This window comes from Dromaius novaehollandiae, chromosome 2, assembly GCF_036370855.1.
Source record: "Dromaius novaehollandiae isolate bDroNov1 chromosome 2, bDroNov1.hap1, whole genome shotgun sequence".
Taxonomy (NCBI): domain Eukaryota; kingdom Metazoa; phylum Chordata; class Aves; order Casuariiformes; family Dromaiidae; genus Dromaius; species Dromaius novaehollandiae.
Genome location: NC_088099.1, coordinates 125,843,701 through 125,915,789, shown reverse-complemented (window position 1 = coordinate 125,915,789; position 72,089 = coordinate 125,843,701). Strand labels below are relative to the sequence as shown.

The 72,089-nt window shown below is 38.1% G+C and overlaps 1 long non-coding RNA gene across 1 annotated transcript; it reads left to right on the top strand.

The window, feature by feature from the left end:
* The first annotated feature begins 12,340 nt into the window (after positions 1-12,340).
* Positions 12,341-66,065, top strand: LOC135327596 (uncharacterized). The gene is made up of 6 exons (XR_010387935.1): positions 12,341-12,420; positions 36,994-37,055; positions 51,318-51,448; positions 59,390-59,488; positions 61,816-61,954; positions 64,676-66,065. It is a non-coding gene; the product is annotated as an uncharacterized LOC135327596 (long non-coding RNA).
* Positions 66,066-72,089: the final 6,024 nt, after the last annotated feature.

The following is a 72,089-nucleotide window of genomic DNA, read 5'->3' as shown; positions in this document are numbered from 1 at the left end:
TTTGGACGTGTCAGCAGGGGTTCCGGTCTGCATGCATCTCAGACAGAGAGAGCATTCCACAGACTGCATGCAGACCACATCTGGCCAAATGCAGTCTGTTCTTAGATTACCTCATTTAGATTACCTGTTTTAAATTAGCTGGTTTAGATTAGCTGTTTTCCACCAGCTTCTGTTGGTCCCGTGGAAGTGACAACAGGCAATGATCTATCTCCTTTCAGCAGCTCTGGGGAGCGAGTGTTATGGAAACACTAATCTCAAACAGTCTAAGGAAAAAGACTACAACTATGCCAGATGCTAAATTGAACAGAGGTGGAGAGAGAGACATATGAGGCCAAAGGCTCCTCTTCCAACTTCCATGCCTTGCAAAGCCACACATTGCCTGGTCTTTGATGTTTTCAAGTGCTTTGAAATCTTTGAGAGGTGTTAGAACTGCAACACAGCCAAGGAACTTCCCATACCTGAGGCCATATCCTGGTGCAGGTATAATCCCTAAGTACAGAGAATTGATTTGGACGAAATCCCAAACTCCATATCTGGAAACAGAACATGAGTAGGTGCTCCTGGACATCATCTAGCAGCACACAACCCACTACTCAGAGTCTTGCCAGGGTCTAAACACCAAAATAAACCCCCTAGAGGCCCAGCTCTACTGTTTTTCATCTGACCGACATGAGCAAAAATAGTATGTGGGAGTGGGGGGTTGACGCTCAGAGGACACAGATTGGTAGTTCGGGTTGAAGCTACAGCCACCATTTCTCTACAGTTGCTAGCAATCATGCTAACCAGTCTAAAATTCCAGCCTCATATCTAATCTGTATGTTTTGTTATCCTCACAGATATTTATCACTTCAGCCCCACCAATGGTAGTCTCACCCACTCTCATATGTCACTTCTGCTTCCACATTCATGTTCTTCTTCCTTTGCCTTCACTTTTGCTGCAGTGGAATCAGGTTTCCTGGCGCAGAGGCTGTTGCTACTGAATTTCATCGAGTTGCATTTATATTTCAATACCTTTTCATCTCCTCTGTGTTTTGTTCTTTTTTCCTCTTTCTTTCTTCTGCTCAAGTTAATCATCCTAGCCATGTAGGACAAGAAGCTTCTTCGAAACATGAATGGTTTCAGGATACTTTGGCCAGAAGATGCTATAAAACTGGTGCACGTTTTTCTTTCCCCTTCAATAATTGAATATATTGCTTCACTCTGTGTCCAGCCATCACCAGCCTAAGGGACTGCCATCATAATTTTAACTTCTCAGCTGGCCTTCTAGCCAGCATCTCAATACATTGTATGTGCAGGATGACTCACACTACCATTTTATTTACGATTCAATCAAAGGCTGTAGGAAAGTGAGCAGTAACTTCTTTCGTATTGCATTAAAAAAAACCTTTTTTTTTAGCCCTGTATTATAAACATTTGAAAGTCTTCATTTTTATTTCTTCCTCTTTTTTGTCCTCTCAGAAAGAGCAGCAGGGGATAGATAGAGTATGTTGAATGCAAGTCTCTGATTCATCTACATTTAGAGTATGTTTTGCAAGGTCTATTAGCAGAAAATGTATTAGTGGTTCTTAAACAAAATGTTTTGCTTCAAGTGCTCAGTGATTTGTAGTGCTGGCAACAATGACTATTTCTTATAGGAGGGGAAATGTACATCCACCTGCACTCTTCACTCAGGCAAAAAGTGAGAAAGGTGACTCATTATTTCAGCAGTATCATTGGCTCACAGTGATCCCAGAAACTTTCTCTTTTACTGGGGAAAGGACAGATGCAACAGCTCTGAAAGCTCAGATGACAAGCTATCAAACCAGCACTCTCTTTTATACCCAAAATGGGATGCAGACTTTTACCATTATTCTTAATTAATATTTGCTTATGGGACATTCCAGGAAGTGACAAATGCTCTCCAATCATTCATGAAAAGCAAGTCCCATGTCTAAGAAGCTTACAGTTTCAGAAGAGAGAAATACGCCAAGAGGAAGAGAAAAGAAACAACAATCTACAGTTTATACATAACTCACCAGGAGCAGTGCAGCAGAAAAAAAGTCTCTATAAGAGATGTAAATACAGATAGGAGAAGGCTTGTCCACTTTTGGAATTATTTTCAACTGCAGTCACAAATTTTGTATTCTGCAGCACCAAAAACAATGACAAGAAATCGGATTTAGCATCAAAACTGCCTACCTGGTACAAGAAATGTATCTCCCAACCTGCAGTGCATTAGCTGACTTCATACTGTAATTGTAATGAATCTCTTATTGGACCCTTGCTTCCCTGGACAATGCCATATTGTAAGGACTAAATACATCATCAGTGAGCCCCATTCTCGTGTATTACACTAATATATCATTGGAATGACAACTGCTTCTGATGATATATTAATGCAATACATCAGTAGTGTGGGGCTCCTATGGGGTATTACTCTGGAACAGGGGCCATCTAAAGAAAACAGACACAGAGTCAAATTCAGTAGAATTACTGAATGAAAGGGCTATCAGGACCAAGGTTACACATAATGCTAACATTCTTACATCATCCATGAGATTAATTTGCAACCTCATTACATATTAACCTTGCAATTTTAGATAGTAACTGTAGGATTTGGATTTGTCTGATGATGTCAGTAATTCACAAACCATAATGGCCCCAATATTTTATAGTGATCTATGAATAATGCAGCCATCTTATTTTTATTCTGTCCATGTTACATTCCATGATAGTTAAACAACACATCAAATGTGTAGCTCTAAAACTGGATTTAGAAAAACAATACTCTATTTGAAACTCTTTGTTTGTAGTCACTGAGCACCATATAAACATTTGCACTTGCATAGTGCATTCAGGAAAGAAGAGACAACTGGTATTTGCTTTTGCAGTCAATTATGCAGCACATTTTCATATATCATTTGTCTTAAAGCTATCGTAAAGCATGTACAATTCTGCTGTTTTTTTCTTTGTGTTTTTGTGGGTTTTGTTGTTCTTTTTTGTAGGAGAAATATTTTTTCAGAATTCCCCAAGGATTTAAATGGTGCATTCTACTGTTCTTTAAGCTAAGCTATGAGTTGGATTCTGAAATGCTTTTAACAAAAGGACTTTCATAACAATATTGCGGTGTCCACTGACATGAAATATACCGAGAATCATCTTCCCTTGGCCCTGTTTCTCTCTAATTTGAATGCTACCATATTACAGGTTATGCAGAGAGAATCCACCTATATATTATCAATTAAACTGGCACCAGAGGTGATATCATTTAAACTAGGGCTTTTGGTGGTCTTTCATTTCATGCTTATTAAAATTATAACCAAATGGTCAAAAGATATCACAGAGCAGCATACAGCATCAAGCCAAAAGATATAATGTATATTCAATTTTATAAACATCTTACAGCCTCTAATACAGATACTATACTTATTCTTGGATAGGCTGTTTTGTTTAATAAGCATTTATCTATTGTTAATGTCTTTAGAGAATTCATCTTGGGGTTTATACTGAAGATAAATGCAGGCGTGTGAGGGTTTATGAAAAATGTCTCAGCAAGTGACAGGAAGCCTGATATGAGTTACCACAGTCCGCTTCACATGTGGGGCAATCCACTACTTGTCTTGCATTTATTATATTTTCTTGCTAGGCATTTTCTCTTTCTGTTCCTGAGACCCTTTGATACTACATACTTTTAAATACCAAACATTGACAGTAAATCTGAAAAGAATGCATGATGTGGAGAAAGAGACAAAACTACTGATGTAAAATGTAGCTACAATAAAATAGAGAAGAAACCACAAAGATTTAAAAAAAAAAAAAAAAAAGAGTGTGTGCATGAGGGAAAGGAATCAGAATTTAAAAGGAATTAACTGAATATCAACTGCATGCCCCAATGATATATGTCACTTTAGCTCTCTAGGGTGATGTACATATTATTAATAAAAAAAAAAAATCAAAGCTACAGTTTGAATTTCTCCAAAGAATAAATGGAATCCTCACAAAACAAAGCATCATTGTCTTTTGAGGAAGGTAAAATGTGTGCATATTTGTCTATAGCTAATCTTATCCAGTCCTTGTATACCTTACACCAGTGATGATAATAAATAATGCATTTTGGGTGTGAAGAGAGGTTATGAAAGTACAGTAAATCAGTGGTAAAGCTCCATGTGACCTATCAGCCAAGTTCCAAAGACAGGTTTCTTTTCGTTATTTTCTAATTAGTAACAATTTCTCCTTTCCTCTGTCTCATATTTCCCATAGCCCAGGGTATGAACTGAAGGGAGATCGGTTACAAACTGCATTGTAGAATCTTCAGGATGTCAGTAGTACCTGGAATTAAATTAGATTTCAACTCTCGCAAATTAATGAGTAACCTTGAGGTGTTTGAATGTATCTGGTATGTCAATAATGTAATGCGCAACAGAAAAAGGATGAACTTTGCTCATACACCATGTGGAGGCTTTCCCCTGTGAGTTTTATATGGTGAATTATTTACTAGTTATTGAATTAGTCAGACAAATTTTACTTTTTGACACTTTTAAAATCTGATATTTCAAATTTGCTTATGTGCCTAATTGAATGGACATTGTATACAACCCTGTTCCTCGGTAAGCCGGTCCTGCTTGTTTAACGTAGGGATTTAGAAATAAAATAAAAGCACGTTTCCCCCCCAGCATCAGCAGGACAGCCTGGTGAGAAAGCTTGCTGTGTTGCAGCCACCTTTTGCAACGAAAGAGTGTCAGAGGCAGAAGGGAGATGGACTGGACTGCATCAGCCTGGCTGTACTCCAGGGCTGAATGAATTTGAAACATGACCAAGTCTGAATGGAATAGTGGTCAGAAAGCCAGGAACAATTACTTCAGATTACAAAATGCTTGAACGATTTACTTCACAAGACAACTGCACAGCCTCCATGTGCTACAGGACTATCAATACTATATTTGGACAAAATTTGATGAGAAGAGTTGAAGGAGGGGGGAAGATTCACGTTGTGTGAGATGAAAGCAGTAAAGTATTTAAATAGAAATATATTCCAGTAACCAAAGTCCCTGCCTGACATCATCTTTGTTTCAGAAAGTCTGATTAGTTAACATATTCCATCACCTTGGGAAGAAAGCTGAGGTAAGCGGCTTAATTTATAGATGGATGGAACAAACTTATTTAAAAATTCTCACTACGTTATCATGAATCATGTAGGCCTATTAAACTAATTGCTAAGTAAATTTAAGCAGTATTACAGAAGATTTCAGTGAATTTATCATCAATCTAAAGAGATCTTTGGTGGTCTCATGCTGCCCCCCACAGATATGTCTCTGAACATTCATTATGCCATAATTACAAAGTCTCTTTGAAGAGGCTAAAAATCCCAAGACTCCTCTCATCAATTATTTTCACCTGTTAATTCATTTTGTGTGAGGTAATAACCTCAGCATAATAACAAATGTGCGAGTACTCCGATTTTGCAATTAAAAGCAGCAGGGCTCCTATTTTGATCATACAGACTGTGACATCCATCATAGAAAACAATTTGGGCCTAGCAGGATGACAGATGCCACACTGATGGCTCTACTAACTAACTGCCTGTCCTGAAAAAAAATGGTCCCGTTTCAGTCTGCAGCTGCAAGATATCTGATAGCTCCTGACCAGTCAGCAGGGGAAAGCCTGCAGTGACTAAATTACTGAAAGGTAATTTTACTTCACAAAATGAGGATTTTGGAGCCATGTATGTATGCATTCCAGTGGCTGGTGTAATTTGGAAACAAATAGTCCTTTTCATTTGAAAATGACTGGAATCACTGCCAGTGTTCAGAGAGTATTGTTTCTCAGCCCTTTACATGAGAAATACAGTGTAATACTCATTATTTCTCCCCTTTCACATCTTATTAGACACAGAAGGCAAGGTGGTTATCTCTGCTTTCTTTAGCTAAATCTGCACAAGTAGGATTTCTTCCAACCTCTGGACAGGTGCCTAAATAATAGAAGAGTGCTCATTTTAGCCTTTCAGTTTGTATCAAGGCTGAGTGAACCCTGTCTGGGGAATGATCCCGCTATCACCACCAAGCCTTAAAGTGATATGCCCTCATCTGAAACTCCACTAAAAACAATAAAGCAAAATGCAAGTGCAGGCAGCTCATTAGCCTCGGGACTGATTTGCCAAGGAAATAATTTGGTGTCGAATTAATGACAGAAAAGCTGTTGTCCCAATTGGGGGGGGGGGGGGGGGAATAGAAATGCACATACTCTAAAAAGAATCTCAGAAAATGTAGCCAATTTATTTTACTCACTAAACTGCATAATGTGATACTTTTGTATTGGACCAATTAGCTTAAAACATTTAGTGTTGAAATACTGCATACTCTCAGTAAACAAGACAACTGATTAAGCCTGTAACTTTCTAACGGGAAACAAGCAATGATGCTGTCAACTAATATGAAATATTTCAGTATGGTCTGGGATTTTTGTGGGGTTTTTTTCTTTTCTTTTTGTTTTTTAATCCAGTTCATCTAAAATCTGGTGACTGGGTGGAGGAAGCTGGAATGTTCAAGCTGCTAACAATGGCAGATGCAAATTATAAAGGAAAACCATACTACTGAAAGGTGGTAGGTATTGCAAGGATTATACTTTCAGATTTCAGCACACTAATGCAGAGCAACAAAAGATCAGCAGAGGGCCAAAGGTTAAGTATAGCATGAACTTTCTCAGTGGCTGTGCACCTTAAGATGAAAAGATAGCCCTGTTTATGACATCTGCAGACTACAATGCTTACCATTTTATACTTCCCTCCCACATTCTCTGCGGACAAAGAACTGTGCTCAGCTTCTTGGGAAAAATCTACTGTTTCTTACTCCATCATATTACACTCATAAACCCTGTCAGCAATAAAGGATGTATAGGTAGACAGAGGCAGGGATGTGCAGCTAGTATAATACATAATCATCCCAGAAAAGATACCAGCATTTCAGCCTTTCACTGGCTTTCTATTCAGGAATCTGTACCACACTAAAGCGTTGCGGAGGTTAGGCTAATTCCTGGGGCAGGGGGGTGCTCCAGCTCACATAAAAACAGGTCGGCTGAGATGTTTGCCCAGACACAGAAAGCAGCCTTTGCTAACCAGCTGCAGGATTCATAACACGTAACACACAAGACTTTTTTATAGAACTTTGCTGTGGTAAAAACAAACAAAAGGGATTAATCAAAACAAGAAAATTAGAATTACCCATCTTAGATGTTCTTTAGTGCGACGCCAATAGTTCCTGCCCTTTATGCACATGCTCCTACAGTAACTAATGTACAGTGGCCATCAACAAATTACAACTCATGACACTTTTGCTGCTACAGTATTAAGCCCAAAGTCCTATGGAGAAAATATATGGTTTTTATTACCAAATTGTTCTTGTTTACAATTCTAATATCCTCTTCATTATCTACTTTTCCAGACATTTTAGGCAGTTCTGAAGACCTCGGGCAGCACTAGTCCTGTCATAAAGAGAAATTAATGTTGTTAAAGATGGCCTAGCTGCCCTCTGGGACAGCCGAAGATGTGAAAATATAAGGTTCTGTTTTAAAGATGAAAATGATTAAAGGCACAGGCACCTTGCTCTTAGTGCAGCCACTAAAACTTTTAATAAAATACTTCAGCAGAAAAAAGCTGCTATACTTCTTCGACTGTAAGTCTTAAGAAAAAAAAGAGAGAGAGAGAGAGAGGGGGAGAACTTTCTTCTATAAGAAGAGGCTTGCTTTAAGGACTAATAAGCGTAGAAAGGACCTCATCATTATAAAGAACCTATTCGTCTCAGCAACAGCTCACTTAATAAAGACTGGATGATAGAAAAACCAGTAGAGCTGTCTCCAAATAGCCAGTAAGCTAATTAGGTGCGCTGTAGCAGGTAGCCCTTACAAAAACTGACAGGCTTAAGCCAGCATGCGCAAATACTTAAGAGCATTGTCGCAGACGTACAGTGGTTATTGTATCCTCTTCAAGGCTGTTGCTGCTGCCACAATTTTACAAGCTTATGCACCTCAAGCCCTTAAAGAAGCTCAGAGAGGGTTTCGTGGGGGGAAGGGGAACAAGAGAAAAGAAACACAAACCTGCCAAAGATATTATATGATCTTTTAGGGGCCCCAGACCAAAGAGACCTTTCTGAAGGAATGGCTCTGCTGTCTGGAAGAAAATGGCAGGAAACACAAAAAGGGAGAGCATAACCTTTGTCCTAGCAGGGATGGGAGAGTGTCTGTCAGAACTTCACCTTCATAATCTCGCCCACCTCAGTCATTTTTCGCTGGTTAAATGAAGGTTACAGGATTTGCTCTGAAGACAAAACTCCCCTTTCTCCTTAAAAAATATTGTCGAAGTTAAAAGGCAAGTTTACATTCTCATTTCTCCAAAGAGTCGTTTTCACTGTTCTCTCTTGTTTGGTTTTGTTTGTTTTCTGTACTTTGGGAAGAGGGCAGATCTTACAGTTGTGTCTTCTCATGTGCTTTTGATTTTCTAACAATAATCCGATTTAATTGATGGTATACAGAAGCCATTTGAGGACTTGCAGGTCCCTTAATGATAGTGGTAGAGCTGCAGAGAAAACCGCTGTTGGTCTGGACGCTCAGGGAAGTCGAACTTCCCATCACTGGAGCTGGGACCTTGATACTAACTCCCTATGAGTAAAAGCCTGTAGTCATAGAGAGGTCTGGAAGCAGCAACAGCTCTCTGAAAGCAATGGCTTCCAGTGAAAGCAGGAGGGAGCCTCAGGTACTAGATAACAGTGTACCAACCTTGGTATCAGAGAAGCAGAACTGTGCTAATATCCCCATTCTGGCTCCACTCATGTGGAACAAGTGATGTAAAAATCTATCTTCCTCACGATCCACAAAGCTAACTTTATCATGACACCAAATGTAAATTAATATCTGCTAGCATGTATGTGAAAAAGGTATTTTTCAGTTCACAGTGCTGTCAGCAGATTCTTTAAAATCCCTCCCATCCCCAGGGGTGAATACACTGAAAAACACTGTATTCCTGCAGAAGGGATCTAGTACTGTAATCATTACTGGAGAAAAATACCACGGGCTTTGTAAATCTTCCAGAAGTAACTTTCTGTTAGGAAAATCTTTGGTGCCAAAATGATTTACAGGCTCTGGAGCTCCAACCAAGTTACCCATTTCCAAAGACATAAACTGATACACAAAATAATAGCAACATGTTCTTGTCATGATACAGACTATGAAAGTGTTAAGACTTAGTGAATAATATTAAATTATAATTATCAGTGCTCTCTCAGGGGTTATCTCTCAGGGATCTCAAGTAAAAGAGCATCTGCATCAGGCTCAGCCTGCTCTGTATTACACATATGCTTGCTCACACACAAGCCATTATTAAAAGGCTGGTAAATTAGAAGGTGCCAGAATTAAGGTTGCTTGGTATATCTATGGTGATGTGGGTTTTAAATGCATGATCTTTTCTCTTTTTTTTTCCTCTTCTGTGGAAACTCTGCCTCATTTACTTTGTGGCCCCATGCCTTGATAACTCCATGATTTTCAAATAGTTCTGTAAAGCCAGACATACTAATTTCTTTGTAGACTTTTTTAGTATTTGAATGCTTCACAAACATTAGTTTCTCTTCACACAGCCCCTGTAGGTGAGGAAATTCCATTATTCCCTTTTTACAGACAGAGAGTTAAGGATGAAAGAAATTAAGGTCAGAAATGTCTACTAATTTTGAGTGCCCAGGTGGAGAAAACTTGAAATAGAGTTTTCAAAGAACTCAGGATTTTAGAGAACTTAGGGGTTTTTGTGCAGTTCTAGTAACTTCAGCTGCAACTTTCTAGCACATATGTAAATCGGGTACAGGGTCTCAAGAATATGCAAGACATACAATTATTGTTAATAGTTTGGCTTAACCAGCATCCCTAGCAACACATAGGAATGCTGTGCCTGAGACAGATGCAGAATCCCGTTTCCTAGGTCAGCACTCAACTGTTTCAGCTATGAGTCTCTCCCTCATCTTCTTGCAGTCCCCCACCTTGTTCACTTCCCAGTCTGCAGCATGCCCAGGACACGAGCTTTCCATGCAGCCCTGATTGCTCTCAAGAGCATATTACGTCCCATATACCAAAAGTCTGTTGGAGAAATAAAAATGTGTGACATCTAATTAAAGGCTGAATCATAGTATATACACACAAAGGGATCAACTGTGTTTTTAACAGTCTTTTATGTTCTCTTTCCCAGGTATTAAAAGAAAAAAAAAAGGCACAGAAATGTTACCATGTGGCTCTGCTGAATGGAGGAATATTCTATCTTGTAATTTAATGGTGATTGCCTCAGTCTCTACACTACAGTGCAGTCTAGGTCTAAAGGTTTAAGGATGGTGATGTAGCCAGTTCACAAAAGATGCCATTTATTTACCTTTCATTGTTCATGAGCAGATAAGGAGAGAAGTTGCTGAAATGGAGACATTGGAGATTCCAGCCTGGGACAGCAAATCCTCCTTCAGTGGCAGGAAGTCACAGATGCCGTTTGGTGGGACTATAGCTTCCTATATCATCCTCCACTGATTTTTTGTGATTTTTCTCAATGAAAGCATTAGGATTTTGGAAAAGTTATAAGCAACCAAAAGCAAGATATTGTAGTGGGACACACCTTAGTAGCCAGGAATCTTTACTTTATTGCTATAGTAATGGATGATGTGGAAATCTGCTGTCACTTGATTTTGGAAGGTACAGAAATAAGTTCTGTAACCTTTCATACAGGAAGAAATACAATCAAAGGAACCAGCAATGATCAAAAGTAAGGACAGTGTACTATTTCTCCAAACAAAAGTTCAGAAAGTTTGACAAATACTAAACAGTGTTGGTTATAATTCCAATTACGATAATGCCAGGTGTGACACTAGCCTGTAACATTTGTTCATATTCAGTAAAAATTACATGTTTTGATCTTTCTCATTTCTACGCACTGTACAGAGGCAAGAAGGGACTCAATTCACCTTGCAAACATTAACATACCATCACAAAAATCAGTGGGGCATGGAATAAAATTATAGTCCCACCAAATGCATCTGTGACTTCTTGTCCCAGTCAGAGTCCCCAAGTGGGAACAAAAGGAAGAGCTGCCTTAGTCACAGTTCTAGTCACAGCTCTAGGAGGAAACCTCTGTGTAGTACCACCTACTTTCTCTTTCTCCCTCTGAGCCTGGGAACTCTACTAGTCAGGATCAGATAGCAATAGGACCATGAATCCTATTTTAGTCATCTTGTACCCAAAGGACATAATTAGAGAGTCAACTCTGTACTTTGCAGGGTGCAAGAATCACAGACTTTAAGAATTTAAGACCTGATCCACAGCAAGTAGAATTTACTGGAAGTCTGTCAAATTATAATGTTACTATTAAAGAAAACAGAAAAAATCTGGTATTTTCTTAGGACAGGAACACAGCTGACATTTCTTATATGGTTATGTCAATGGGTGGCATGACAGTTAACATATGCCATAAAAAACATATTTACCCATTAAACCAAAGCAGCCCAAGGATGAGGACTTCTTAAATGTCTTTTTCATTTTGTTTAAAATATAAATGGGTAAATATGTTTCAGACTGAAGGTATCCTTGATACCTTTTGACTATAGAGCAATTGTGAAAAAATAATGGCTACATGTGTTTTCTTTGTTAATACTCTATGGTTAAGACTGCCAACTTTAAAACTACAACAACAAAACAGAAAAACAAAGAAGAGGAAGTGATTTGAGATACAGACAATAAAAAAACTCTCGGGGATATAAAAGAGAAGCAAATCTGGATGGTAGAGTGTCTCAGAAATGAAGCAAACAAGAAAAGAAATCAATTAAATAAATATAATTCACAAAGCTCCAGAGTCAGTATAAACATCAAGCAAGCAATGTCTCTTGTCAGTCCATGAAAGGAGAACTTTCTGGCCTCAACAACCACATGCTGAGATTTCTAGAGCTCTTGTATTTCTTATACAAATAGAACACTAAGAGATAACAGTGTGAACTTACTAAGCACTAATAAACTTCTTCAGGATGCTATGAAGCATAAAACCACTGGAGCAATTTAAAGTGATGGAAAAAGAAAAGTCCTGACTTTTCCAGCACACTTTTACACTAAAATAACATATTCTAATAGTTCTTACATCAAGCTGTATCAGCGCAGGTAAGCTGCCCCACAATAACATATGTAAAAAATATATATTTTTGATTCTGTGTGCAACTTCAATGAATATACAAGGAGCAATTTGTCAGGTTGAATTAACAGCAAGCACTTCTGTAAATACTCCTTTTTGGAGCATGGTCTACAGGCTTCCATTATACAAACATACTTGATGGGTATTTTCTTGTTGTTTGTTTGTTTTTTAGCAAATCCCTTTCCATGTGTGAAATGTGTTCTTCTGATACGTAGACATGGCTGTGCTTCAAGAAACAGCCAGTGTCTCCGGTAAGTTGTATAAATTTCTCCCTCAGTCTTGTGTCCATTCCAGTCCCTTTCTGCAAAGGAAATGAGAAATTCTGCTCAATGTGAATAGTGCACATTGTTGTGCTATTCCAGAGGATATTGTAGTGTTCAACAAACCTTCTTATCTATAGACTGTGAAAGCATAGTCTGCCCTGCTCGTCTGGGGCATCAGACTCATTAACTGCAATGTGATTAAAGAAGACTTCACAGTCTGCTTGGCAGGAGGAGAGAGACATGGAGAAGAGAAGACAGAGGGGAAGCAACCTGTTCCAAAACTTTTGGCCAGCACAGTTTGCCTCACCTCGTATCTTAGTGTGGCTGAGCGTGCCACTCCTCGACTCCTACTGCACAACGGGGAAAAGCTAATCTTCAGTTTGTTCCCTTCCTTTCTGTCATGCAATACTGGGCAGTGGCATGGTGATTCCTGTCTCCTTTAGGCTGTCTTGTGCACATATGCCCTGTCCCATTGCCCTCTCACTGAAAAGGGCAGATTGTCAGGTAACTGTCTAGCCTATAGACACAAAGACCTACAAAAGTAGAGGTGGATGCCTCATTCCTCACTTTCATACATACATGATAATCTAGCTACAGATTAAAAATTAAGACAGAAATGGAAAAAAAACAAAAAACAAAAAACTGTTCTCTTCTTTTCCTGAAATGTGAGTGAATTTTTTACTGCTTTTCTGTTGTAATTGTGGCACAAATCAGGTCCAGTTCATAAATTCCAAGCATCAGCTGACTCTCTCATCATGCTCAGACTCATTTTTTTGTGTAGCTGATGCTGCAACAAGTGTCTAATTGACTACTTATGAAATGTAAACAGACCTAAACTACTGCTGCAGAGGGCCATACATGGCCTCCAGCTAGCACTTCATAAAGATCCAAGTTAAGGATTTAAGGCCTGGTTTCACAAAGTGCTCACTTACTTCAGTAAGAAGTGATGTGCTTAGCACCTGTTTCATGCTCATGCTCCCCAGAAATGTTTAGTTGCTTAGCTCTCTGATTAGGAGTTACATTTTTAAATGCCTCTGAAATTTAGGCAGCAGCAAGCTCGAGAAGTGATGGCAGAATTTCTGTACTTTGTTATTATCTTTGAATCTTCTTCGTCTATCTGTTGGCCTTGTTGTTACTGACTTTTTTTTTTTAAAGCAGTGTTTTTGTGTACAAATTTGCTACTACTCTAGCTCGCTGTTTCATTCCCCTTTTATTGCTCTCAGTTAGAGTTCTTACATCTGGGCCCTGCATCCCAGGTGCACTAAACCATATTAAAAGCCTCCCTTCTGCTCTTTGCTCCAACATGTGCTCTTTCATCTGTAAAAGATACTTCACAGTAGCAGCACTTTGAACCAGAAGGTCAGAGAGCTTCCTGAATTAGCAACGGTCACTGCTGGTCTAGTTACCAGCTTATTTGTTGTTCGGATTTACCCGAAGTTTGCTGTTTGCCTGGCTGTTTTAGGAATTGTATTCAAAGGATTATTGGAAAAGGTTCATATCATTCAATCACTTGTTAAAAGACCAAAATCTGAAGGCAAGCCTGTTCTGCGGCTTTCTAACTTGCCTGACTTTAATTGTAAAGACAAACCCTTTGTAAAGGATTGCAGAGGGGCACTCAGACATTGAAAGTTTGGTTCCACTGTATCTGAGGACTTATGTCTGATTCAAGATGAGAAGGGAAAGGAGGATTACAAGCTTAAAGCAAAGATAAAAATAAGTTTGAAACAAGCTTACTGGAAGAAAGAGAAACAAGCTTGTCACGACCTTGCCACAGGGAAGCGAACAGGTTTACCAGAGGTTTCCAAGAAGGCTAAGACAAAGGCCATCTTGAAATTGTGATCCATTTGCTGCTTTAACCTGCCCCAATTTTAAGTGAGTCAGCTGTAGTTAAAGCATTTAGAAAGGGTGAAGTTTGATCTCTTCTTAAAAGAGCCATTGTGCATTTTTGTAAAAACAAAAGCAACCTCCTAACTAGATTGATTTAATCTATTTCTATTTTTGCAAAATAGCACACTTAACTGCATGGCAGCTGCAACTGCACAGGTCTATGATGTATAGTACAAGAAAATGTATCAGTATCCCACATTTCTGCAATACCAGAACTCCGTAAGAATGGAGGAGGTGGGAGGGGAAATCAACAACAAAATCCTCTCATTTAATCCACGCTGCCAGCTGACTTTTCTGTTGACTTGGATTAATCAGCTACAGTTGTTGCATAGAAGCCAAAGGGGGGAAAAAATCTCTAACTAGACTTTCCTCTGTGTTTCTGATAACCATAGTAGGCTGCCTTGCCAGCAACAGAAACATATAAAGTTCAGTTTCTTTCTACAGTGAGATAAAAGGATCTTAACCAGTTACTGTGAGCACTGCGTTTCCTATTTCACACTTAGTGCATAAAACTTTGGTTAACTCTCTTCATATGTCATGGACTCTTTAACGTGAAAGCTACCACTTCTCCCCACTCTGGAAATCTAATTCTTTTAGGATATTTCTTTCTTCTTTTTAATACGAGACTAAAATGGTTTTGCAGTAAGGTGAAACACTTTGTTTTCTTTTTTTCCCCATGCTAATATCTGGAGAGGCACTCATTACACCTGCAAATTCTAGTCCTCTTATCTGCCAGCTTTCCAGGCTTTGAACTTGCTGTCCAGAGGTAGGAGAGAGGACTTGTGAAAAAACATTCTGGCTGAGGATTTAGTATTGCTTCCATGCATAACTTGGCATTCAGCAGCTCCCTCACTCTTCAGGGTTCTCCCTGCTTCTGGTACCAACTGTTTTATATGATTGTTACATCTTTACCTCTTTCTCCCTGGAGGACATCTTTCTTGGATCCTGGCCTGATCCCCATACTGTTAGCCTCCTTATTTTCTCTCCTTGGGCAAGATTTGAATGTTGGTGAATATCTGAATATAGATGGCAGGATGAGAAACAGTGACTGAATTTGAAACTGTCAGTGAGGCAAATTATATCAGTTGTGATGCTGGTAAGATTTGAGGTTCATCTTCCAGTTACTGATCTGATCAAATGAAATTCTGGTCCCAGTAAATCAGTGACAAAACTCTCAGCAATTTCTGTAGAATCTGGATTTTGCTTGCGGCCATCACTGATGGTAAACAAGATGTAAATAATAATCCTTCCTCATTTTACTGCTTTAAAGCAATTCCTTCATTCTCCTCTTCTTGTGCTCACCTTTGTGCTTTTTTCCACATCAGCCCAATGACTACAATAGTCATGTGAAAACCTAATCCTAAAGGGAAACAGAAAGACTATCAAAGCTAATCCCCTATTTAAAGACGCTTCATCCATTTCTACCTATAACTATTATAGCCATATAGCCATATATTCTCAATAGCTATCTATCAGCTGTGAATACAAAACAGGTAGATATAAATGAGCCATATTTTGCATGGCTAAGCCACCTGGGTCCTCTGGTCAAGGTTGAACTGGGCTCAATGGTTACACTGTCTGCCATAATAAATTAGTAGTGCTTTTGTGCTGTGCCTCTAGCTGTAATAAGGATACATGCATTATGGGCATCACCCTGTCTCTGAGGACAATTTTAATATAGCTTAGACAATAGCCTAGCTAAATAAACAATGAACCAGTCACGATATAGAATAACAGTGCAAGCTCCAGGGTATGAAGCTTAGCAAAGGAAAAGAAAACAAACAAAACATTGAAAAGATTAGCAAGCAACAATAAGGGAGATACTTTTAATACCCTAGGTAACCTGGGATCATCATTTGATATCACCTTGGAGGATCTGATTCAGCAAGACATTTAAAGATAGGCTTAACATTAAGTGCTTGCTTAACCTTCATTAACCTGCTTTGGCTATTAGAAATGTGCTAAAAAATTAAACTCACTTTTATTTTCTGTGTCAAGGCCAGGAGTTTCAAAACATAACCCTAATAACTGGACTGAAGTTAGCAAACTAAAGCACCATTGTAATCAGCATTACCAAAGTACTGATTCAGATAAAGCTGTGGTCAGTGGTATGATGAGAGTAAATCTGGAATGGATGAACATGGGAGTCACGTGAGTAACAGTAGAGCATAAATAGCAGATATTCCTGACCAGATCATTTGGACTTCTCTAAATTTAGACATTCACAGTGAGAATGAGGCTCATCCAGTTGGGTACTGTCTTTCACTTTCCTGTGGTTAAGCCTCTGGACTCACTTACTGGACTGTCCAGTGGCCTCTGTCTTCTTCTGTGACTTCTGGTCAGTCTCATCTCTGAGGGCACTGTATGCGGTATAGTTTTGGATATTACCTACTGGTGGGCAAACCAAAAAGAAGTACTGATAAAAAACGTGCTGCTTAACCACAACTTAGTGCCACAGTCCTTTCCTTCTCACAAAATATGCATGTCTTCTTCCTCTCTGATAAAATGCGAGTGATTTCACAGATAAGGAGAGGAAACCTAGATAGATCTGGATTGTTGTGCACAAAGTTTTGTAACTCTCTTTTGAGAGAACTGCCTCATCAACTTTCCATGAGGCTCAGTCTACTCCTCATTCAGGATGGACTGGATATATCTTTGTATCACCAAGCAGTATGTGATACTCAGCCTGATCTGCAGCCTGTCACTTAATCCAGCATTGAGCTGAAAATTGTTAATTTCCTCATGTACTCCTTTAAAACATTCATCACTATAGGATCAGAGTGGTCCACAAATCTAAACTAATTAAGTTTTACAAATACTTGTAAGGAGTGGTATTATTTTTTATCCTTTTTACAGAAAGGAAACTACATCACAGAGACTTTAGATCAAGGAGTCAAGTGTCCATTAATTTTGGGTCCCCAGAATGAGATGCTTAGATCCCAATTTTCCAGGGCTCTTAGTGTTTTATAGCACTTTATATGCTTTTATAGCATGTTATTTACAGAGTTCCAATCAGCCAGAGTTATGTTTGTGAGACCTAACACTCCTGCAAATGTGAAAGCTCTCAAGTAGGTTACAAGGAAAATGAAGATTACATTCAGCAGTCAATTGAAAAAAGTTTAAGTGACTTGCCTAGTCCCATACTGTGCTGATAGGAGCAAAGTTAGAATCCAGTTTTCTGATGAGACATTTATGTACCTTACCCATAAGACAATCTTTTTCTTTCCTGCAATCCTACCTTCATTTTTATATGCCTTCCAGCTTCCTCAGCAAGTTTTGTGCCTCACCTCTAGGTGAGAAAATAACAATAAAGTATGAGACTATGATACTCTATATTCTTTGGCTACTGGGGCAGGCAGAGTAGATAGCTCAGAGAGCTGTAGATAGGTAAACCCAGGATCTAATGCAGAAGGAGGAAATGTGTTGTGCTGGCGGAGGCTGTGTTTGATACTTGGGCCATGTGAGGGTGAAGGGAGTGGTATGAGGCAACCTCAGTTCTGCACAGCCCCTGGCAGTGAGGGAGGTCTGGGTACCACTGCACTGAAACATGAAGCTCCAGAGGGGCCCCTATGGGGACATCTAAACAGGAAAGTTTCCAAACCTCAAGGTCTACATGGGGACCTGGTGGTCATGGTCCATCTCCACTTTGGGGTTAGGCCAGGGCCCGGGCATGGTGGGACGGGCATCCCCCTCAGCTCTTGCTTGCCTGCCCTCACAGAGCAGCTCCTTCCCGCTGCTCACCATCAGGATGTACCAGCTCCTTTGGTCTCACAATCCTTGCTCCTGCAGAAAAGGAAACCAAACCGGTAAGCCAGATGGGAGCCATGTCACTCCAAAGAGATCTCGTATTCAGACAACTGGAAGACCAGATCTCCAAGACATGCTACGGTGTCAACAAAGATGTCTACATTATCCAGAATGATTGTGTTTGTGTTACTCCTCATACGTTTTCCTGATTTACAGATTTCTGTATTCAGTAGCCATAGGACATCCTGTCCCTGTGAAATTTCTGATGTGCAAAACAATTCATTTTTTCCTAACTTCTTTCTTGGAAATGATGTACCTTTCGTACTTGAAAATTTCCCAAAATACGCAACCCAAGGCAGCTATCTGGCATGAAAAACTTCATCCTGAACAGTTCAAGTCTAACAATATAATAAGCAAGTATTTTATTGTGGAAATTGTTAGTCAGTCTTAAGTACAGGCATCATTTTCTGTGTTACCTATAATAAAAGGTAATACTTGTACCCATATATTAACGGCTGCTGAAGAAAAATATTGCACATGTTAAAGCATCACCTGTTCCAAAAACTGTACAGCAGACATATATAAAGCTAGTTGAAAATAGCTTGTAAATGACAGCATCAGAATACAAACTTAGACATCCTCCAGGAGACTTTCAGTAATGACTAGTAGTAACCTGGCTTATGACACAACAGAATGCCATTACATCAGAGAAACATTATCAATACAGATAAGTCCCCAGAAATTCACCCAGCATTTTACCTCTTAGAAAGCTATCCTTGCTCCCTGCATGACATGTATTCATGGATGTTTTAATATATTACTTTCACATGGTACACAAAATACATACAGGTTACAGCGAGATGGATGTATGAATGCATTATTTAAAAGTAGCTCACGACTCTCCCATGTCCTTCAAATTTACTATAAAAAAACAGGAAGTTCTTTCTTCCAAGCAAGTAAAACTAAAACAAAAAGTATGAGACACACAGGAGATAGCAATGGTTTACTTTATCACATATATGCCTCTATGAACAGTGCTTACTCTGTATGAAAAATATTTTGCTAAGATTATGTGGCACAGTCACAGCAAATTTTGTGGGGGCTTTTGCACGTGGAGTTGCAGCTCCTTGGCAACATATCTTTTTTTTCCCGGAGTTATGATCACCAGTTTTCATCTGGCACCTAAGCAGAGTATGTGAAGGAAAAGAATCAGGGACCCAAGGGCAGCCACTGCTGCTTTGTTATGAGCCAGCATCCTCTTTTATGTGCCTGATATCAACTTCAGAGGACACTGCACTGCTTCAAATTAATTTTGCTGGCTAGCATGGAAGCACTGAAGTGGGTATAATATTTACTTTAGTCACTGACAAAGCGAGCTATGGGCAGCATTGCTGCACTTCCACATTATAAGGCCCAGCCTGTGAGCGAACAGTGGGACAGTTCACTTGCCCTACCACAAACCACAGCTTCAGCATAGCCCCAGTCCCATTGGAGTCTACAGCACACAGCAAGGAGAGCGGAATGCCCCAGATGTGCTCCGTATCAAGCAGCTGAACAGCTGAGCAAGTCCATGCCAGCTGATAAAAAGAAGCCATATTATAGTCAGCTACCAGGGAAAAGGAATCATGCAATTTCCTTCTGATGCAGCTTCCTTCTCTTCTTACGGCCACAAGCAGAGAGAGGAGCTGGGCATTTGTCCCAGTGCTTGACAAACAAATGCTGCAACCTGTGAGCATCTCTTTCCTCTTACAAAAGGCCAGACACTGTCTCTGTGAGAAAAAGGAAACAATGGTGCTGAGTATTGTCACGCAGAGGTACCAAGGGTATCTCTGTGTAGCACAGAACAGCACTGGGAAGAGGTAAATGTGAATCCAACAAGTGACCTAACTCTATCAAAATAATGCTATGACTAGGCTAATTAGTCCTATATTTGAAGCCTTTTCCACTTGTTTTTTTGGACCTAGCTTGTCCACCCCTGCATATATCACATTGCCAAAATGAGGAAAACAGTATATGCGGAGGACCCAGGCAGAGAGAAGACACAGGGTGGAATGCAGTCCTGGGAAAATCAGCTATAAAGACTCAAGCTGAGTCATGTAAATACATGTATCTACATGCAAGAAGACACATATGCATATATATGTAGGCCAGGGTACTCCTGGCAAGCTTTTTTTAGAGGAGGTAACACAAGAATGAATTTCCTGGTCCTCTGTAATTTGTGGCAGCTATGACTCATTCATTCCCAGTACTGAATTGTGAATAGAACCAGTTCTTTGGGGAATAAAAACTTTTATGAAATTTTATGAGGAACTATCCAGGCAGTCTTCTCTGAATAAACCACTCTCCTTTCAAGTGAAAGGAAAGAAAATGTTGTTGCCTGCGGTCTTCTTAAACACCTGTTCCCTTGCCCATTACACTCCACCAATGGCAGCACTGCCAGACCTAATGGTATAAAAATCATGGTTTGTGCCTTCAAATCATGAGATTAGTTTATGTATCATTAGATCGCTTTTTAACGTTTTGGAGTCAAGCTACTTTGCCTTTCAGGATCTGAGTCATTAGCACAGCTGAATGAGTAGCAGTTTCTGAATATTCCAATGGTATATTCTGAATAATTTCCTATTCATAACACGCATTGTGAAATTGCCAGCTTGCTGATGAATTTTGCACTTGAATTCAGTGTATTTGAAAAATGAGGCAAGTTTGCCAAAGAACTGAGAGCCATTTTTCCATACAGCTATTGACTGCTGGAAAATAATATAAAAGGTGGACTGGAACCCAGCCTCTTCTTGGTAGATTAGTGCCTCATTGTCTATTACTTTTATGAAACAACATTTTTTTGAAGTCAGATATCATAAATCATTATTGATTTTCTTAGAGAAAAATTTGTTCAAGCCTTTGTCCATGACCTCAGATTGCATTGCAGATGAGAACAGAAGATTTTCTTGAACTGAAAATTGAATAGAAAAGGAAACAAGTATGGCGCTACACTACAGCTATGGAAGCTTTTCACTGTCTGACAATGTGAGTTTTATCTAAGCAAAGACTGCAGGATAAAATCTGATATTAGTAAGTACCGACGATATTAATTTGGATGAAACATAAATATATTGTAGCACCAATAAATATAATTTGCTAACACAGTGATCTACTTAATTAGGGTAGATTATACTCTAAAGAACAGCTGCTAAAGAGTAAGTACAAGAGAATTCACACATAAGTCACCCAGGTTTGGAAGAAACTATTCATGGGACACCAGTTTTGCTGTAGAGAGGGCATTTCTGGGGTTAACTTGGCCAAGGAGATAAATTTGTCACTTGCATTCTGCGCTTCTGCCAAATGCAAATATAGAAATACAATAGGATGCAGTTTTCATGAGTGGTATAGAGTGTATGACAAAATCTCTTTTCAATGCCTAAATAGCAGCTCAATAAATAATCCTACTAAAGGGAAGGAATTTATTGTTTTTAAAGGTGAGGTGTGTGAAAGCTTCTATTGTACTTGATTTCCTCCACCTCCTTTTCTTTTTTAACAACACAGAGCTATAGAGTGGAAAAATATAATTAATAGTATGGGATTTCTGAAGCCCTGACATCAAAAAAATCTTGCACAAACTGGCTTGTCTCCATCAACAAAAATTAAATTTCAGAGGAACCTAAAGGAAGATTTAAACCTTTCATTATAGGAAACAATAAGCACTATTGAAATGTCTGTCTTGCCACAAATAAATGATCTAATACATCACTTGGTAAGCAATGGATGATTACACTCCTTCAGAACCTGCTAAAGTCCTCCCAAATTCAGCTCTTCTAAAAGGTTACAAAAAATGCTTTTATCAAGCAACTGATAAAAAGTGAAAGGAAATACCTTTTAGATAGCACAGCAATTAACCTGTGGAAATCATTGTTAAAGGATGTTATTGAAGCCAATTGACTACTGGATTTCTAACAATGTGAGATTTAAATACGGACAATGAGAATACTTAGTATCACATTAAACAGAGGGAAAAATGTACTAGGACTGTGCACCCTCAAGCTTCAGTACAGAAGCCAGTAACAAGGTCATGGTTAAGAAGACACTTTGTAGGCAGATTAATTCATAACTGTCCATTGTGGGACTTAGATATTCCCCTGAATCATGTGCTGCCTATCAGCCAGAGACATTGTACAGGCTGAACAGTCTCTGGTACACTACTGCACTTGGTCTGCCACAATCCTCAAAACTTCCCTCTGCAGCCAAAAGCCGCATCAGGGTGTGCCCGTTCTGCAGGGAGATGGCCACAGGGGCTCACCTGCACTAGGGGAGTGACTGTTCAGGAGCAGGTTCAGGCAACATGCATGTTCAACAGAAGACAACAGCTCCTCCAGAGCCTTTCACCTCCCAGCAAAAAGCCTGAACTTGTGGTGCAGCCTGAAGTCATCACAAAGATAATCAGTAGCAGCTTCATTCCTATTTTGCTGTTAATCTAGGTCCTTCTATGCATGCGTGATTGAAAGGAATATAGTAATTTTAATGAGAATGGTGCTTTTACCGTTATTTTGCATTTCCAGTTACGGCATAAATCTGAATTTGGAAGGACTCTCGTTGACTCCAGTGGACTTTGAATTAGCTCTTCTCTGAATATTCAGTGCATGTCTTGCATCTGCTTTTAATGTTAATAAGTCTAGCAATAATTTGTTAATCAGATTTCTGTATATGGATAGATATCTGACAATACATGAATACAGTATTGGGGCATCATTTCCATATGTGATGAGTTTCTGTAAAAGAAAAAATATTTGGGGCTACTTTATCCTTCTAAAATATAAATGTTGTGATTAGCACTGGAATTACTTCTTACAATTCCAAAATAATTAAATAATGAAGAAAAAAAAATGCTCACTTGCTGCATAATGAATCCATCCAACAGGGCACAAAAGACACAGTCATATTAAAACCTGGATCATTACCCTTCTTTTCCTGCAATTAAGGACTCCACAGGATGTGGATGTTCCATTGATATAAGTCAGTCTAATAACACTTTAATTATTTTTAAAAGTCAGATAAGGCATGCAGAATCTGAAATAAAACTAGCTCAATATCGTCACACAGATACGTCGGCTTACCTTCTCCCTGCTTGCACATGCTTTTAGAAAATATGCAAGCAGAACATGAGTGCAAGTACCACATGCTCTAATGCTATCTTACTGAGAAGTAACCCTATGTCTATCATGTCATTTGTTTCCTTAAACTATTCCTCGGGGATTAGTTTGACTAGCCTATTGCTTCATGTTTGGATAATGTGGCTAATCCTTTCCAGTTTCATTATTCTAATCACTTGCAAGCTGGATCCCTTTTGCCTAACTATACAGCAGCCAGACAGTGCTTCTTTCCTTTGTAAAATGGCATGCACTGAAAATGCAGAACACCTTTTTGTAGCCTCCATTTAAAAGCCAGGTTTGGCAGCTGGTTTAGTGTATGTTTCAAAACTATGTAGACAGAAGGGCCTTTGGGAGATGATGCTTTGCGTCAGACTGGCTTCTTAGATCAGTGCAGACTTTTTAGATTTTCACTTCCAATTGCATTCTATCCATAATTTCTGTGTTTAATTGCTAGCTATAAATGTGCATGCCACTGAAATATCTGAAAACTTTGAAAGGTTTCATTTTAAAGTGTCCCTCTGGTGATATAATACACTTTGTAAGAAAAAGATATGTTGGTATTACATGCACTCTGAACACTCCCTCTATGATTTCCATGTCATGTTTGCACAGTTTACGAGTAAAAACATGTTTTTGCTGTCCTCACTATTTCAGATTCAGTGTAACTCACAAAAAATCAACGGGCATTTTCCTCTGCTTTGCACATAAACACACAAAAGTCACCATAAATGGCCTGAGAAAACAAATTTAGATAGAACTAAAACAAGCATGGAACATGCTTTAAATAATGAAGCAATAGGAAGAGAAGGTGCAAAATTGTTTGTAATTTGTTTAAGGCAGCTAAAATATTTGAAATGTCAGAGGCAGCAATCAGATTGCACTACCATGATCACTACAATAAGAATCTCTCACAAACAGACAAAAACACTTTTCTCTTCACTATTTTCAACTTATTGAAACACTTCTCAGCTTCAGATATTGCATCTGTAAAACTGAAACAATCATTCACACTTACCTGACTGCTATCACTGAAGACATGTAAAACTCTATTTTTATGTTTGTCACAAGCTAAATACCATTCCCTATTCCCATTTTATAGATGAGGAAAGTGAGCTGTAAAGTGAATTGGCAGCTCTGAAAATTTATCTTCAATTACCATGACCTAAGCCAAATTTCTTGTATCATCTTGAGCATATACTTGAAAAGAAGCCTTCCACTTTTTTTTTTTAATGTCAATCATTTTCTCTTTTGGGCACAATTCCAAATAACAGATTTGTCTGATGTGAAAAATGGTGGAATGAATTTAAAGATCGGTTTCATCCACCTCAGATTCCTCCCGGTATTATTTCAAGTGGCTTGATTTCTTCAGAAAATATCCTGATTACATTTCTTTTGTTTCACCTACAAACCACCTATTGCATCTGTCCAAATATGTACATATACTTTCCAAATGATCAGCTCCATATCAGTCACAGAAACTTTGTTCTCCCTGTCTTTTGCCAATGGGAAATACTCCCTTCTAAGCAAAAGAGTTCAGCAGCCACTGGGTGTTGTCCAAGAGCTTTCAGCACAGAGGCTATCTCTTGGAATTACGGGTGTGACAGAGTATTGAAAGATTTTCTTTTCTGAGCTCTATATTGTTTTGCACCTTGTATTTTGTGCATGGACAGGCATCTGTGTGTGGATTCAGTGCAGTAAAATCTGCCTGGTTCTACAAGACCAGCTGATTCCAGACTAAGGTCTTTTGGAAAAAGGCTTGCAGAAGACATCTATCAGAGGCTCTGAACTTTGATTGCTTCTCAACTATGGGCCTATGCACAAGGACAATGAATAGTAAATGGTGAGACACTTTCTTTAAATATGTATGTAATTTAAGTAATTGTGAGGATGTAGGAAAGAAGAGAAAATAGGTGAAGTGGGTGTGCATTGGCCCTCAGCGCAAATCTTAATAATAATGTGAAAATGCGATTGGTGACATCATCTCAGCTACCGTTTAAGTCCATTGCCAGTCTGCTACCCATGTCCTATGATGCTGCTGCTAACTAGCATACCTTATGGTCTGCAATGTGGAAAATGTCTGAAGTTCTGCAATACATACATATATATCAACTCATATACATCAACTAAGCATCACAAAAATTAAAACTGCTGCCAGGCTGTGTTCACAGGACAGTAAGGTCTGCATGTTGCTTGAGGCTGGAGTTGAGATAAATTTACAGATCTGTGTGGGAATCATATATGTTTCTCAGCTGGTTGAAACCATTAGCTTTCCATTTTCTTGATAATTAAATTGCTCTTAATGTAGTAAAATAAGGGTATGGGGAAATGGGTGATCAATTTGAATCCAGATTTACATAGGTGCTTTTTTGCCTCTGCCATAATTATACTGCAGGTTCAGTTTTCCTGGGGAAAAAAACTTTCAGAGTTTCTCTGTCTTACTTGCTTAATCTAGGTCAAGAATGAAAGGTTTAAGTGACTGAGAAAAAACAGCTGGCGATTTTTCAAGCAGTTAATCGAAATCTGGTTAATTGTTTCTACTCTCAGGGAGGGAAAGAGATAAACTGAGAAGCAAACTACTTAATAGTATCAAGGTTTACAAAACCTTTTCTTCAGTTGTCTAAACTGATATCAGAAAAAGTATGCAATATTAGGAGTTTGGAATGGGTTTAGTTATGAGATTTTGTGAAGAGGATGGGCTTGAGACTTCTCTTACAAAATTCATTCAACAAACTACAGTGCTGTTATTATGCATTTAAACTGGTATAAATGAAAACATAACCTTATTGCATACATTTTATACAAATGTCTTGTGATTTAAATGCTGTACAGTCCATCATAACAGGCTAAGGCCTTTTGTAATACTAATCTCACTTAAATTATTATGAAAATGGCATGCTTTTACTCTGATTTGTTCTGTATATTCAGACTCCTTGTACACTTGCTCCAGCAAGAAAAAAAAATTGTATTGTTTTGCCTTGAATTTTGCCGCACTAATCTTACAGAGACAGCTGGTGATAACATCTTTTGTTTGATGCAATATAGTGTTCTCTTAAGGTCTAGAATTGCTTCACAGAAGACCAAAAGGTTATACAGGCACAGAATACATGCTTCAGGATTTCTATTTCATAATATTGCAAAGGGAAATCACCTAAAATCCAATTTTTAAAGCATTTTTAGGATTGCATTTAAGGAAAAATATCTGTATGTATAGTGAACACATGCAATCATTTTTTACTGTGTCCCTGTTTTAATGCTGGTATAAAATCTGTTGAAGACATTGCAGGGTAGAGTTTGAATGGTCTGTGGAATATTCAAATCTTTGATGTATTCTTGAGTGTAGGATTTCTGGGTCATTTTCTTGGCTTTGGGGTTTACTAAATACAGCTTAGGCTGCTTAATATAACTTTAGAAGCACCCATAAGTCTTCGCTTGGATTAAAACATCATGTTAGAGAATTCCGGCTATGTTATCTTTTCCTTTTGATGGTCATAGCTGATCAACGGGTTTTAAATACCTTGGTGACTCTGGACCCAAGCAGTCTTGTCTGCATTAAGGAAAGAAATGCAGAATTTGCCTATATGATCATAGCTCATAGGAAAAATTACACCGATCTTGGAAAGCTGTCTCTGCTCTTTAAAAATGTCATTTCCTATTTCATTTATTGTTGTGCACACTGTCTATATAGTTAAGTGCAAGTGATGGTTAACTAATGTATAAAGAGATTTCAGACCCATATGATATTAAGCCATGCTTTAGCTTTATTCATGTGGTATACAAAGATTGAGAATTTGAAAATATTAGACTGTTAATTTGATTGCTTTCCCTTCACCAGCTGCTTTATATGCTTTCTCAAAACACCTTGTCATGTACTAATTTAGGAGAAACCAGGAAGCACAGATAAATATTTGGCATACCAGTTCATGGTTGTGTGATTGCTTAGTTTATCTGTTCGTTAATGTCAGGTTCAGTTTGAGACTACATGATATTGAAAAAAAAATCATGTGAGCCTTTTGTTATAACTACTGTAGAATTTTTCTAAGAGCAATTAAAAAGAATCCTGACCTTGAGGGAATAATCCAGTTTTCTTTCTATCCTAATCATGGAAAGATTTAAATGAAGATAATACATAATTTGAATTAGATTATTCACAACTCAAACCACAACTGTATCTCATCATCTCTATCATATGGATGTGTTTTTCCCACTAAAAATAGAAAGGAAAATACATTAAAGATAAACTTCTAACACAGTAAGGACAGATGAGAAGTGACAGCAACCCTCCTTGCTGTTATTTACCGACTGATTTTATTTAATGCCAAATTCTTCAGTTATTGAGGGCAGTGAAAGTTTGGCTTTGATTTGGTTTCAGCCAAGAGTTAACCGTTTGGAATACAAGCAGAGGTGTGGCACAACCCGATCATTGGGTATGGCACATACTGAAGCAGCAAGTATTCCTATGACAAACACTGGAAACAACCACAGAAGACTTAGTAGCAAAAGTCCAGGCCTACTAGCTCTGATCCTTGCATTTTTGACCCTGAAAAGCATAGGCAGAGCTTTAGGCACCTCTTTAGTAGGTATTCCTATAAAATCAACTCTTTTCCTCAGCAGTATGATGTAAAGAAGCGCAAACATATTAAATCCTGTATTCATCTTGATCAGTGCTGCAAACATATGAGCTGCGGGTGTTGTTTTCAATTTGTGTTTATAAAACTGTTTTTAAAGTACCCGTAATTCTTCCATGTTTGGTAACTCAAGGCCAAATGCATTTTTTAATTATTTTTAAAATAAAGTCTAGTAAAAGTCTACCATACAGAGAGTGGAAAAAAGCATGGGAATTTCTGCTCAAATTCAAGATCTTATTTTTAGAAAGGTTATAAGCATCTGAAAGAACAGCAAATTATTCAAATTTTCTGTTGTAAGTTATATAATATTGAAAGTACTCTTTGAGGTAACAAGCGTCCCTAAGAAGCTAGTGATGCTAGGAATTTGGGACTAACCGTGTGACCAAGATCTACTCTCCAAAGCCTTGTTTCTCCTTCCTTCCTTAACTGTCATTTCTATCTGATTGTAAATTTCTTCGTGCAGAGAACATCTGTTGTTGAATTCAGCTGTAGAAGCTTGTTTCTATTTCACAAAGGTTTCTTTGGCTCTAACATGATACAAACAATAAATTAAGTAATTAAAATAAATTTCAGTAGCTCTTCATGTAAACTATTGCAGGAAACATGTAAACCGAAACAACTCTGTTTGGCTGGCAGATGGAGGATGATAGACAACTAAATTAGACTATAGGCCTATCTTCTGTATAAGTCAGGTAAAATTAATTCCACTATTTCCCTCATTCCCCCACCTTCCATTTTCTCCAGTCACAGATTGTTTTACATGCTGTTTTCAATTTGTTCTTATAGGAATGTTCTCTGTGCATATACTGCTCTCTTTTGTTATGGTAATTTTATATCTCAAAAAGAACGTGGACACTGAATTGGTATAACCTAAAAATTCCAATCTTGAAATAGAATGAAATCATTTTCTTTGTCACCAACAAAGTCATTGCGCTGCATCACCAGTTTTTAATGAGAATAGTAAGGAACAATATCAGTTAGTATTGAACAAATCTCACTCAGCAATTTTTGACCATCATGAAAGCTTTTAACTTCAAAAACTACAATTTGGGAAATGAGAAGCATGTCACAGTCTTCATACATATATGTATATGAATTAGAAAAGTGTAGTACAGAATATTGAACACAGTAAGTTTTTTCACTGCTATTTCAGACATTTAAGTATGGTCCTTAAAAATGTTGTCATATAACAAAACTCCAGATTTATTAATAATTAGCTATCAAAATAATCTTTAAATATGTTTTGTTAATATATTTCTCCCTCATAAATAAGATAGATATATTTTCTCTAACTAATCAGTTTACTCTAGAGCGGCTCCTTTAAAACCTCAGGCCAGTATTGAAGATTTTCTATGAAGCATGTAAGTGCTTGCACATTTGTAAAACATATACGGATAGCATTTCAATGAAATCTAAATAACCCCATTATTTTACATGTGCAAAAGAAATAGTCTGACTGGACTGCCAGGCTGTTTGCTATATTTAACAATTAGTTTAATACACAGGCTCCTTGAGGACAAAAGACAGAAGGGCTGCCAATTTTCTGTATGGTGGGTAGATCACTCATAGCCTCAGGCTAATGAGCTGTAGTTTATTTCTCTGACCCCTTCCCAAAATGCCTGTAACGGTGTTTGAAGTGTGGTTCTAGGGTTGCTATCATCCGTCCTGATTTCACATTTCTAATTAGGCCAAATATATTCTAATCAAAATGCAGAAAATATGAAAATGCTCTGGTATGAATAGAGTGATAACGATGTGATTCACCGACACCATGATCAAAAATAAAACAAGAAAGGACCACAGTGAAAATACATGCATTGTTTTTGAAACAGATTTCTAAAAGAGCTCAGCACCAAATAGTTACTGTTTAATGACCTAATGACAGTGACCATGTTTTTAGAAGACATTAGAACCACTGAAAATTTTATTCAAATATGTAAAAAGGAAGACAGTTCTTCTGAAACTTTGACCCTGGCTGTGGGAATCATTTTTCAAAGTCTGGCCTGAAATAATTTGCATACTACATTCACAGAGATCTCAGGGTGGGGGGGAAGGTACTCTCTAGGTATTTGTTCTGATAGTAAAAAAATGCCCTCTTATTAATTTTTAAGAGCATGGTTGTCGTGGCCCTGATTCAATAGCAATGTGATCGTGGAACACAGCAATAATCATATCAGTTATGGGTGACGGTGTATCTGTCACTCATATATGCACAACCTTCATGAGATCATGTGGAGTGTGAACCTTCACAATTAGCGGATTTATCAAGAAAATAGGATTTTTCTTTTGTATGATGGGAGAGGATCAGAAGGCAGACAGTAACACATGGCTGCGAGTAGGCCAAAGAAAGAGAAGGACAAGTGAAGATCTTGAGGTACACTCTATGGGCCTTTTGAAACTTTAAAATACAGAAATAAGAGGCTATAGGGGTGACAAAAAAGGAAGGAAATTGAGGACTGACTAGGGAAGATGCATCCAAAAAAGGGAGAGGATTGTGTTGCACAAACAAATGTGGATAGTTGTATAACTTTCTAAACAATTTCTTGAAGTTCTGCATCTTTGGAGATGTTCTGATTGCTGCCTAAATAGATTCTGTACAGTTAAACCCTGGACTGATCACTGCTAATATGCTTGAAAACATAGATAATAGCTGTTGGATTTTTTTAAAAGAACAAAAAGTTGCAATAGCTACAAATAACTGTTGTCTGCATATATCACTAACATTCTGCCTGAAATTATTTCTTGGTCAATGAAGAGAATATTCAACAGGTAGTATCTTTCTCCCTCAGCCTGTCAAAAGCGGTATGTAAGAGTTTCATATAAAACACATTGCTGAGGATCTTCCTAGTCCTAGATCCCTAAATTCTTTCTCATCCTCCCTCCTTTTCTTCCACTCTTCCCTCCTGTCACCTTTGTTCTGACCCCTTTCTCCTCTCACTTTTTCTACAATCTGTCCTCAATTTTCTCTTTCATCTGTTCTGTCTCTCCCTCCATTCAGACTTCAGAGATGAGGTTTGCTAAGTTGGTTACTATATTGCTTCTGCATCTGCTCTGAAGGGAATTTCATTTAAGCTTGAAACAAATGTTGGCCATTGGCCTACAATTCACTTGCCACAAATGCTTATAAGAGCTTGGCAAATTTAAATTCAGTTTTTGATTCACTGAAATGGTTGTGACTGACTCTTAGTCCTACACTCCCAGCCTTAGATTTGAGTGTAGATAAATGCAGTTCGGCTTATTTTGTTCCTGACATGAGTTTCTACAATGGCGTTTGCACCCTGGGACATTTGTTCCCTGGAGGAAAGCCTCACTTTACTGAACCACTCTCAGTTTGCTAGGCACTCATTCAGCTGTGTCATTTCTGCCTGCATCTGCAATATTTTCAAAGGGTCTGAAGCCTGAACTACTTTAGGAGACTTGAACGAAGCAACCCCTGCGCTTGGCTATCATATTGCACCAGTGACACATGACACTCTTTGTGTACCTGCCGAGTTCAATATTGTGAAAACTGACAATCTTATTCTTGAAATGGGCCTTTTGTCTGCTTTAAACCTCTAAGTTGCTAATGGATGTGTTTCTTCCCCAACAGAACTGAATAAACCTCCTTGTTTAACCTCTGTCTCCATTGCGACAGGCTGTGCTGAGTCCAACACCGGGCTGTGCTCCGGCACTGGTGCATCAGAAAAGAAGTGATTCCCATACAACAGAAACTTAGATGTTTGACTTTATCTGGGAAAAAAGCTGTCCTAGGAGCTACAAAAGCCAGAAAAGAATGGCTTCATAGAACGCACTGGCTCTGCAGAATAGGTGTTTCAAATTCTTGCTACCGAGAGAAAGAGAGATGGTTTTGTGTGTCTGAGCTTATGCAAGCTGAATAAAATTATTATGAGGGACAATCTTTTATTCCATTCCTATGTCTCCCAAACTGGCTAGTAACAGATGTCTCATAAGACTATTCTAGATGCATGCCATAAAATGATGGGGAAAAAACACCTTACAGAGAAAACACCTCTTCAGCTCCTTAATTTCCTAAAGGTTAATTTATTCTGTGCAAAGTTACTTGTTGAGATCCTCAGTAAAGTCAGTCTGAATATTCTAACTGTCTGATGCATGGGGCAAATTTTGCAGAACATTCTGAGTACACTTTTTTCAATTATATATTTTACGAAATTCACTAACACAAAGTTAGAAGGTACTTTCACACTGATGCTCAAGATTTATGTCTTTCTTTAATGCAGCCTAGAGAATGATGCTGCTGATTTTGCATAGCTATTCTTGGGTCCATTGTTATTGCACAGTCTTACGGTGCTTAAGTCTATACCAGCAGACTCTGAAAAGCACTGAAAATCTGTATTGTATTGTACACATGAAGCCGATTGAAAACTGATTTCTTTTTTTCCGTAGGGCAGTTTAACAGGATGAAATGATTTTAAGATGCATGATATCAAACAGAAGCATAAATTCCACTCCCAGGTCACATATTAGTATCCGAAAAAGTAGCTGGGGCCCCTGTGGTCCAATTTGCAATCTTTTCCAAACAAATCCTTTGCTGTCAAGTTTACTCCAAACTTTCAGCAATTTTGGAAGCACTGTGTGATATTATTCCTTGTAATACATTAGTTTCAGACTAATAATGCGTATTCTTGTTCTGACATAACTAATTACCAGTAGCTAAAATTAATTTATGCATTTGCTGATGAACATTGAAACTGTGATAAGAACTATATGGGATGGTGCCTTCCATGAACTTTATCGAACATCACTAGAGATGTCTCTGTCTCTACAATGCATAAAATTTTTACTAAGATCCATAAAAATAATGTTTCATTTTCCTTATCAAATAAGTTAATTGAGGATGAACGCAAAAATGCTACTGATGAAAACAAATCATCAGAACTTTATGGCAAAGTTGGCCAGGATATTGAATTCCAATTCCACAAAATTTTTAAGATTTCAAAAATAGTTTCTCTTAATTCAGGGCAATCTTTTCAGAAAGTCACCCCGGAAGCACAGAGCCTTCTGCCTTGCTGATGGTGAGATGTGAAGCCTTGAAAACCTGGAAGCCTGAGGAATAATGAATATGCAACTGTGGCATGCACTGCTTCCAGGATTATCAGGCTTTTACTTCTGTCAAACAGTCTAGCGATTGCTAAAGGACATGGATCCTAGAAAGTGACCTGACACTGAAAAACACAGGAGTATAGCAAGTAGGATCTTAAAACGGCCTGCCTCCAGAAAGGCTTTTGAAGAGCTCAGTTCCTGGAGGTAAGAGATGCCACCAGACAGCCAGCCAGCTGCACAAAGGAAAAACAAGCTGCCTAACTTTCTGAAAGGCACTTCCGTGTCCTGTGAAATCAAACTACCTCTTGCAGAATGCTTTAAGTGAAGCAGTGATGGAAAAATGTTCTTCTGCATGCTTTACTGTTAACAGTTTTTCATTTTAACACTTCCTTGTTCTGATAAACCTGAATAAATTCATCACGATACTGTCAAAATCAAACAAGGTTTTGAGTTCTAAAGCCACCACCATGACATAAACACATATTGAAAATTCTATAAAATTCTGTAGTACTTTCTAGCCATTTAACAAAACAGTGTAACTGTCTGATATAATTGCATTAAAATCTGCTGCTGGATCCTTCTTTCCAAATAGATGACTATAGACATCCTAACGCATTAAAAATGGCTCTAGTAAACTGCTCTTAGACTCTCACAGTAACTAATTAGAAAATAGTCTGAAGTAAACTGTTTGTTGCGTTGCTTCCACAACAGTAATCTTGTTCTTGTTAACAATTTCCAGTCACAGTGGAAATCTGAAAACTAGACTCTGACAATAGACTTCATTTCACATCTGTAGAATCTGCAGAATTTCTAGAGGAAAAAGTATTAAGCACAGACACACTCATCCATGCATTGCCCTCAGGCCAATTGGAAAATGGAATGTTTTAATCAGATGTTGAAAAACTGTTTGCAAATGTCTCACCTAAAAGGAAAACTGTAGAAAGCTTTTGCTTCAGCTCTATCACAGGTAAAATGACATGCTTGATACCAGATGATTCCTACAGTAAAGCAGTAACATGCAGATAACATTACATACTAATGCTGTGCAAAACCTGACTATGATAAGAAGATATAAACAAATCAGAACAAAACTATGTATAAGAATGAATAAAATAATCTGGAACTAAATGGTACCACAGAATTATTTGAATATTTTGTATGGGGCTTGTCATCCTTGATTGTTAAAAAAGAATAAAAGACAAGGGAAAAATGGTAATTTTGGAAATAAGGGATAGAGCAGAAGAGGCCTTCTATACTTATTAGACACTGAAATTATTTGCTTTGTTCTGGAAAGGAGCTACTGAAGCATAGAACTCACCTAACCCGAACTCCGTAGGCGGCGCCTGACCCCACGCTTATTACTTACACCGGGTTGAATGATTCACCTGGCCTGATGTTGACACAGCTTTGTCAGCCTGGGCAATACAGCCAGATGTCAGAGCGGACTTTGCATCCCATTTCAGAGCGGCATTCAGTTCTGTGAGACAGCCGGGGACTGACTGTCACACTGCCTTGTCTCTCAAGCGACACCAAAACAACGGCAAAATCATTCCGTTCAGCTCCGTCAGCAGTGTCAAGTGTCAGTGAGGGTGAGGGGAGCTGAGGGGGAGCATAGCATGGCTGGGGCTGCAGACCCCAGCAGGTCTGGGGCAGTGAGAGATTCAGGGTGCATCCAGGGCAGCCTGTGAGGAACAGCAGGAGATGAGGCCACCTGTAACACGGCTCAGACAAGAGCAGAGGGCGGCCACGTTTGAGTTGAGTTGTATCCCCTGGCTCACAGGCACTGGTGTCAGGGAGACTAACTGAGGCAGTAAAGGTTAGTGATGCCTTCAGGGGACACAGAGTGACTGGTCACCAGCATAGGCCACCTCAGCTGAGAGCCAGATCTAACATACATTCACTAACCCCAGGTATGTTATTGTGTAAAATACTATCATTAAGCTGTGTGCGTGGAACATCGCTCTGGGTTTTGGGTGGGAACAAGTGTTGTGACCCACAGGGAAAGAGTGATTTATTTTAAGAACTTATCCAAAAATGGAAATTTGGGAATCCTATTTAGTGCTGCATAAGCCCCATATTGATGTCCCAAATATTCCAGGACATCTTAAATGGCACTAGAGGACTATGTTTCAGCAAGTGACTAGAGCCCCTAAACTGAGAAATCTACAATCAGATGCTGAATCCCACTTTTATATCTTCTACAAGAGGCTTGTGCCATTCTGTAACAGTATCTAGAAACTAGGCACAGCAACCTGACACAGCTGGAATAGAACTACATGCCTATATTTAAGTAAAGGGATTGAACACATAAGTGTCTAAATGCTGATAACTATCAGATAGGCATAGGCACCTAAGCTCTCATTATAGGCAAAAGATATCTAGTCAAATCAATCAATAGGATTTGGAAAACAATTCAGAAATAAAATAGGCTTCTGCATTTAGACAGCTGAGTGACTCTCCAGAATTCTTTGACTTTAGAGACTAAATCTCCATTACTTCTCTTGGGAGCTTAGATGCCTAAGTCACAGGTAGCCACCACATATAGGTGTCTACAATCTAGGTCTGACAATGACCGCAGATATCTCTATGTGCATATGATAGTTTTTCGACAGCTCATTGGGAGGAGGAACTGGACCTATTGTCTCTAGGTTACTGAACATTAATCGATGCTGAGCATTTGAATGACTGTCAAAGATGGACTAGAAGTCATCTCTTGAGTTTGCACACTCCTCCCAGAACACCATCTGAAAAAAAAGATATGTTAATAGCAGGGGGTTGTTGTGAAGTATCTGCTTGCATGTCTGCTAAATTACAAAAAGTGAAGGAAAACTCTGGAATTAACAAATGTGTCAGATATGCTGGGCTTTTTGCTTTGATTTCTAGCCACTCCACTGCAAAATTCGTGACCTGAAAAACAGAACTCTGGATTCTCTAAAGGTGACCTGAGGATGGCCAGGAGAGTGAAGGGTAGCAAGGCACATCTACATTCACCTCTATGGACAAGCCCATAACACAGTGGCCTCTGAGGAAGTATCTCAGAAAAAAATCAGTGGGCCACTTTCTATCTGACAGCAACACAGTGAGCTGTTTGCCTGCACCCATAAGAGGGGGCTTGAAATAGTTGCTTTCAAATAAAACAACGTGACCTTGGAAAGGATATCACGATTGTTTGAATTTGTTTTGTTTTGGACTGGTATTAGTCTTGCACAAACTCTCTGACTGACGCAAATCCAATAAGATTTCTGATTCAGTTCTGGAAAAAAAAGCTTTTTATTTCAGGCCAGAAATAGCAATTGTTGAAATATTCTTTATTCATGATCAGCTCACTGACTTTTCTCACTATTGCCCGATCAGTGGAAAAATGATTTTGGTTTTCCCTTAAGGGCTGAATAGAAATAGTGCGGTTCTAGAACACCCTGGAGAAAGGTAGTAGCAATTATTTTGCTCAGTAGTGCTCCGGTAGTACATTATAACTGGTTGTTTCTTTCCTACCACTGGCAAAATGGCATCTGCGTTTAGGCTTGGTTCCTCCCACAAAAAGTACATAAGATTCTCCAAGAAATTAAGTGATAGGTGAAATAGCTGGCATGCAGGTAGCAGAAAATTCTTCTTTCTGACTTCGGCATTTTAAAAAGTTCAACACAATATCGGTACTCAAAACTTAAAAATAGTCTCATTAACTTGGATTTCCTGCAAACAAGTTATAGAGTCGTGTGATTTTTCATTTTTTCAGATTTCAGATATGACTGATCAGATGTGAGTAGGCTTGATGAAGGTAGGAAGATTTTCCAAGTGGCCAAGGTTTATATACTAAATGTTTTTAAAATCAGTTTCTGTATAAAATTTGGGGGGCTTGAGACACTGTGACCTGGCATCTGCAAGACGGATCTATATTTTCTATGTTGAGGATTGTTAACCTTCCATTCAGGAAAGCAAGCTCAGGTAGTTTGTGATAAAATGTTTTTTGAGGATGCCAGTATCCTATGTTGATAATTAGTTATATGTAACTCCAACTGTCCCATAGTTACATATGACATGAAAACTTTAAAATCTATTCAGGCACTGAGCACTTTTATTTTATCCTGTGTTTTCTGTTATAGATATGGACCTGATACTGTATGGATATTAAAGTTAAGTAGACCTCTCCAAACAAGAAATGAAGGTAAGATGTCTAAAATTTATAAATTATAAAGACATAAGGGCCCATTTTGACAGGCTAGCTTGATCTATTTATAACAAAAAGCCCATAAGAAATGTGGTCATCTTTTGATACCATTGGTTATAAACAGCTATTGCTTTACTTTCAAGTTCCTGTGGGAAGAGCTTCCCCCAGGCAAGTAACTTTTTCCTAAATCTGCTCTTCTCCTTTCTATAACACCCAGAAAGAAAGTTCTAAATAGCAGATATGACTCCTTGCCTACTGAACACGTCAGTCAGAAGTTATTAGCTCTATCTTTTTCTTAAAGATACAATCATAAATATATAAACAATAGTAAATGAAAACCCTGAAACAGTATTGACTGACTGCTTTCATTTATTTCAGCCGAAGTTGCTTGTGCATCTTTCTTATTTGCATGGTGCTTAATTGCATTTGATTAAATATAATAGGTTTTTTTCCACTACAGTCATCTACTCCAGGTTAGTGAGTGGCTGCTTCCCAAGCATCTTGTCTAGATTCACTGCTACAGAAGCTTCTACTTGTGAGGAACTGCCTGTGGAGACGATAAGAGAGCTGCTGATGAGCTACCTTTTCTTCCCGAGTGCAATTTTCCCTTGAATGCTTATTGATTATGAAGAATATCCTCTTCCTTATATCATTCAGATAAAGGTCCTGTGCAAATACCTCTTTAGAACTAGGTTCCAAGTACCATGTATTTAGCAAAAAGTTGCATTTTTCCGCATCCACGTATTTGTTTGACATGCACAAAACATTTTGCTGCTCCATCCAGCTGCTTTCTTCGTCATGACAGTGGCTTATTCAAGTGGTCCCTTTGTTAATAAGTAAATCCAGTAAAACCTATGAAAAAGCATCTAGCAGAGTTTTGTTGCACAAGTCAGCATTAGGTATTCATGCAGAACACCCTAAAATAATTGTAGCCAAAGAACTATTAGATCTTAAATTACATTTTGGGATTAGGAGAGTGAGAGGACTGTTTAAAGAAGGATAAGTTCTTTAATGTTGCTTCAGAGAAAGTTATTAGAGTTTTACTTATTTGGATACTTTACCAGACGAGCTTAGTAATATTGAATTCTGAGTATAGGCATTTGTGTGTTTGGTCATAACTATGTGGGAACATTCCTCAGTGTGTATAATTTGGTACATCTACCTGAGTGGGAATATTGGTACATCTACATCTACCTGAGTGAGAATAGACTTTTTGTGAAGCCCATGTCTTCACACTCTGTGAAAATACCTTGTGAAAAATTTTTGCTATGAGTACATTTTTTTATAGAGAAAGGAATTAACCTAGTCTTATACTCAGTTCATGAGAAAAATGAATTACTAATGATCTTTCCGGCCTTTCAAGAGCTTTTTGGTTTTGAAAGTGTCTGGTCCTGATTTGCAACATGGAATTAAAATCTCCAAAATGTTAGTAAACCATAAATCTGCAGAGAATAGGACAATTCAATAGTTCATGTACATTATTTTGTAGAAAAAATTTCCATGTGGATTTTATAATTCATTCACTTTTTATTTATATTGAATTATCCAATGAAATTTTGTTCTCATGCAGGAACATTCTGTTGCTCAGATTTTGTTAAAATGGAAGATGTTACCATTCGGTAACGCTTTTTATTTGCTGTCTTTGAAATTGTGTTGAGTCAAACATTTACCTAGCAGCGATCTCCATTTTCTCAGCATTTTTCTACAAACAGTACACATTTTGCTGATAACCTTCTGACCAGACTGAATGGATATATACATTCAACCATCTGTAAACTGGAGAGTATTGTCCGATAAAGTTCATGGGTTCAAATCAATCCCTGCGCTTCAAGGTCTTTTCTGGATCATGTGACTTCTTCCCTTCACTCTCCCCCTCACTCTCTCCCCCAGCACTGCCATGACTGATCCGTTCCCACAGCTAACTCTCTCATTTAAGCCCTTACCTGTCATCCTGTTGTCTCCAGCAGGCTATCTCCTGGCCTTCCAAACTACCTCCACCCATTTGGAGTATCATTTTGTTTGCCCAAGGTAAAGATCTTGCCTTGAACCTTCTACTTGATCCCTGTCACCAGTGATGTCTAAGTGTCACCTCTTATCAGTGCCTCAAAAGTGTGTATGAAGCTCTGCCTCTCCTTCTGTTATTTTTTTGGTCTTGCACCACTGTCACTGCCTCTGCTGTGCCATTGCTTCACATCTTTTCCTGGAGATTGAGGAGATCTGTGGTCAGCACTGCCACAGATCATTTTTTTGTGTGACCTCAGGTAGCGCTCTGATAAAAACACAAATAATACTGTTTCGTTTTTGCACATGAATGAGAGAGAATTTTGAGGGTGAGTTCTTAACTGGCATGCAGAATTTGGATCCAAATAGATCTACCCTTGTGGCATTTTTTCACGTATTTCCACATCTTCTTCTGCATTTGCCATTTATCGTGCTGCAACCTGTTTGACCTTCCCAGTAAACCACTTCTCTGCACACATGTAAAGCCATCTTTTAGATTAAGCTACCGAGGATGTTCATGGCACTGAGATCCCCATTGGATATTTGCTTTCCCTACAGCAGAGTGGAAAAGTAATTTTGAATAGCCGTGCAAAAAGGCTTTTGTGAGCTCCTGATTTATGACAGCCTGCAGTGCCATATGCAGTATCCTTAGCGCAGGAGAGGGAAGGGCAATGCTCACATCCGAATCTAGAAGGCTGGTATGAACCAACACTCACAAGACTTCTAACTAAAACCAGGGTGAAAACCCCATCTAGAGCATGGCTTTTTGCAAATGGACAGATTGGTGACTTCAGATATGGAAGCATTTTATGTCAAATTGGTGGAGCTGCAAGAATATGACCTAACAAGCTACAAATGGGCTACAGCTTACAAATATGGAATTGTGTTATCCCATTAATGTATTATGTTATAGTAGCATAGGAGAATTTATGATAAACTGTGGCACATCCACAGCCTTTGAACTCCAGATGCAGGCTCTGTCTTTTATGGTTTGTGGGAAATCTTGGGATTTTGGCTGAAATAACAACAGGAAAACATGTCTCATTCATTTACAAATGAAATGCAAATTAACTTCTGCATTAGTATAAAACTACTACACAACAATACATGCGGTTTTCCTTCAGTTAGGAGTCAAATGAGGGAGCCTTCTTCACCACAAAGATGCCATTAAAACAAAAGGAATTTATTATTTTAAATGTAAAAGATATAGCCCTAAAATTAAAAAGAAAAAAATATTAATGGACAAATTTGGAATATTCAGACAATTAAACAAATAGAGAGAAAGCAAGTCAGAAAGAGAGGGAGAAAAAGAGAAGGAAGGAGAGAAGGAGGATGTAAGAGGTGACTTTTTTTGTATAAAAAAGCATCCAGAAAGGAAAAAAAATCAAAATATTTGATAATTAGTATGAAACATACTTAGCTACTGGCATTTTCTTTGTAATGTTTTATGTATGAAAATAGTTTTATAAATAAAATGCTACAGGCTTTTGTTCAAATTGATATTATGTAGATTGCTATGGTACTGAACGTCCAGCAGCAGTGAAGAAATAATAATAAACAGAGACATCTTGGCATGAATTGCATGTATAGCCTTATTTTACAGCAAGCACTTGCTGAAGCTACCATGCAACAAGCCAAATACCACACACTGGTATCATGACGAGTATTAAAAACGTGTAAGAATGGGTTTAATATTTTCTATGAGACATTCTGCGTTTTTGTAGGCTGGTTCATTTAGACTCTGCTGTGAAATACCTTAAAAGGTAACATACTATTCTGACTACAGCAGTAATTTATTACACCAGTTAATCTTGTAAAATTGCCCTCTGGATGTAATAATTTGTTATTCTTTTATTAGGCCTTCTTCTGCATACCATGTTTATCATAAAGATGTCACCATTGTGATGCCTAGCAACCAGTACAATGTTCCAGAGGTGTTTGCATACATTTTCCTGAGGGAGAGATCTGCCTCGTCCCTGCTTGGGAGAGCTGTCAGTGTATTCTGATGTATGAGGGATAAAAGGAGTCCCTGCTGCAGTCTCCAATAAGCTGAAGTCACGGCCTGAAAGCACTGACTTGGGCATCACTATGCTGTGTTAGAAAATGTGTCAATTATCAGATGGACTGCCTAAGGGTATCGCCTGGGTCTAGGTCATAAAACCATCAGGACTAAGGGAGGGGAAAAAACTGATGAGGAAGTAAGTTGAATTAATTGATAAGTAGGAGAACTGTATGTGAAATGTATTCAGTAGAACCAGGACCGAGACATGTCGTTTCTTAAGCTTTCTTCCATGATAATCAATGAATATGGAAAGTGTAAAATGCCTCCAATTTTTGGCCCAGTACCACTGCTATGCACGCTTGTAATATTTTACTGACTTTTTCATTATTTCCCTAAAATTAAGTCAAGCAAGACAAGAAGCTGTAAAAATATAAGTAAAATCATGCTAATATTTTATAGCTATTTTTCTATTATTGCAGTTCCTAATATACTGTGCAACTGTTTGTATGTGAATACAGTGGGGACCACTTAAATGTCTAGCCTGAGGCCTGATTCATGAAAGCTTTATGCACCATTTATGTAGGTATCTGTGGCATTTACCCAGAAAAAATAAGGAATACATATTTTTATAGTGAAGTTGATTCCTGTGCACACCCCACCTCCTGTAGCCTGGAAGTAGCTCTCAGTTACAGAAATGAGAAGATCAAGGGTCCTCTAAAAATCAGAGTAGTTCTCAATTTTAGGTATAATAATTAGTAGTCATTGTCCAATTATTCTCTGTAAGTGGCACGCTCTCTGAGTACTGTGGCCTCATTTCTGCCATTCAGAGCCATGTATGCAACACTTGTTGACTCATCATGAGCTAGATGCCTTTATGTGACAACAAGATTAGGCTGCTTGCCTGGGTGCAGGGTCACTCAAGGTGAGGCCACCCTCCACACAGGCACTTCCCAATAAAGCAGGGATTTTGGAAGTGGTTGGAACAGGACAACATATTTACCACTTGTTGTCCCGATGACGCCAATTAGATGTCCCGATCCAATATTGGGAAGGTTTCGTTACGATCCCAAGGACGAGATTAAGATGCTAAAACCAGCCAAATATCGTACAACCTTTTAACTTTATTTTCAATGGAGTGGGGAGAAAAGGTGGGGAAAGGTGAAGGAGAGAGGGAAAAAGGGTAAGGGGAAAAGACAGAGAAAGTTGGAAAAGGAGAGAAGAAGCTAGCTACCGCCACTCCGAGTCCGATGATGTTCCACTGACTCTGCTCGAGATCTCCCTTCCTCGCAAACAATCCCCCCCCCCACCATTCACACCGTCTGCAGTTTTTATAGGTTCCTGCCCCGCCTCTGGGAGGTGCTTCCTCACGTCCCATGCAGATTAGCTGCCATGCGCAGTCCGCCCTCTCGGAACCTTCCAGAAACGGCCTGGGGTCATCTGGGGGTCTCCTGCTCACACGCAGGTCACAAATGTGTACGTGTGGTTCGTGCCAGATATGCTGTTCCCCTAGAAGCCTTCTTCTGCCCTTTTCGCACCTTTTTTTACCCCATGCAGGTGCATGAGGTTGTTTACCTCGCGAACAGCTCCTGGAGGCGCCGGGGCAGCATTGCCCAACGCAGCGGCGGCAGCGAGACAAAACCGCATTTTGTACCGGTTCTCTACACTTGCTTAAATGTCATTTCCAAAGGAAAAGTAACTCTCCATATGAAAGAAACTCAATGGAGTAACAGCAGTTCTAGGGGTTTTCCTTCAAACACACAAATGTCTCTTTACCACAATTGTTTCTGCAAACAACCTTTTCAACACCTTTGTGTGAAAAGGAAGTGTGGAGGAAAGAGGCTGTGTAATGAAGTGACTTGTCAAGGTCTCACAAAATCTCTGCAGTACAGATGGGACTCAGAGCCGCTCAGTCCATTGTTTTAATTACATACCTTTCCTTCTTCTCAGGTTTCTTGAGATAAAGTATTTTCCAAATAACTGCCATCTTCAGATTTTTCATTTCTCATTAATCCAGTGCTTCTCATACGAAAGTGAGCTACTCACCTGTACATCTCCAATGTTTACAAGTACCTTTCAGTTGCTGCAGGAATGCTGCAATATGTGTGTCATGCTTTAGCTCTGAGTATAAAGTCAGTTCTTCAAGAAAAAGAAAAAAGCCACTTCTTAACACAGATAACATAAATTCACTTTTCTGTACAAGGGGAGATGTGAAGAAGGACAAATATATGTATTTTCCTCACTTCTTTCTTTGACGATGTTCACACTCTAGACAAGACCTCTCCTCATGCCGCAGTGCATGATGATTTTGTACAAGGTAGGTTGCTGGAACAGCTGCATGCATGAATGGCAAGGCATTTTTCATAGATGAAAGGAAAAGTAAATTATAACATCATCCTATTGAAAATAGTCTAGGAACTACAGCCAAGAACTTCTGACTTTTGCTTGGCTGGTTTCTCTGCACTCAAAACAAGGAAGGAGCAAAGAGCCCTGCTGAGCCTTTCAAGGCAGCTAAACACAATTGCTGCCTGTGTACTCCTCGGTGCCTAGGGAACATTCAGTCTGCAAATCCCTAGGACACAAGAAGCTTGCAAAATCACAAACAGACCTAATCAGAGATTGGAATAACTGTTGCATGGCAACCCCTAAAAAATGTTTACAGGAAAAAAAATGTTTACAATGCAGTTTATAATATTGGTGTTTTAAAACTTCCCTGGAAGGAAGAATTCCAGAATGTCTTTCCAAGAAGGTTCCACTGTTATCTTTTCCAAAAAATTTCTGAATGCCTAGGCCGTTGTTCCAGCCATTACTCAGTAATCTAAGCAGCTTTCTCTGCATCAGACTTTGAAGAAACACAGGACCTAGGAGCTACAGCTGGAGTACCCAGACTGACACCTTAACACATGGAAGAGCTGGAAATGAATTTCTGAGAACAAATTGAAATTATCTGGAAAATTGAAATCATTGTAGGGAGAGTTTTGATTTTGCAGAAAACTTATTTCCCACCTGATAGTCATTCTGATAACAAATCAAGGCAAACTCTTCAAAAGCACATCTGGATTCTGAATCTGGTGGGAGTGCAGTGCAGAAATAGCAATATGGCCCATATTGCTAACAGACAAGCAGATGCACTCTGAAACATCTAGAGCTTTTTTTCTTCAGTAAGCTTCATTCCTAAGTTCTATGATTTGCAGTAATCAAGCCTGGATGTGGCAGAAGCATGCCTCACTGTGCCAGATGACAGTCTGATAGAGCCTGGGGTAATCTTCAAGGCAGACACAGATGAAAGGGAATGTTTCTTGCACTCATGTCTACTTAGGTGTGACTCTGAGTTGAGGAGGATCCCGGCCAATAAATCTAACAATATTTGCCTTTAAATGTCTTGTTTAGGGAAATCCTGAGCTGCCGTTATAGGTCAGCTTTACAGGGCTGGGATTTAGGACCTCAGTCTGTAGCAAAAGCTCTATGTAGAGAAAGTACCATGAAAGCCTATTTCCTCACTTTCTAGGGGAAAATAATCCACCAAACCCTGAAGTGTAGCTTCAAAGCAAGAGAAATGAAATAGACTGCTCCTGAATGATAAAGTGAAGAGATTGGGACACTTTTAGTAACAATTGCAATATGAGTAAATTGAGATTGAGTTTACATATACAAGCTTCTCTAGCCGTAGATGTCCAGTAATAGTCTGTAGTTTACATTCAGTACACAGACGTCTCATAACTGCAAAGGTAGAAAGGGAATTTGGTACTGGTTCTTCTTGATTCCAGTAGTGTTTTATGAACTTTTTTCCTGTATTATGATACCATGGTTTTCGCTCCCTGTAGAAGTCAAGTGTGTGAAGATGTAGATAAACAGAGAGAGAAAATTAAGGCTATTTTTCAAACTTCGTAAAAAATCTGTTTAGAATTAGTTGCAATGTTGAGCACCAAAAGAGGGAAACTCTTACCTGACCTGCTTCATCCTCTAGACGTAATAGTATAGGTGCAATTGTCTTAAGTCTATACCCAAAACCTCTGAAGGTAATAGCAAAATTCTCACTGATTTCAATAGTGCAAGAAAATTTTCAAACTGTCTAAAGACTTTTGACATTTTCCAGTAAACGCAAGAAGGCCAAATGTTATACTACTGTAACTGACATTCTTTCTGCTCTTCATCATCTGAAATAATCAAGTGTTATGCTACAGAGGCAGAAATACAATGAGTTCAGCTTCCAATATGTGTGTCTATATGACAGAATTTTGACAAGAAATGTGGGGCAATTACCTCTTAAATATACAGTAAAGGACAAATCCTGCTTCCTTACTCTGAGGATAAATCCTATTAGCTTGCACAACTTCTGGGTTCAGCACTTGGAATCACACAGCCATATTGCAAAGGGTGACAAAACCCAATTTGAATAAACAGACTGCAGGAGATGAAACCAAATTGTACAGAAGTTGTATCTGTGCTTGCACAAAGATGTTAATTTTGTCTTTCCCCTGCCTTTAAAAAAAAAATAAATTGGTTTGAATAAAGATAAGCTACAGTCTTAGTGTAACTACTAGTAAATATAGTAGCTATTTTATAAGTATTTCTGTCATTTTCTTTGACTAAAGTTACAGAAATTCTTTGAATTTTATAAAGGAGACTAAATTTGTAATGGAAAATGATGTTTGATGGTGTTTAAATGCAGAGGTTGTCACTGTATAAAGCATAGGGCTCTTTTAAGTTATTTTTTTTAACTTCTTGACATGTGTCACAATTTGGAATTCTGCTCTCATGGGATAAATGCCAGATTACATGGTGTAGTATTTTTATCCTCTGTACTTTCACTGTAGAAGCATACAACATCAAAGAAGAGGCAGATCACTCACATCAGCAGAAAATGGAATAGGACTATAATATGCTTGCTTTGATCTCTCCTTCTAATAATTATCTTGGCTACATGCATACATTGAAAGTAAAATTTGAATTAATAAGGCCAAGAGACCCTGGAAAATGTAAGAAGGATATCTGAATACTAACTTTGACTATCTTTAACAAGATAAACTGCAATTGAGCCTACAAAGTTGTGGGTTATTAATTTAAGGCAATAATCCTTAAACGTTATTCTTTCTTAAACTTGCCACCACTACATTCAGTAAATGCAGTCAGTCCAATTAAGACAGTATCTCTTCAAAATCACACTCACCTATAGTTGGGGTGTGTGTGGGGGGGATATTTAGCTAGCTTTCATTTGATTTCATATAGGTTTTCAAATAGGAGGGCCTACGGTAAAAATCATTAAATTTATATAAAAAAGTCATCACTACACAGTCTGTTATCATTAAAAACTATTCTAATATTGCCTTAGGAAAGATATTGCTTTTGATATGGAAAGTAAATCAAATCATCCACATCCACATAGGATTTATACACAGGCAAGGAGCATATTGCATGCCTGGTCAGTTATTTTTTACATTTTTTAATCAGTGTTTATTGTTATTTTGTGTTCTGGGAATCCTATTTCTATCCGATGTGAGTAGAAATTATAATGTAAACAAGTTGGATGTGTGTGAAAGCTTCACGTGGTTAATACTGGTTGGAAGGGGGAAAGACCTACTGCAGTATATTGGTCCCAGAGAATGAAAATTTCTTATTCTTCTGCTTCACATCTGATATGTGTGAGTTACATCAGTAGCTGGGTAGAGAGCGTGTTGCTCCCAAACCCAGATGTTGCAACTTCAAATAATTATTTGATAAATCTTGGCTGTGCTACTAACCATCATGCTAATACAATGCCGTGTAGTGTACAAAGGGATGCATAATATGATAGCCAGGCTGACTTAAGCACAGTATGAATTAAACAAATGAGAGCAAGCACATCTACAGTTAATATACCAAGCACAAGTTCCAAAAAGCCACTTGAACAAAGACAGTCTGTCAAAACAGCAGAGGCTGCTGTTGTCCTCAAAATCCCAGTCAAAGGTTAAGAATGTTCTTTTAAAACAGGGTTAGCTGGGCATACATGTAACAGATCAACATGCAGAAAGAACTGCTTTGAAGAAATGCTCTCTCTGCTGAAAACAGGCACGCTTTTCTCATCTGCTGAACTTACCTGACAGTGGATGGGAGTTGCAAGAGAAAAGGTTTGATTCAACGAGGATGTTAGGAATGGCTTTGTTAAGTTCTGAGCCCAGCACTTCTAACTGAAGCACAAGCACCACTAAATACTCATCGCCTGGCAGTCCAATGTCAGACAGAGAAACAAAAGCAAGTGTTTGTGAGCAGGTGTAGGTATCATCAGGACAAATTCTCTGCAAAGGGCACTTGTCATAGACAGTATGATATTTACAGAAGTGCTTCAGCAGTCACAACTGGTCTCCTGCCCTGAGGTTCTTATACTCTCAGTAGCTACTGAGCTCCCAAACTTGCCAACCAAAATTCAGGAACCTGTTTTTTTTTTTTTCTTTCACTCACCAAGTTCTTTCCTAGTTTTGAGTGTGGGAGAATAGGTCACAAGAGCTAAAGCAGTGGCTGGGAGTACTTCCCATATAAGCAAAAATTATTCCCAGTAGTTGCTCCATGTAAGCTTTTTCCAGATGAACAAAGTCCAGCCATGGTATGCCAGGATTCAGGCTCGCATCAACCTAGTCACGTTAGTAGGGACATTAGATTAGAGCAGGGGTGATTGAGGGAGCACTGTGTATCAGATGGGAAGCATGCTGCACTGCTTGGGTCTGGAAGGCAATTCAGCTTGGCTGCACCTTCTTAATGCTGCCAAGCTGTGTTTAAGTACAAGATTTCTTTCCAATTGCACTGAATGACTGTAGCATACTAGAGACTAAGAGAGGGTCATGCAAGACATCCACAGAGGTTTTGGAACACAGTATGCTTCTTCTTCCCAGTCAAACTTCAATATCTTATTTGTTTAAAAATGCCTTGAGCTATTCTGTTACAATGTAAGGATGTAGACACAGTTTCTTTTTAAATATCTGCCTCAGAAATATTTCAAGTAGGTGTTATGGTAATAGAATATTGTGATAAAGGACAATCACAGCATAATTCCATCAGTGGCATTTTTTTTATTTCTGTTTAAAATAAAACTTATTCTAACTTATTGTAGCAGTATGTTGTTCATGGTACTTGCATATTTCTGAATTCACAGGATGCAGAAAGTTTCTTATAAATGTCAGACTCTTGCATCTCCTAAGTAAACAGCAAATATTAGTACCCAAGGTTTGTTTGACCTCATGACTCAACCTCCAGCTCTTAAGAGGAGAGGACCAAGGGAGAAAATGTTTATTGTATAAGCCAGTGGGATTGTAAACTGCTGCCAGCCAACATTCTGCTGTGTTGCAGAGAATGATGAAGAGTGAAAATTGTGCACTTTCAGATGGTGAGACAGCTGGTTCACAGTTTTGTCACTGTGATGAGTGGCCAACGATAGATTTGCCTTCATTTCAATGGAAGAACTGGGAAAAGACAGAAAAAATAGTAGATGGTAACTAAGACTCTTAATTCCATAAGTAGGTAGTGAGGTTAACTGTAGCAAGGAGCAGTGGGATGTAAATATTTAGGAAGTCTGGAAAGTCTTGAAATCGAAGATATCAGAATCCATATACAAAGCAATCCATATCCAAAAGCATTTCTAGGATGGAGCTTCTGCAACATTTGGAGGAATAACCACATCAATAAAATGTCTCCAGAAAAACAGAGAACCTACAAGAAATGATAAAAAGCTTTTATTAGGAAAAAAAAAGGTCTTGGAAGTATAGTGAAAGTTGCTAAGATCCACACTGAAGTAGATACAGATAAAGGATGCTAATACAAAGAACAAATTGTTCTTCCTCAATATGAATTTGAAGAAGAAGAGAAAAAGAAAGTGTGATATACATGTGGTACATTAAAAATAAAGTATTTCCTAAAATCTGTAGAAAAACCAATGGGAAAAAAAATACTTCATCTCATCTGTCAATAACAAGTCAGTGTTGATGCACAAGCAACATGTGTAATATGAAGGAAGTAAGGAAATGAAATGTATCTATAATTAAGGCAGAAGGATAACTAAGGAGTTAATTATACACAAATTATGAAAAGAAATAATCTCTGGTATGAGATTCTTAAATTCCTCATCTAGGAAATTCACAGCCATATAGCAAAATGGGGAATGGCAACTGGAGCTCCAACCAGAAAACAGAAAAAGTTGTACATATATTTAAGGGAAAAGAAATCCAGAAAGCCAGAAGCTTCTTAGTCTGACTTGAGCTCTATACAGGACTTGAGAAAAAAAGGAGGGGTTGCAATTAATATTTTAAAAAATGGAGATAAATCAGTGGCAGAATAGCTTTTCTGAGTTTATCAAAGGAAGATTGTGATAGATTAATACAACATAGATGTATAGATAATTAATAAGTAGACAAGGGAAACGAGGCAAATCTAATATTCATTTTCTACAGAACTAGATTCAAAATAAGAAGGGAAAGAAATTGATGAATGACATGAGGTTAGACAACAACACAGGGTGTTGAGAGCATCAGCAGGAAATTTTCTTGGAGCTCCTCAAAGATCAGTCTTATCATCCACATTCCACAATATTTTCTGTAACAACTTTTTCACAAAAATAGTAGTGTACTGATGACATCTGCTGATGACAGTGTTGAGAAGTATCAATAGCTAAGAGGGATTGGGATATCGTGCCAAAAGACCTGGCTAGTTTTGAGGACTACAATGTTAGAAATGAGATGATATTCAATAGTACAGTTGGCAAAGCCGTAGACCAGGGAATTAATTAAAAAAAAAAGAACAAACAAAAATCAGCTGACATGACAGAGGACTACAGGGAACAATGCATGCTAAGTGAACACACACTCACAGTTAATCACTAGTTTAGCTGCCAATGTGACAAAGCCATGAAATAAAGCAAATGCTATCCTAGGATCAAAAGGTAAGGATGTGTTTGTACTCTTGAATACTAATGAGACCTCTCCGAGAATAACTTGCACCAGTTAGTCACCCTTGTTCAAGAAAATTTTACTGAGGATGGGATGAGTAAAGAAAGAGCTAATCAAATGGCCAGGAGAGAGGAGAACCCCTCACCGTGAAGAGCAGGTCTAACCTGACAGCATGAAAGTGTCATATGCTTGTTCTTCACCGATATGCTAACAGGAATAACTACCACAGAAGAGGAAGAGCTGTTAAAGCTAAAAGACCATTCGCACATTAAGAAATGATCCTGCCGTGGCAGATAAATTCTGATTCAGAAAGTCTGTCTGACTCACAGAGGGCTAACTCTGCAACATCTTAAATGAGAAACATGTACATATAAATGTGCAAAAGAATATTGATGTAGCATTTCTATTTTATAGATATCTCCAAAGACCAGAAAAGGCAACAGGACTTATGTTCTAGAGAAAGAATTAGGGCTAGCATAAGTTAAGACAGCCCTCTGAGCTAAAATTAGATGCAAAATTAATGTGGTATCTTTTTTTCTGGGTCCCTGTACCGGTGTAGCATTAACTGATGAACTAGGGCCACAGATAAGGTCTTTACTATGAGACCATTGGCTGGAAATCATAGTTTTCATGCTAAAAGAAATTGGTGGCTTCAAAGCAAGTATAGGCTTTTGCTGGAATAGGCACACTTTAACATATGTATATGCTTATATTTTTCCAGTATTCAGTCAAAAATTAGTGAAAATGTGGCTCTTCATCATTACAACTCAGTTAGGAAGTTTTCCCCATCTGCACAATCTATTTGTCACACAAATAAGCAATTTTCATATTGAAAATTTGTTTTTATGAGAACAACCTTCCTTGCATGACAAGTAAATAAGCAAAAGCAGACATTAGAAATTTAATGGAACCATATTTTTATGAATACTTTTGCTCAATTCATGACAGAATTTTGATTAGTTTTTTTTCTTCATTTTGCTGTGATCATCTATACTGTTGCTGGCCTTTTTTACTTCCTTGTTATGAATGTCTGGAATATTTTATCCACGCAAACATGTGTATTCATGTATGAATGACTCTATTTGCATGTGAATCAACATATTAATACACAAACAAATTTTCTCATGCTGAAAGTGCTTGCCCAGCTGATCTGTACATGCACATGGTAGAAATTTGAATGTAAAAATAAAATTGCATGTAAAATCTGCTAGGCAGCCAATAAATCCAGCCTATATGCTTCTCTCCTTGTTAGACAGCAAAACTCCAACTTTCCTTTTTTTCTTGAAAATAAAAAAAATCAGGAGACTACATATATAATTTTTTTCTCTCTCTCTTTCTCTACTACAGGTTGAATTCTACAAGTACTCAGCACTCAAAACTCCTATCAAAAACTGCAGGTGCTCAGCACTCCTTGAAGGCTACTCTTCTGAAGAATTGTCCCTAAAAATTTGTGTGCCTTTCTCCTAGCATTCGCAAAGGTAACCTCACCTACCTGTTGTTATCACCACACAAAGCTATCCTACAAATGCCACTTTTCCAGATCTATTAGCCAGAGTCTAATTTGGTCTTAAGCATCCCTTCCAAAATGAGTCTCTATTTCTTCTTTCTCCTCTTGAGAGACTGAGAGAACCAACATTTAATTTTTATAAATACTGTCAAAATAACTGTGATGAATTTTACATTTACCACCTCTCTATTAAATAGTAATCATTCTGTAGGTCAAATTTATTCCTCACCATTCAAATAAAAAACTAGTTTAAAGCTTTCCCCAGTAGAAACTGTTCTTTAATCAGCTCCTACTTTTGTTAATTTATCACAATGTTCTTAATTTCCAGGCTCAGAAATTTGATTTATAATTCAGTGTTAATTTGCAGAGTGTTGTTTACTCCTGTGGATTTTAGAACATATGAATAGCCATATCAGTAGTTTAGAGTGCTTGCTGGTCTGGTGTCTCATCTTTGAGCCTGGTCTGTAATTGAAGACCAAATAAGAAGATAAAAATAGATGAAGCGTACAGTGAATAACACTTCCATTATTTACTCTCTGGTTTCCAACAGTATTTCTTATTGTATCAGTGTCTTACACAGCAACCTGAAAATAGCAGAGGAAAGGGGGGATGCTACATAAATAGGAAGCCAGGGATGTACAGAACTGATGCAGTAAGTCCCAAGACAAGGGAAAATATTAGCTTATAAAGGTCAGACTATCCAGTGAGAAAAGAACAAATGTACTACACAAGTTAAATGCCCATATTAAACAGAAATGTATATGTATATATATGTGTGTGTATGTATGTGTTTATACACACATACACACTTATATAGTGTGTATATATACATATACATATACACACACACATATATATAAATTCTGTGTAACAAATTTCCAAAGAATTTTATGGCCTAGCTACTTCATGAAATGCTCCCAGTTCAGCTACATTTGCAATCACTAGCCATTCAGCAATAACAGGTTAGAAAAAAAATACATATATTTCAACACTTTGTGAACAGAAGGAAATGCCGGCTCTACTTTACAATACTTAGAGCCATATTTTAACCACATCTGCTTTAAAATATTTCAAGCCCAAATAAGAAAAATGCCATACACAGAACTCAATTAGTCCAGTATCTTTCTAAGCTCATCCTGGAAATGGGAGAAATGTCAGCTTTCCTCGCAATCTACAGTATCCTAGGAATTATTGGAAGGTAAAAAAGGAAAGAATAAAAATATAACTTAACTATATTTAGGTTGTAAGACTTTTCTCACTGTCAATGGCTTTCACATAATTCCGTACCAAATAATGTTTCAAAGAAAGTTGCCTGAGTCCTTTCTATTCCATATGTCCATCCCTCTGGTTACCCTCATTACTTCAGATTTTAGATTTTCAATTAAGACCTGAAACTCTAGATTAATCTTACAGTATAAACTGCTTATAGTGTAAGCATAGTGCTGATAAACTTAGAATGGTGATGGATCCTTCCCTCTCCTTTGTGCTAGTATTGCTACTTCCGTGAAATCTGGTATCACTGTGTTTTGAAAGGCAGAGAGTCTCAAAAATTGGGACAAAGTTTGTTCCAGTAGTCAGAATTCCTCAGCTTCTCATTCATATTGTGAACCAGGTCTTGAATACAATAGATATGTTGGCCTCAGTACAATCCCTGAAGGAAGGGCACAGAACTGCACGGTAACCTGGTGTGAGCGACAAACCTTTCTACATGTCGGCCAGAACAAGGAGGTCTGTTGCGATGGAGGATGGGATTAAGACAAATTCATCCAGGGTTCAGTTCACTTAGTGGGTCCAATTCCCATTTACACAAAGCCCCTTTACAACATTGTGCAGGGTAAGAGGCTCTAAATTACATACATTTGCAACCACATGAAGGCCTTTTGTATAAATGAGAATCATCTCTGATCTGACTCTCTAGTTGCTACAGTGGAGCATTGGATCAGGCAAATATGCCTGTCATTAACCAGAAGTATTAAGTGTCGTCTTCTTATAAACATTACAATTCCACAACATTAATCCTGACCTTCTTCCTAAGAAAATAAGAAAAAGAAGAAAAAAGTGCATGTGCTGTGTCATTTGCACATTGTTCATATCTGATTTTATAGTGGCAATTTCTCAAGACTTTCGTGAACGGACAGGACAGCACAGCTCTTCTGTTCCCTTATAAGGCTGACTAGCAGACTGTAACTTGTTTATTGCTTACTCACTCATAGTCACTTTCTAAAGGGGAAAAAAATCCTTATTCCTTTCAGTTTTTGCAATCCCAGTGAAAAACAAAATGTGTAACAACATGATATATTTGGCCTTCTCCTGCTAAAGTTAAATACAGCCTTTTCAATTTTCATTTCCGACAGAAGATATGTGACAAATGACATAGTAGTTTTCTTATTCCTTCATGTTCATAAAACATTGATAATATGATTTTTACCTTCCCTTTGTTCTCAATTAAATGAAATGTTCCAATACAATTAATGTGTTCTTGCAATTTAGTTTTTCTTTAGAGGTTTCTCTTGTCTCTGATTAACAGCATTTTCTATCCATTCTGAGAACCCCCAACTGCTATTCAGAATGTTTCATTATGCCTGGCAGCTATCAATACAATTGTGAACCAATATCATTTTAATTGTTTCACTAATAACTTGTTTTAAATGATTCAACAGTCATCAGGAAAGATAAGTGCTCTTGTACCCTGCAGGCTTGTAGGGATGATGGTATGAGGCAATGTAACAGAGTGCTGTATCAGAATAATGAAACCGTATGCACAAGATAATGACAAAGCACTTGCATTGCTGTAAAGATAAATGAAAACAGTAGATCTTCTTTTCACTGTAATATAACATCCATTCCTATTTCCCATTGCAATCATTAGACTTTCTAAACAGATTACTGCACAAATACACATATGCAATATGTCCCACAATAATAACTGCATGCTCCCATCTAGCCAGGCAGATGGTGAATGATGGAGTTAACGAGCTTTACAAATGCTCTTGTTAATTAACAAAAATTGTTACTTTCTCATTTGAGGGGGGCTTATAAATTAGACTTAATTACACTAGATAATTGCAACTGCCAGCTACTGTGCAACTCGCTCATGTTCTGTTCTTTCAATGGCAATTCAACAATTGCAACCCTTGCCTATTTGTGTAGATGAATTTAATAAGCAAACAGCCCTTTTATGTTAATGGTTTACTGGCATTCATGGATTTGGCAGGAGAAATGTGCTGGGGGAGGGTTTGCTAATGGCAGCACATAATCATATTAATTAAAATATAACTGCCATTTAAAGATTTGTAGTGTAGAATTAGAGCATGTTGGGAACTGAGAAAATCAAGCTAGAGTGCATATTAGCACCATTACTCTGTGCTCCCTGCACAGCAGTCAGCAACCTCATGTGTCATAAACGTAATTTATGAGTGCTGTTTTCTTTGAAATATATGTTTTTTGTTCACTCATTAGAATGTAAAAATTTGCAATGTCTGCTTCAGAAGGTTCAAAATAAATTCACTTAGAGCTGAGATGCATGATCTGGTTTTAACAAATCCCTCAATAATTTTTTTTTTTTTACTACTTGTATAATTCTTATAGTAAAACCAAGCATCCAGTCCTCTGAAGATGGATTCCATGATTTATTGCAAATATAAGTCACACCATCACTATAAATTCTACACTGTTAGGCATTTTATAATTCGGTATCATTTTTATGGCGTTTCTAATAAATACAGTCTTTTTTGATTTGGTTTTGGAAATACTGATGAAAAAAACTAACCAGTTTATATTTGGTCACATGTAGAAAGGCAGCAGTATCAAAAAATCTTTTGAAAGCTTACTTTTTTATACTTTTTTCTTACTTTTTTCCACTTATACAGCTCCCACAAAAATGCAAAGTCTAGTTACCTATTTGCTGGGATCCCTGGAAGAGCAACTTGTCCACAAAGTCCCTCTGAGGGAAAATGATCCCTGGAGTTACAAGAGTGACGAGAGACAAGAAATTGCAATCAAATAAATTCTGTAATTTCTTATTTATATATTCTATAGAATATATATTTACCTACACATATAATGTATATATATTTATATGCATTTATAGATAACATTTGTATTATATTATCTTCAGCAATAAGTCACAGTTTGAAAGTAGTTACTGTATTGTGGCATTTGGGATTATCACATTGTCTTTCCAGACTGCAGAATAAGAAAAGAACTGATATCCCAAATAGGACATGAAGGTAATTTTGTAATTGTTATGAGTAATAATGCTTCTTTCTTTTCTTCAAAAAATGCACATCTGAAAAGAAGTGCACCAGAAAGGGAAATTCCAGTCCCTCTGGAGCCAAAGCCAAACTCCCATCACCTCCTGAAAGATGCCTTATCTCACATGTTAGGGAAATTCTCAGGAAATGGAAGTGCTGTGATACCCACAGGATTTTTGGCCTTACAAGCTGATGGCACAGAATTGGAAGTGGCACTTCTGTCTCTTATTATTCCAAAAAGAATTGTCACTGGGGAATAGCATCCAGCAATCAGAGACTTCTGATTCTTCAGCTGTTATGAGTAATATCACTGTCTTTTCACAGATGACATTAGGTGGAATAATTTCATTTTCAGATCCCCTCCCAAAATATGCACCCTAATATCTGCATCTTATCTGATATAATTGACATGACTGTTATGGTTGTTCATAAGACTGAGTCTAAAAATGACAATATATTGCAATGTTTTGATATTATTGCTGCATTCGGTACATAGGCATGATGGACAATCACTGACAGATGCTTGAGCAATTACTGCATACTTTATTGACAATTCTACAGTGTGAGTATACATTAATTACAGTAGAGACTATATCATACCAGTGACGATGATACTATACAGAGCAAAGCTGAAATAAAAACTTCTATAGAATAGAATAGAATAGAAAAAACACCTCAGTTTGCACAGGAACTTGTAGCAGACCTGACAAAAATTGCAATCCTTTTGATGGTGATCATTACAGATGAATATTTTAGAACAAAGAAATGCAGACTCCCCATTTTACTCCTAACTGTTCCATTTTAGTACATTAGCTTCTAAAGTTCCTGTGCAAACTGAGGTGTTTTTTCTACCTGGCCTACCCATTGATAGGGTTCTTGCTTATTATAAGCAAATGAAACTCCAGTGTTACATTAATTGCTTCAGCAGGTATCTGCTGAAGAGAGGTAAGTCTGGGTCTAGATGTTGTGCCTGAAGCCTGAATAATAAATAAGCATCTCCCAAAACACATTCATTCTGCATGAAGAACAAGGATTTGGGCTTTAGCTGACCAGGACCTCCTTTTTCTCTATTACAGTAATGATCTCCCCAGCAACTGCTAAGGAAAGTTTTGAATATGATGATTTCTATTCCATATGACTCTTTGGTAACAAAGGGTCTGATTCAATAGCCAGAGAATATAATATAAGTGAGAGAAATCTCAGAAAATCAGAAAAAGCTTTGAACAGCTAAAATGATCAGTTCCTAAACTCTCGGCAAAGGATTTCCCATGATAAGAACTACAAATAAGCCACATCATTTTTATTTTATTCTCATATAGTTTTTTGCAAAAAAAAAGTAGCCAAACTGAGCTTATATTGCAAGAGGGCTTTCTTGATGGGTTAGAGCATTAAATAGGAGAAATATGCAGAATTTGTGGGGAAAACACACACACACACACACACACACACACACACACACACACACACAGAGTCATACTGTGCACAGACACGGACAACCTATTAGCAGGCCAAAAGGTCTCTGACGAGCTAGGTTTGAGGAACAGGCATGGAAAGAGCGGTAGAGCTGGGCTGCTCAGAGCACGCAAAGTCAGAGCGCAAGAGCTGGGGTCCTTGGAGTGGGCAGGGAGAGCAGGCGGTGTGCTTGGAGCTTCAGTCATCCCATGATGATTCTGTGACAGCAATTCCCATGATGATGATCCCTCCAGAATTCAAGATCTTGCTCTTTTAATAGATATTAGGATTTGTAGACTCTTCCGTTGGCTAACTATGGCCTCTACCCGTGAACTGCCTACTGCACAATGTCGGAGGGTGCCTCTTTCCTGTAGCAGGTGTCCTACTCTATCGCTTAGCTGTTTTCTTGCTTAGCTGCTTCTTTTTTCTCTGTCATGCTTAAAGCAGCTTTTTCCCAGCTCTGATGGCTGCACTTCTCCAGTGGCCACTAGCTGACCACCGGTGAGTTGTTTATAGCTCTGGGCCTGTGTGTCCAACCTGTGCCCATATTTTCAATGCCTTCACTGTTATCCCATGCATAACGCCAAGAGACACCTGGTATCAAGCTCTAGGTCACTCAGTAAGTTCTCATAACAGGTTGATAACAAGCCTAATATGCCAGGGCTAGGTTCTTGCATGGTTTGTATAAGATACAGTTAGCATAAGGCCTGTAGCCTGTTACTGGCAATGGCAATACTGCTTTAACTGGGCCATGGGCAATAAATTTACAGCATATACTCCTTTTTTAGAAAGTTAACAAAGACAACAGCTGGAAAATTCATTGATACTGGAGAAATACAAAATTCCTGGAGGCTAAATACTATATGACTGATGAGTCTTATAACTACATTGGAATCTTGTAATTCAAGACCAAAGCAGCAATTGTGCTTTCTTTCCATGTGTTTTGTGTCAGTTTTCATACTATTGATGCACAAAATCATTTGGTCAGCTTGGTTGAGTTCTCTGGCCTAAAAGTAGGTAAAATCAGATGACATAAAGCTACGTCATCAAATGCCTATACCAAGCTAAATGCCATGCTAGTGGTACGGGAAGATGGACTCTGAAAGACCAACATTCCTCATTAGTGCCATTTTCTCCTATAATGACTGTTACCAGAAATAGGGAGATTCAGTTGTTCAGGAAAAAAAAAAAAACCATAAATCCATTATCATGGTAATCATTCTAAATAACAACAGACCTCTTCTTCTGTTACTGTTTCATCCCTTAAACAACAGACAGCACAGCTGGTTGAAGAAACTCTCTGCTTCCTTGAAATCAGGCACATTTTGATCTGTCTCAGTCAAACAAAAAACATGTCAGTACGACATACCCACCTCTACAACACTAATAGTGGTAGAAGAGCATCTATAGCCACATGCTGTATCTAGAAGGGCAGTCACCCTCTCCAGTAAACTCCATCTTCACTCAAACCTAATAGAATCATGGCATCCATCCATTAACTTCAAATTAACGTTCAGAGCTAGAGCCACAAACAAGGATGCAATTCTTCCCTTCAGACCAGTGAGGCTCCACCCTAGTTTACATTACTAAAGCAGGTTAAACAACTGCAGAAGTCATCTTTGTACTTCAGCTAATTCCTCCATGCTACTCCTTCGTACCGACATGCACAAAAACCTCAAGTAACAATCAATCACCACTATCTTCCACAGGAAAGTTAGTTCATAATCTAGAATATCATTTTCTGTTGCTTATTTTTAACGTCCTCATTCTCCAAAAAAAATGCTAAGAGAATCAGATTTTTTTTTTTTTTGCCTGATTTAGAAAGCATCAGTGAGTACAAGATAACAATTTCAGATTTGCAAGGGTCCTCTTTTCTCACTCAATGTTTTTTGTTTGGAGAAATGACTTCTTATTCTGTCTACCCTTAATGCTAGCCCTTTGCATTGTTCTCCCGACTAATAACAATTACAAAAAAAGCTTCCACTAAAGAAACCAAAACGAAATTATCCACTCTATGAATCAATAGCAAAAATAATGCTGACACCCTTTAATCAACAGATCACCAGACAGAAAAGGTTTCCCAGACAACCTCATAATGATGCTGGTAGTTATAGTGGCAACATTCCTAAAGATCATCTTGGAATAATCAAATGTTGTCAGGAAGGCAAGAACAACACCTAACATGATTTCCCTAAATCTCTGCTCAGCTATAGGTCTTCTCCAGATGATTTCCAGATGAGCACATGTAACTGGACCCACCCGAAGTTACATGGCAGACAAGGAAAACACTAAATATAAATAAAAATGTAAGTATATTCAGGTTAGGATATTGTCTTTTGTAATCAGATCACCGAAAAACAAATCCATGAACAAAAAATGTCTTGACAATAAAGATTTCTGATCTTTATTGAAGTGGCTAATTAACGCCAGTAAACTGCAAAGCATACTCAATGCGCATGAGAATTCTTGGAAATGGGAAGAATATTATGCAATAAATGTTTACAAAGATGTAACTGTGCCTGAATAATTGTGATTGTGCCTAACACTCAGCCATTATTTGTGCAGGGCACAAAAATTTTCTACTGCCCTGCATTCATGAAATGGAAGGAACAAGCTGGAATAAATGTTTTTTGAAGTTGCATTTTTTTCCAGGTTGCTGTATGAATATTTATGTTATGCTTACCTTTATTAAAACTCTTCTTAAGTGAGAGTTCCCTGAAAGTGAGTATAACTAAGGGTTTAAGTTTTTTTTAGTTAGTGATAAGAAAAAACTCTGATAGTTTTTTGCAGTATTTACCCAGTGCTACTCATGCTGAGTTCTCCAGTGTCTTTTTTAAACTCTTACTTTTTTCTTTTTTACTTTTTTCAAGAATAAACCACTAGTATATTGTCAAAAGTGGCCTTTTAAAAATTAAGATACATGCAGCTACTCATTATTAATTGTTTATAAGTGAAAAGGCAAAATATTTGCAAGAGAAGCAGTCACTGTACAAATCAAGAAATATCTAAACGGGCATTAATCCATGACCTTCCTCACCTATTCTATATAATGAATAAAGGAATGCCAGCATCAAACATGATTTCTACCCATCTGTCTGATATAATTTATTGTATATCTTTTGTCTTCTCTTTCAAAAATTATACTGTTGGTGAATCTGGTGGACGAGTAACAACACAGACAACAACCAGGCAGAGTGTTAATGTAGAGTGCACAAGACTGCATACATCTTTGCTTGTCTTCCTCCCTCTTGCCTTATGGTGCTTCTTCAAGCTCTGTCCACATCCAGCATGCCAAGGTGGCCAATGGTTCAATGTTTTTTCGTTGTCTAGTTGAATGGTTTTATTCTTAAACCAATATCTACTCTTTACATCTTATTCTAGAGCTTTAATCATTATGAAACAGATTTGCAAATATGACATAGGACAGCCCTTGGCTTTTATGCTGAGTGCATGTGCATTATCCAGAGTTTAGCTGGTGATGACAGCTATGTACACAGCTATGACGACATCAGCTCTAATCCCACAAGCCATATAACGCTTGGTTTCTAGTTTGGCCAACCGCTGCCCATCTCACTCATAGGCCATAAATTTACCAATGTAACAGCAAACTGTTACATCTTCGGTGTTGCCCATATTTGCTTCCACCTAGGGTCAATAGACAGAGAACAGTACAAACCAGACATGTCTACCAGTGCTCTATCCTGTATCTGACATTTATGTAGGGTCAAAACAAGAATCTAAAGAACGTCTCAGGCATTCCTGTCTGCTCAGCTGCAAATGCAAAGCAGCTTTTATGCACGTGGATTATTTTGGTAAATTTGAAATTAAGGCTTTTCAAGAAAGCTTACCAAAATCACACACTAAAAAAAAAAAAAAAAAGAAAAAGAAAAAGAAACAGGTGTTCTAAAAGTCTTTTTCTCTGGGACAGCAGTAGGCCTAAGCCTCATGTCTAACATCTCTGTGTTAATTAGTGGCAAATGATATTATGCCAAACGGTTCATTCACAATTCCTATTCTTTCACAGGGTATCAATATCTATCAGCAACATAAACTGAGTCAAATGGAATAGCTGTATCTCAATGACTTGCCCATGGTGTTCTGATTGAAATGCTTAGAAAATTTTCCTAAAGGAATTCCATCCTCGTCTTCATTTTCCTGGCATTTTGCCCACTATACCACTGGGTACTGCAGAAAATTCAAATTAAAGCTGAAAGCTGGCATTAGAACTGAAAACTTTTAGATTAAATGAAAGATGTTGTTAAGCTGTTTATAATATATAAATGATGGTTTATTTCTCTGTAGAGGGCCATAGAGAATAAAAGAGTATTCCCCTTTCATTGACATCACCAAATGCCTTTCACATCAGGGCTGGTTGAGGCATGAAATTTCCTTGTGATAAAATTACATTGACAACAGTGAACATTAAATTCTGTTTTCCAAGAACAGATAAAACAGATAGGAGATAAATTAGGAAATTGTGCATACCCCCCCTTTTTATGTTATTTATGCTCTTTTATTAACAGCAACTAAAATAATAAGGGATAACAGTAATTCAATGAAGAAAAAAAATGCATTCTTCTTTCCTATGACTTCTGTAAACTTATCAAGTGTTAAAGCTTTGTATTCTTTGCAGGACCATCTACTATATCTAGCCACACAAATATGAAGCAATTAGGAAGAAATGAAAGCAATTATAGAGTTTTGGGAAATGCAGTCCTCTATTCTGCATTTACTAGTCACTGAACTATTTGAAAGCTTTTCTCCTTTTTAAGGTGAGCACATTTTTAATTATTATGTTATAAATAATATGTAAGGCATTTAGTTTGGTTCACTTGTTTCCTAATCAAATAGATGTCATACAAAAAGCAGGTATTCTCTGTTTTGTATTTTCTGTACTAATTTCCTGTTCCCATTTTGATCTTCAAATTTTGGTGCTCCTTGAAAACTCTAATCTGAAGAAAAATGGAAAGGACTGTGATTTTAGCAAGAAGATAAATAGGAATGGACACACAAAAGTATATAAAGTAATGAATGAAGCAAATAAAAATATACTGAGGTTTTTTATTCTGTCTGTCTCATAACACAAGAAAAAGAGGACATTCAGTGATACTGAAAGGCAGCAAATTTAAAACTGAGACAAGGAATTGCTTTCCTACACAATGCACACAGGATGTTACTTAGGCCAAGATCATAGCAAGATTTAAAGAGAGACTGGATTTCATATCCGTGACAAAACTGTCTAGCATTCTAATAATGAATACATTTAAAAAAAAAAGAACTCTGGAAGAGATACAAAATTGAATACTTCAGGATTTCAACCACTGTCTGTATTTTAGACATTATACCTAAGACAGATTCCTTTGACTTTCCTCAAAGGCATTCAGAAATACTGTCAAGCAGAAAGTTATACCAGATGAACTACAAGTCTTATCCAAAATATCAGTCCCTCTATTCTTGCAAATATTTCTACAAATAAGGAAAACAACTCCCCTAACATTCTGTTAAATAGCAATTATCTTTATTGAAGCTACAGCTTAGAAGTTCTAAGTAGGATACCATATGCCACCTTATTGTGCATGTACACAAACATACACAATGATTTTATTCCAGCATTTATCCTAAGTGCTGCATATGAATCACTCTACATTCATGCTCTAAGGATGTTTTATTGAACAGCATCTCATTCTTGCTCACTGACAAGGAAGACCTTGCAATTCTCAGTCTAAAAGCTCAAGTCTGCACAATTCGTTCTGAAAGGCTAAGTCAAAAGGCAGGTTGACAAACAACTTCATGTAGTCCAGCTTATAGAAAGAAGTCAAAATCAAGATCAAAAGATCTTGAAGATCAAAATGGTTGTTTCTTTTTCCTTTATCTCCAGTCCACAGAAGTTGAAGTCTCAAGACACATGATTAAGTTTTCTGACCAAATAAAGACTACTACATCTGGAGCCAGTGCACCAGTGTCTCAAGATAATTCTCTTAGGTTGCACACAAAAGCCAGCTCAGACATCTTCTGTGGTCCAGCTACTAGCAGAGGCAAAAGACTCACAATGAGCAACACTTTCTGTAAGCACTGTGGCACTGGCTTCGCCGGAGATTGGTCACAGAAGAGATGACTGAGTCTGATATTATGACTGCAAGAATATTTCTTTATTTTTGTTGTACCTACAAATGCATGATAACATTAACTTTGTGACCACTTTATTTTCACTTTTAAAAATCTATAATACTCAGAATTTGGCATGACTTTTTTTTTTAATCTGATAATAAATTTTGTACAAAGGAGAAAAAAAAAAACAGACGACAACTCCTTTTGTTAAATGTTTGCCATTGTTGACCTTTGCAGCACAAAGTCGTCTCACAGAGTTGTGAGCAGAGGATGCTAATGCTGACACAGCCCTTTCAGTTACATCACTAAAACTGAGTAACCGTGTACTCCACTTCTAAAAGGGTTGGCTGTTCTCATGTCAAGGGAGGCTTGGAAGACAACAAACAATCAGCCAAAAAGTTTAATGTTAGTAATAACTTTCAAAATGTTATTAGCATTGTTAGAAGAAAAATAGTAAAACATGCAGAACTGCTGAATCTTTAAGTCCTTGTTCTCATTAAGAAATAATTTGAAAAAAATGGGCTTTAGACTTTTTCCCATTTATTGAGCATTTCCTTTTGTTCATGCTGTTTGCTGATTAGGCACCAGGCAGACCTATTAACAATGCCCAGACCAAATCATCTGAAATGTGAAAGTGTAGCAGTAAAGGCAGATCTCAGCTATATACCACTACTTCCTGCAGTATTCCACATGAGGAGTACCAGGGTGCAGCTATAGCTGGTAGGTATCTAGTACAACATGAGGGCAAAATCAGTGGATTGGGAAAAAAAAGAAAAAAGTGGTATCCTTTCAAGCGCAAAGAGCACAGACTTACAGAGCAATTAAAAAGCTGAAAAAATGAGGTGTCTTGGCAGACTTAACTTGAACAAATGAATTTACATTTGGGATTACACAACCACATTATATGCTTTTATGGAAACGTACTAGTTAACATAACAGTTGCCACATCACATGGGATTTATGTTGTCAAGAAACCCTTCTGAAAGTAGCTTAAATTAACAATATGCCCAAGAACATTTGGTACATAAACTGACCCATTTCTCAGATTTTTAAATGTATTTTGTAACAGTTATGCCCTGATTTCCTTTGACTTAAAATTAATTGTTCTGAAAAAAAATTGAAGAGTTTAAAATGTTTGACTTTGGGATTGGGGCCAGTGGACACTGAGGAATATTCCAAGATGATGGGAAACAGAACACACTGCTCCAGAAACAATAGGAAATAAGATACAGTCTAAGGAGGCTAGTGAGAAGAAAGTCATTTGAGCTAGAGAGAAGACACACAGATGCTTTGCAGCAGGCCCCACTTCACAATGTAGTTGATCACTGTAAGGAAGTGATCTGATCACATCTCTCCTTTTCTTTTCACGTATGTGCAATTTTTAGTGAGATTACCCTTGGCTGAAGAAATTGAAGAGTTCTGAGACACATCATCACTGCGCATTCCTGACTGCGTTAAGACTTCTTAGATGGAGGCACAACTCCATTGCCTTCCATGTCTTCAGTTTTGCCAGATTTCATGCAAGAAGGAGAAATTAAAGACTGAGGGCAAATCTGTCAGTGATACAATAAATTCTGTCCCTATAACTAATGAAAACTCTAATGAAAGATGCACAGGTTCCCATGTGTGTCAAACCATATCCTATGCTTTTGGCATTGCTCAGGATAAGCGAACTAACAGCTGGGGATGAGAGGCATTTTTTTTCCAAATTACTCATTTGCTCAAAAATTCAGCTTCGGGAGAGCCAAAACTGCTTGCGAATTCTACCTAAATTCATGGACTAATTTCAAATGAGACAAGACTGACAAAACATTTCAGAAATATTGAAACAGTTGCTTACAGCATTTTCAAAATGAATTGCTGTGAAGTTCTGGAGATACTTAATTTGTGACAGGTTTAATAACTGAAGGAAAGATTTAGCTTTGCAGTCACTGATTTTCTTCTCTGCTTTGTCTCCTGTTCTCTTTGACCCCAGTATTCTAATGATCTTAACTGCGTCCAGATTCAAATGTCTCATCTGCTTCTGCGGATCTGAAAATACACTACTTGTCTCTCATGATAAAGCCTTCTCCAATATGTTATAATTATGCTGGGGGAAGGTTATTCTCAGCCTTGTTTGTTGATACTGTTTCACCTTGCATGTACTATCCAAATATTTAGTAACTCCAGTGATAAATGTATGTAAGAGTGAATTTTTTGCCTCGTTTTTGGACACTTCTCCTGCAAATCCAGGACCCATGTTATGTATTCAAACCTACAGCAAGGATTAAAATTTCAGACTTGCATCTTTTAGGTAAGTGTACTGGGTGATTCGTTATATGGGCAGTATATAGACAATAGCAATACCTTTGTGGTTTGAGCTATTTGTTTCCTTGTCTGTTCTTAAAAGTGTCCAGAAATAGAAAGCTCATTTTTGGTTTTACGTATCTTGGAAAGGAAAATGTATTTCATATTCTGTCATTCCATTTTGGCCAGCAAATAAAAATCCCTAGTCTTTTCAAAAGTTCCAACAAAAGTATGAAACGGGGAGAACAGAGGATGAGTGACAATACCTCCTTCACTGATGTCTTGTTTGCTGTGCCTGTAGACAGAACTTAATTCCCCAAAACCTTGAGTCCATAGAATAAGAAACAACATCTATTAGACAGTTCTGAAGGACAGGCAGCAGAACAGTAGAAGGTAAGGAGACACTTAGAAAGAAAAACGTATTGTATGTGATCTCAAAACACATGTAATTATGTGCCAGGCTTCTTTATATTCCCTCATATCTATTTTATTGAATACAAAAGGTGTTTCTCATTTTCTTAAAATTGTGGTTTTGGGCCTCACCTTATTTTGTTTTTATGTATTCATATCTATATTATATTGTGCAGGACTGTAGATATTTTATTTAAAATTTTTATGGTTGTTTTAGCATTTCAGCAGATGGGCCTCACTCACTATAGCTTTCACTATTAACATGGCGCTTTTTTATTTATATCTTCTGTGACTTATAATGTCTTTCTGGTCTGACCTAAGTACTTTTTTTACTACACAAGCATGGAATTTCTTTTACTCCTGAGAATCCTGATGACTCATTAACAGGGATATATCCTTAGGTCTCATTAATGTAGTTCTTACTATAATTTGCAGACGATTAGATAAGTGTCTTTTTACTTCTCCTTCTTCCTTTACAGCACATGCAGTCTCACAGTGTGCCTGGAATGAGTACAGCAGATAGATATTTTAAATCATTTTTCCTTTCTTTGGACTCAGTCTTTTTTATGTGCATCTATTCTCCCTTTCATTTATTATTTTTTTTCCTTTTAATTGTACATGGCTACTTTTAAAGCAGGTAATCATTTCTCACTGTGGTGCCTCTAACTACTTTAGAAGGCTTTCTCTAATTCTTCTAATACTCAGAGAATCACAAACACTGCAGGATCCACTAAGGTTTTAACAGTACAGTGAGTCTACTTATAGGAATAGCTCAGAAACAATGCATTTTCTGTGCTCCAAATAAAAATAAGCATACCACTCCACTATCCCTGATTTTGAGAGCTGTTTCTGATTACTGATTGAAAATTCCCTCTGTTCTTCATTAAAGACAGAGATTCTTTTAAAATGCTTATTTACGGTGGCAGTCCTAAGGGGCAGGCTATGTATTTAACTGCCTACAGCTTCAAATCTCTTTCAACATGAGGCCAACTCTGTGTTAGGTAACTTGTTGGGTGAGTGGTGCCACATTCCTGCTCTGCCTATGGGATAAAGTAGCCGCAGTACAACATGGCTCGTTTGTTCCTGAACTATCATTAGCATTAATGAGCTTTACATGTATACATCAAGCAGAGGAGAAGAGAATCATAGCTCCTTATACTTAATGTTTTGTTTTCAGGGGTTCTGTCTCTGGCTTAGGATTGTTCTTTTTGAGCCAAATCCTGCATGCCTGTGAAAAGCTTGAGTAAACAGGCCGTGTGCAGGGGATATGTGACAGACTGAGAGATGCAAAATACTCCCCCTCCCCCAGACTCCAATGTGTCACTGCAGCTTATGTGATACAGCAGCAGTTCCCTCCTGGGGAGGGGGTATCTAATAAGTTTTTTCTTGACCCTGTCCCTTTGTTAGGCTCAGCCCCCTCCTGCAACCCCCATAAATCTGCTGTGAAGACATAGGCCATTGAACATGGTGAATAAGCAGCAGGCATCCCCCTTTGTGACCTTTCCTTTTCATGACGCCTCCCTCCCCAACTATCTGAACCATTGTATTTAGGACCCTCTGCCCTCAAAGGGAAGGGTATGATTGTTTTGGAAGGAGAAAGCAAAAACCAATGCATAAATAAGAGGGATTCACTGAGAAGGCTATCTAATAAACAGGTAGGTGAAAAGATAAAACACTAGGGTGCAATATCTAAAGTAACTGGCATTTTTTCATAGCATGACTTGCAAAGAGCCGTCGGTTAGAAATACAGCCCATTTATTTAATTCTGCCCTGCCAAGGATAAATTCATGTCCTGTGATCCTGACCAAAACACTTTACCTTTCTGTGTCCCTTTTTGTCCTCACTGAAAAATAGAATAAAATCACTTCCTAATGTCGTTAGCAGAGAATATCAAAGCACGCAGAAATGCTAATAAATACAAAACTCCACTTCTAACTTCCAAATGCAGATTAGCTCTCTGTCCAAATGGTCATTCAGACCCTGCTCAGACCCAAAAGGCATGCTCTTTCCTGAGCTCTGTGATATGCAAGTGCAGTGTGACCACTTTTGTATTTATTTCAAGGCCCCTTTTTGAAAGTACGTTGAACTCACTGCTCCTCTTTCTTTGTGAACATGGTGGGACAAGTCCTGGAGGTCTATCACCTGCGGGTGTGCAACGGTAAAAGTGTCGTTTTCTCTATGAACCTGCAGTACCAGAGGTACTTTTTGCCACTTAAACATACAATCAAACCAAAAAAATCATTTATCGCTTATAATACAAATCTCACAAGATTGAGAACATCTTTCAAGAAATTTAAAGTGTGGTACATGTAACAAGCAAGGAGACAGGAGCTTGTGTGAACTATTGGAGCAAGTGCATTCAATAGATGGGACAGAACAGGGAGAAATTCAGTAGCTGGCAGGCATTGCTCATTTGGTGGAGGTCAAAACCATAGATAAATTCAACTATCTCCACAGTGTCTGGATGCCTTCAGTGCACCCATTTCTAGTAGTTTTACTTGCTTGGTGCCTGGAAGATCTAGCAGAGAAATGGAGGAGCACTGGATCTATGAATGCTTCAGGCTTGATCTTTCTGTCATAAGGAATTAACCTTAACAGAAAATGATTTTCCATCCCATTTGTATTTTTAACACCTAGAAATGGTTTCTTTTCTAATTGCAGTTTTTGCCATGGACCTATTAGAGATCTTTTGGTAAAACTGAGAGACTGCTTATGTGTACACCAGCTATGAAAGAACTGATGTGATGCTAGTGATGCTGTCAGGCTTACAATAGTCACCCAGAAAGGTCAGTCCCATTTTGCAGGTTTGGTATTGCCACTACGGGACATATCTATTCACTTTGCAGCTATTAAGATATGGTGCATGAAAGGCCAGGTTTCAAATTCTTGTTCAGTCTGGTTCAGATTAACCACTTGAACACACATATCTGAAACATCAAGTAAGAGCCCTGTCCATCAGGTGGCAGGAAGGGTTGCTTTCAACCTCTTCCACAAGAGAATTTCTGCTTTTATAAATAATTAAGCAAGCAGCGTATCAAGGACTTAAACAAGTGTCTCCTACATCATCATCCTAACTGTCAAGCTATAGACTCAGTCAGAGCCTCTTCCATTTTCAGTTCCTTCTGTAGGACCTTTTCCAGTTTGTAGAAATAATTTACTGGGGCAGAGAAAAACCAACTGCACAGCCCAAGACATCAAGGAACTCGCAAGGATTAATGGAAGAGTCACATTCAAGCTGTGCTCTAAATCTTGCAGAACAAAATCTTAAGCACAGATTCCCCAAATCCTGTGTGAGTACCTGCCTGTGGACCATTGACTTTCTGGCTTTGAGCAGAAATTCAGCTGGAGACCCAAAACCCCCTTCAGAACACTACAGTATGGCTCTGGCACCTTTCTGCAAAAGTGACAACTTTGACAAGTCAGCATATTCACTAAAAAAAAGCCTGTTGACAAAAAATTCTTGATCGCCCTAATTGGAAACTCTGGCCTGGGCTGTGAATCTCTCCTCCAGTATGCAATTATAATGGGTAGCACTCAACACAAAATCTAAACCAAAACCGAAAACACTCTGTGTCTTCTCAAGTTCTGCTTCTTGAATTAAATTATTAGAGCCTGCTGTAAAACAATAATGATTTCTACTGTCAGAAACAATGTTTCAAACAGATGCAAACCACAGAAAGCATATGTGAAAAATGTGTGATCCACACACTAAGGTCACAGGAGCCATTTAGACACCACATGTGAAATATGTGAAACATATGTGGAGGCATGATGCAAATTCCCACTTTGTTTGTCCTTTGGCAAATATCAAGAGCATAGGCTAAAAGAACTAAATCTCTCTAAGGCAAACTTTGTGCCTGTGAAACTTTCAATATTTATAAAAGATTAAGTTTTTTAAAAAAATTCCTACAGGGCAGACTTCTTAACCTCTCAAATTATCCATTGCTAATGCTCCCTGATACGTCCTTAGTGATGGAAAATTCTTGTTACCCTCTTTCTTAATACCTACCAAAGCAAAAGGTTAACAGCTCTCTGCTGTCTTCTGTTACACAGCTAATCCTTGGGTAATAATGCTGTTCTTTACCCAGTGGGTTTGCCCTGCTTTAACTGAGCATGTGACTGCATAACTCAGGGCACTAGGCAGTAGAAAAATCTCACTGAAGGAAGTCTGAAGCATTACAACTTCTTCACAGATCATGCTTAGTTAGTGCTGAGGATTTGGCTCTGGGTGCATTTCTTCTCACCTAAATTCAGCCGTTTAAGAGCTAGGCCTAAGCCAGCTGCCTAGATCCCCATGTTGTTGATGGAGAGAGAGGCATTTCCATCTCCATTTAATGTAGGACAAAATGAAACTGCTTTGGAGATGCTCCACTATAAAAGGGGGCTAAACAGCTAATTCAGAGCAGAAGCTTAACTTCTAGATGGCTAAAGTTAGACAGCAAGAACTGCCAGGCGTATGTTGCACATGAGGACTCCTGTCCATAAACCCACAGCACTGTCTCCTCGGCAGATTGCCGGAGCCGCAGCTTTGTTGCAAAGTGGAGGCCCCTGCAGCACTGTGCAAGTGTCCCCACCACGCAGGGCCTGCTCATAATGCCTTCAAAAGGAGTTTCCTGATGTGCCCTCCCTCAATTTCTACGTTCGGTGTAAGCAGTGCCTTGCCACTAGGCTCGGAGCAATCAGCCCCCAAAGAGATCTCTCTCTGGAGTAACTTTTGGCTTTTCATACCCATTCTCTCTTCTTTCTGTCCCTAGCAAGCCTGTTTGTAGGAAGTTGAAAGGTCTCCACCCTCCTCATCTTTTCAGCCACCTTTTCATCGCCTCAGCTGCACCACATGTGAGCTTGATAAAGCCAGAATTCATGTAGCTGAGAAAAGTAGGCTCTGTCGTGAAACTCCTCTTTATGCAATGACCCCAGTGGAATGCTTCAGGAGAATAAAGGTTTTTACTTGGGAGAAAGCAGTACAGATTTTGGTCCCTTTCCTTCACTGCCACTTTTTAAATGATCAAAAAGGTAACTATAACAGAAAAATATTCATAGGTCTGTTCCTGTGAAAACTGAAGACAATGGTAAATTCCCCTTTGACTTTAACACAAGCAAGACAAAAACTTTAATGGAAAAATGCAACCTAATAATAAAGAATTTAGATTTAAGAACAACATGGATTTCATATAGACACACATGCACAGACTACTTTCTATCTCTTTCAGCTGCACATCTTATAATGCTATACTTTAGGGAAAAAAACTGTTTATGAAATATTCATGGAAAAACAAATAACATCCATAAAAAATCAATTATGAACTCAATTTGATTTTTATAATTTTTAATACACGTATCTGAGGTGCAGAGAGAAAAAAATAACTAAGCCCTCAGCAGACCATTACAACCTAGATAAGGATTTACAGTATAAGATACAGCACCCATAATGCTTGAAGGATGATGTCATGTCTTAATTATGTTAGCATTTAGTGGATATACATCAGTTCCACATCTTCAGATATTCAGACTTTACTGTGCCCTTTCTCTGACCCTGACTTTTTTTTAGACAACTGAAGTAGGGAGAACATATTCAAAGCAGATTTTCTTTCCAACATTCATGATGAGATTTCAGACAACAGGGGTTCAAGTAAGCTCTGGTTCTAGCTATTTTTCCATCTCTATTGCTAAGAGTTTAGAATCACAAGGAGCTGATGATTTTCAGACCTCCTCAAGGGTCAGATCCTGCACCACCAAAAGCTACGTTGTCATTGTCTTCTATGGGTCTTGAGAGTGCTAACACCTCAGAAATATATCCAGCATACGGGGGGGTCAAATTCTGGGGACTGAAAACCAAGGCTTTCTTCGGTCCCAGATCAATGGTAATCTACTGTGACTCTGCAGGACTGTTTCATACCCTTTCACCAATTGCAGGTTAAATAAGAATGTAACACATATAGATTTGCAGGTTTGTTCTTTTCTGGAAAGGAGCTTGCTCCTGCATTCGTGCAACTTATGCTGCAACTGTACATAAGCATACCCAATATGCAGCCACTAGAGAGCCATTCTTTTCTTTGTATAGGGGGAATTTACATAGCCACTTTTGCCAGGCATTAAAAAGGT